We start from the raw sequence: 72,089 nt of genomic DNA, 5'->3' as shown, positions 1-72,089 counted from the left end.
TGGTATGTGGCGCCTGCATTCTTTAGACCGAATGGCATCACCGTGTAGCAGAACACACCAAGGGACGTTCTAAACGTTGTATGCTTCTCGTCATCTGGGTGCATCTTTATTTGGTTATATCCTGAGAAACCATCCATAAAAGACATTCTCTCAAATCCGCATGTATTGTCAATAATAACATCCGTGATTGGGAGAGGAAAATCGTCTTTTGGACATGCCGTATTCAGGTCCCTGAAATCAATGAAAATCCTGATTTTACCGTTCTTCTTCATGATTGGAACGATATTGGCTAGCCAATCTGGATGTTGTTCCTCTCGGATAAATCCTGATTCGATCAATTTCTTAACCTCTGCTTCGATGGCTTCCATTATCTGCGGACGAAACCGTCTTTGCTGTTGCTTGACAGGTTTGACATCCGGTTTGATATCGAGGCGGTGCAATGCCACATTGGGGTCGAGCCCTGGCATATCCTCGTAGTTCCAATCGAAGACGTCAATATACTCCCTGATGAGAGCAACTAACTCCTCTTTCTCATTTGAGGGAAGACTATCGCTGATGAATATCGGCTTTGGGTTGGCCTCGTCGCCCATGTTAACTTGGACTATTTTATCCTCAGTGGGGGGTTCTCTCTGTTCGAACCTGTCACCATACTGCATATTCAGATGATGAACCCACGGGTCTTCCCATGTTGGCATTTGATCATCGTCCTCCATTGTAGACGGATCAGCTGTAGTCATGTTTACCATTAGGGCTTTGAATGCCTCCCCTAGACTTGTGTCGGAATTCCCAGCTGAAGAATCAGAAGAGTATCCGTTCTTAGTTTTGTTAGCAATTTGATCGATGATCTGCCAACCACATTCCTCATCGGACGGGGAAACATAGCCTAAGCCTCGCTCGTATTTATAATAATCCTCAGATTTCCCTTTTGGTACATATACCGCTTTGGCTGGATTACGAGAACCTCGGTCGAAGTATAGACCTTCTCCGAGTGTGAAATCGTACCCCTGCTTTTCCATGAGCTTGCGCGCTTCCGGACTATACTTAGATAAATGCCGACCAGGTTTGTCATCATCTTCATCTTCACTTAGGAAATGATCTGGTAACGGAGAGCTTTTTCCTTTACCATAAATTACTTCTTTTGCACCTCCTATCTTGTTCGGGATGATCATGGTTGTTCCAAAAGAATGCTGGAGGCGTTCCTTTGTTACATAGGACGACCGAAGCGGCATATACAAATCAGGATTATCATACAATTCTGTTATCACATCATCAAGAGACAGGGAGTACTCTAAATCATTATTTATTTCATTAGTGGCAAGTTGCCAGTTACAACTGCCCTCTGACGTTTGATCATCGTCAAGGTTGATTACAAAGGGTACAATGTCATTTAGAACATAACCGTCATTGTAATCAAATCCGGTTTCGGTATCAGCTTCTTCTCCGCTGTCCGTGCATTGGGCCGATGATTCAGTATCGGATTCGTTACCATAAAGGAGAGAATCAGTGAAATAATTCTCATACCCTTTAAATGGTTGCTTATCCGCGACCACCGTTCTAACCCTATTATCAGTGTCGACATATTTCAAACACTGATGGAGAGTTGAGGGAATTATAACATTACTATGGATCCAAGGCCGACCCAATAATAAGTTATACGAAGTTTTTGCAGCATCGATCCATAACATGTGACTTCTGTCTTCAAATCTCCTATTTGACACTTATACCTCCGGATTTTAGCCTAAAGGTCTTGACCCGCTGGTATTGAACGCCGGTAGAAACAGTCCTGTGGACCCCAACTTGCTACTGGAATAACAAGGAAGTGCATGCAGCGAAGCGGCAATAATACTCACGAGAGCAGAACGCGCGAATGGCCACTTGATTCGGTTGACTTTGGCTGGAGCCGATGTACCGCGATGAATATAGGCGGTCGATCGTTGGTTCGAATTCTTCGTCTGCATATCCTCCTTTGGTGAGAGGTAAATGATAGGGAAGGTTTTTAGTCGCTATGTGCTACACTGTTGACTGCAGCGGTTCTGGCTGTTCAGGGCACCGGCTTGATTTGAACAGAAACACCTCTGGAATTGGGCCAAACGCTTGCTTGCACAAGCCTCCTAGTTTCCTTGGAGCCAGCACGCAGCATAATTCATTACAAGCGTTATCGCGTGGCTGGAATATTGGCTAGTTGCAGCATTATATCGAAGACTTGCGGAGTCTTCGAGCTTTCCGGTTTGTCTTTTCCAATCGGGAGACTGAAACGAGACTGCTTCGGATTCTAAACTTCTTGCTTCTCTTTCGGCTTATTCACCGGCTGTCGTCGAGCCTCTTCGCCCGGTGTAGGACTTGTAATCACCCCCATCTCCGTTAGAGTTTTGGCTAGTCCCCGTTTATTCACCCCCTGCTCACTAGGTGGTGGATAGTTGTAGTGATACTCATTTCCGCTCCGGGTTGCAAAAACTTTTTGTTCTTCTTCAGAGAGCGGAAAAGCTAGAATTCTTTCGTCATCTTCTCCTGGGATAGCAGAGACTCCACAGCAAGACTTTCCTTTCCCTTTGGACTTCTTCTTGGATGACGACCCTGCCCATTATTCATCTTCAATCAGGTCGGGGTGAACCCAGAGGATTTCGCCGTTTGGAGCTGCATGTGGCACAAGTCCTTTTTGGCGCTATCCATGCGGGTCGTCGTTTACTATCTTCATTCCCACTTTGGTGATGCGTTTTGGTTCAAACCACGCTGTGGGCACTGATCCAAAGCTGATTGAAACCGTGTTTGCTCCAACATTCTTGGACGGCTTCGGGGTTATGACGCCTACATCAATTAGCGCCTGGATCTTGTCCTTGAGGTGGTAGCACGATTTGGTAGGGTGATGGACGGCTCTGTGGTACGCGCAATACCTCGGATCCGTCACTTTGTTAGCCCCTTCTTGATCCACAATCGCTGGCAGCTGAATTTTGTTGTTCTCCAACAGGTACTTAAAGATGCCGGGAACTTCGTCATCTTTAAAGGAGTACACTTTGGGAAATCTTGGCTCTGAAGACTTCTGCTTCTGAGGCCGTTGTTGTCATTGTGACTGCGATTGTTGTGGCGCTCGTTGCTGCTGCCGCTGTTGTTGTTGCTGAGGTTGCAATTGAAAGGTTTGATTAGCATCAACTGTATTAGCATGTGCCTTACCTTTCCCCCGTGGGACGAAATTCTGTTGTGGAGCATTATTCGCCTGTTGGCGTCTCTCCGCCTTTTTCCTTCTTAGGAATCGCTCGGCTTGCTCTCCTCGGACCTTCAGATCCTTCCATGTCTTGGACGGTGCTGTCTCCATTGCTTCCAACACGTCCAGTGCGAGGTTGTTGTGGCAAGTCTGGAGGATGAATTCCTCGGTGATCGGGTCCCTGCAGTTCATCGCCTTGTTCCGGAACCTCTTGACGAAGGTGTCGACCAATTCTCCGTCTTTCTGTTTCTCATCCAGCAATGACCCAATGGATATCTCTGTGTCATCGTCGAAGAAGTTGGCGAGGAATTTGGTTTCCATGTCATCCCAACTATTCACACTACCTGGCTTGAGGCGGCGATACCAATCGAAGGCGACTCCGCGAAGAGTGCCGATGAATGACCGCACCATCAGAGGCTCATTGCCGGATATTACTCCCAGGTGTGATTTGAAATAAATCAAATGTTGGGTGGGGGAACCCATCCCATTAAACGGCGTGAAGTTAATTAGATTGAACTTCACCGGATATGGGATTGATTCCCACTCTCTTGGGTATGGACAAGGGATGCCCGTCTTTTTCATCTCTTGAGCGGAAATCAATGTATTGATTTTGTTCTCAAGATTTTTAATTTTCAAGTTTTCACCTGAGTCTGCGATGACATTCTCATTACCACACCCTGCATTGACGGGAGGATTATTGGCATTGTGCGTCTCATTAGTGTCTTCGTCTTCCAGATTCACCGGGTTACGACGACTTGGCTCGCCTTGCTGGTTCGTCAATGCCTGGATTTGCTGGTCATGCATTTCTCTCATGTTTTGCATGGCCATCTGCATTTTGAACCTGAAGGTTTCCTGTTGCTTAGCTAAGGCGTCTTCAAGCATTTTGGCCACTTGCTTCGCACTTATCATAAGTGCCTCGCGGGGCTGTCCCTCGCTGGATACTGTATTATCTGATGCGACTGCGGAGCCGGCATCAGATTCTTCATCTTCTGAGGGGAGCCTTGTTCGAACCCTACCATAGGTCGCTCGCTTGATGGTTCCGGACTGTAGACGGGTTCTAGGCCGGGATGCTTTACAAATTGACTCGAGATTATCTCGCGCCGATGTCCCTCTGCTGGTCATGTTGGTGGTGACCCTCGGAAATTCTCTCTCTTCAACCACCGTTCTTCTTCGTTGGAAACGCCTAGGCCTTGTCTTTGGTGTTTCGGTACTGAGCCTTTCGAAAACCGAAACTCGTTCGGGGACCATCTTGATGCAGCTGCATTCAGACAATACTGCCCGAATGAGTTTGGAACAGGGGCACTGAGTTTCCTGTTCTCGGGGACTCCTTTTCCTGGTTTTATTCGTACCCCCAGCACGATAGTACAACTCGTCATTTTGACAGTCAGAGTAACCTATCGTGTGCGGGCACGCCTTCTCAGGTACAACACAATCATTATCAGATGATAATGTTTCCATCTGAGGGAGTTACACGCCTCGAAACATGCCTTTTTGGGCGTGAGTTCTCGGCGGGCTCCTGGACTTCAATGCGCAAGTTGGTGCGCGTAGCTGTCCTGGTCTCTTTGTCATGTTGGAGGTGACGGCGACCCCCAGCATGTTGCGTCGTTCGAGGCTTCTTCATCGGGCCCAAACGATCTTGGACGGGAGCTTTGCCTCTCTTGTCGGGAATCGGACCGAGGCGCTCCAAGACTGGCTTCTTCCTTTGGGACGATTCTGCATGATCTTCCGGAGAAGCTATTGGGATTACCGGCGACTTTGGTTGGCTCACCGGAGGTTGAACTTTGGTTGGAGGCTGCTTCGGCCTCCACACTTGGCGGGTTGATGGCGGCTTCTTGGCCCCTCTTCCTTTCTTCAACTCCTCGGCCTTCTACACGAGGATTCTTGCTTGTGCAAGCAATGCGCGGCGTTTGTGAATCCGCTCTTCGAGTGTCAAACGGTTCCGTTTGACCCGGATCCATTCGTTCATCGGCGGCTTGGAGGAACCGCCATTCTTCAGTTGTTGAGGCTGTTTGCCTCTCCTATTCTTCAGATCCGCGTTGTAGCGGACTCCGTCCGTGGATTCCATTGCTTTGGCGAATTGCCGCGCAAGGCGTTGACGTCGCCTCTGGCGGGCTCTCTTCGAGAGAGTCACAACCACCATTCAACAGTAGAAGCGTTGACGGAGAAAGGTTTGACCTCGTTGGAGGTCGTGGAACTTCACCTGACGCATACCTTGGGCGTCAAGCTGGGGTGAGAGCGTCGTTGGCATTCTGGACTTCTTCAAACCAACGAGCTTTTCTCGCTGGAGGAGAACTTCTTAGACTTGCGGGGGGGAGTTGATGACCGGACGAGGACGAAAGGTACTCCTCGAACTTGGCCTGGTCGAATTCATATTCGAGCGCTCCTCCTCGACCGGGATTGAGATCCGCGGCTGCGACGTGACGATCTCGGCAGGCGAGATCGGTGGCTCCCACTGTGGTCCGGCCAGATTTGTTCCGCGTCGGGTGAAATATTGCCTTCATTGAATTCATTGTTATCTCAAGTAATTGCTTTTTGGTTACAAAAGATCCGGTCTTTTTTAGATCCGGTTACAACGAAAATCAAATAAAAAAGAAATAAATAAAAATTACAACTTTCTCCTTATTTGTCGAACGAATCGCAAGATCCTGTTTTGCGGTCTCTTGCTTGTGTGGGTTCTTTGCCAACGCCGGGGTTAATCCGTGGACCACCGCGCGATCTAGATCCGGTCGGATCTACACGATTCGACGGGTATTATTTCACCAAGGAAATAATAGCCGAGGGTACTATTTCGCCAAGGAAATAGTAGCCTTTAATTCTCGGGATCAAAGGCCAAGCTTTGATCCGGAGTGTGATCTCGTGTAGATCTCAGATCTGATTTTTACCACTCTCAAAATCCTGCCTTTTGTGACGCGGACGCTCGCCGAGAATCAGATCTGAATCTTTAAGTCCTCAAGTCTTCAAAACTCTAAGCTCAGTCTTCAATTCAGCAGAGTTTCGGCTCTCAAAGTTCCAACCTTTTCAAATGAACAAAGGGGAGCCTATTTATAGGCTCTCTGAACTGTGCCCGCGCACAGATCTGGGTCGGCCACCCATGGGTGGCCGGCACTGGGCCGAGCCACCCATGGGTGGTTCGGCCTTGGCCGAGCCACCCATAGGTGGCTCGGCCACCGAGCCACCCTGATTCGTTGATCTGATTTGGCAGTAAGTCGGATTCCTGATTTGGCAGTAAACCCACTTCTGAGTTTGAGTCCGAAACCGATCTTGATTCGATCGTGATTCATCCGAGTCCGCTCTTGTTTGGATGACTCGTTGATTCTTCGAACCCTTGGCTTGATTCCACACGTGAATGGATGTATTCCGTTGCTTGCGTGCGATTCGTCAACCTCGTCGCCTTGTTGGTTCGTCGGTTTGTGTCGAGCTATGCTAAGGGACCTATAAGCAATTTTATATGCCTACAGTAGGCCATCACAGCGTGAGCCTGCTGTACGCGGAACAAAACCACGTGACTGCATGAGTCTGCTGAACAAACAACCGCGTGGCCCCCACTCTTGGCCTTTCACGCGGAAGCCTCCTTTCTGTTGAACAAATGTGGCCCCCACACGTCCCTTCACAATTCTTCACATCGGTGAAGTTTTTCTAAAACTAAGCCGACACAAAAGCAACCAAATGTCCCACTTGTTGTATCCAGTACGGCGAGAAGTTAATTCACGACAACGGACTCAATCCACAACAAGTCGGGAACCCGAACGAGACTCCAAACAATCTCACCCCCATCAAAATCAACTAATCAAATCTGGCTGCATCATAAAGACTGCGTACGTATCCTCTTACCTAAGGAATCAAGCCGAATGTAGTTCACCCAAATGGCCACCAACGGCTTCAACAATCACGAATATGCAACAAGTTTCGACAATGATCAAAACTTGTTGCTCAGAACCACCTTAGTGAGCATATCCGTCGGATTATCCTTCGTGTGGGCTTTCACAATCTTCACATCACCATCTTCAAGAACATCTCGAATGAAGTGATAACGAATGTCAATGTGCTTCGTCCATGCAAAAAAAACCTAATTCTTCACCAAATAGATAGCACTCATGTTATTATAATGAATAGTGACGGACCGTTGCGATATACCAAGTTCCTCCAAAAGTCCTCGAAGCCAAATAGCCTCCTTTATAGCCTCTGTAATCGCCATATACTCTGCCTCTATCGTAGACAAAGCCACCATCGACTGTAAGATGCATCTCCAACACACCTACACAGGGTCAAAGTGAACACATACCCTATCGTAAACTGGCGCTTATACAATTCCCTAGCGTAATCCGAATCAACATAACCAATGCATAGCTGCCCACCTTTAGTGTCCTACTTAAAAACCAAACCAACATTGAGCGTATCTCGAATGTACCTCAAAATCCATCTCACGGTATTCCAATGACCCACTCCTGGATCGTGCATGTATCTCGAAACCATGCTCACCGCCTATGACAAATCCGGCCTCGTACATACCATCACATACATCAAGCTTCCAACCAGGCTCATATATGGAGTCTTCAACATCAACTCTCTATCTTCAACTGTCTTCGGTGAAAGGTCAGCTGAAAGTTTCAAATGAGCTCCCAAAGGTACACTAACAAGCTTCGTATCCAAGCTAATAGGAAATCGCTATAGAACCTTCTTTAAATAAGCCACTTATGTCACACAAATTCTGCCCTTCTTCTTGTCTCTACCGATCTCCATCCCTAAAATGCGCTTCGCTTCACCCAGATCCTTCATCTCAAACTGTATAGCGATTTCTTCAATCTGCAAACCAATTTTTCCTTCCTTGTATCTCGGAATCCTAATGGCCGAGTCATATATATTTTTTCATCAAGATCACCATGAAGAAATACCGTCTTTATATCTAACTGATCTAACTCCAAACCATATTGTGCCACTAAAGCTAGCAAAATCCGAATCGAAGAGTGCTTCACCACTGTACAAAAAACCTCATTATAGTGAATTCCTTCCTCCTGTACACAGCCCTTTGTAACTAACCTAGCTTTGAATCTCAATGGAGTGCCCTCAATGCCCTCCTTCTTTGTGTATACCCACTTACAACCAATTGCCTTCCCTCCCTTTGGAAGCTCACCAAGCTCCCATGTATCGTTCTTGTGAAGAGAGTTTATATCCTCCTGCATAGCCACCTGCCACGAATCAGCCTTCGAACTCTACTCGGCCTCTCTGAATATAGTAGGCACCATCTCATCGATACTCTTCACTGGAAGTGCATACGCGACTGTGTTGGCATATCGTATCGGCATCCGTATGTCTCTCCTCTTTTTCCTAACCATAATAGAATCTTGAACCTGAACTGTCGGTCCCTGATCCTGTACATCAGTATGAGTATCCTTCGTGTCACTATCGTGCTCACCTGGCGTCACCTCAGTTAGTACTCTAATGAATATTGTACCATCTGGACACTGTGGAGCTGCATCGATCTCCACCACCTGCTATATATCCTCTGTCGGGTCAATCTCTACCTAATGAGAGCTGGGAAGCTTTAAGATAGAAGCCTCATCGAATGTGACATCCCAACTCAGCATAATGTTTCTATTAACTGGATCCCATAGATTGTATCCCTTGACACCATGCTTGAATCCTACAAATATGGTCTTCCTAGCTCGAGGTTCTAATTTATCTGTTCTCACATGATAAAATGCTACAAATATGGTCTTCCTAGCTCGAGGTTCTAATTTATCTGTTCTCACATGATAAAATGCAGGGCACCCGAATACCTTGAGCCTAGCTCGAGGTTCTAATTTATCTGTTCTCACATGATAAAATGCAGGGCACCCGAATACCTTGAGCTAACCATAGTCGTGTGCTTGCTCTCCTAACCACTTCTCCATAGGGATTTTCCCCTCAATCGTAGATGAATATAGCCTATTAATGAGGTGGCTCGCATATGTAAGTGCCTCAGCTCAAAACATCTTATCCAAACTACTCTGTGTCATTAAACATCAGAGCTTCTCTAGCAAAGGCCGATTTAGCCTCTCAGCCACCCCATTCTGCTACAGTGTAAGACTAACCATGAAATACCTCTCTATGCCCTCGTCTCGACATAGCTGCAGAAAGGGGTCTGAAGTATATTCACCACCGTTGTTCGATCGTAACGTCTTGATCTTTCTCCCAGTCTACAGTTCTAATCTCTTCTTCCACTCGACGAACAAATCTAAGACTTTATTCTTATGCTTCATGGTGTACACCCAACAATACCTAGAATAGTCATCAACAAACGTGACGAACCAATATCGACCAGCAAGTGGTGCAGTATTGGTGAGACCCTAAACATTTGTGTGCACGTAGTCCAAGATGTCCCTCGTCCTATGAATAGCAGTCCCAAACTTCACCTTTGTTTTTTTGCTAAGAACACAGTACTCACAAAATTTTACTTTACCACTCTTGGCTCCTTTTAATAGCCCCTGCTTGTATAGTGCCTACAGTGACTTCTCGCCTGTGTGCCCTAACCTGTAATACCAAAGCCTGCTCATGTCCGCCTCTAAAATAATCGAAGAAACCTGGCCAATCTCACTACTCCCCTTCAGATAGTATAAATTTCAACTGCGGACTCCCTTCATTACCACCAAAGATCCCTTAGTAACCTTCGCTACATCGTCTTCAAAGGTCACCTTGAACCCTTTCGCCTCCAAATCATTAACTGAGATAAGATTCTTCTTTAGCTGAGGAAAAAATCTCACCTCCTTCAATTCACAAACTACTCAATCATGCATCCGGATCCGTACAGTACCTATCCCACAAATGCATCAGGACTGATCATTTCCCATGACTACAACTCCCCCATCGAGCTTCTCAAAAGATGCAAATCAATCTTGCCTAGGAATCACATGATAGGTAACATCGAAATCAAACATCCAATCTGATGCAATCAAGTGGTTCATCTTCGGAGTAATCAGTAGAGAAAATCTCGAATCATCGAAATCATCGCCTTTCGCAATATTCACCTCATTGGCCTTCGGGCCCTTTTTCTTGCCATTATCTTTCTCCTTCAGCTTTGGGCAGACTCACTTCTAATATCCCTGATTCTTACAGAATGCACATTGGTTCTTTGTTAATTGATGGCGGCTTCTTGACTTTGACCTTCCGCTATTATCACCTTTCGGATATGGACTTCTACCTCTCGTGGACAAGGCCTTACCTGAAGTACTAGTACGGGAAGTCTCTTTGTCCTTCCTCCTCAAATCATAATTCATCAATGCATTAGTAACTACACTATAGCCGATAGAAGATCTCCCGTTCAACAAAGTGAGCACAAAGGTGTCATACTCCTCATCCGGTAAGGAGTCCAATAAGATAATAGCATTGTACTCATCTGATATCTTCTCATCAACATTCGCTAAGTCTGACAACATCTTCGTCTAGTTGTTCACATGAGCCGCAAGCGAGGTATCTCTGAACATCTGGAATCTGAATAACCTACGCAGCAAATGCAACCTATTCTCAACATTCTTCGTAAGGTACTTATTGTTGAGAATTTCCCACATCTTTATCGCAGACGTCACCACAATCACATCATACTTCAACTCTTATTCCAAACAGGACCTAATCACCCTACAAGCATTCCTATTCATCTTTTCTCATATCGCCTCTTCATATTTTGGTGGTCTCTCATGGACCATGATGGTCTCCTTTCCTATTCATCTTTTCTCATATCGCCTCTTCATATTTTGGTGGTCTCTCATGGACCATGATGGTCTCCTCCAAGTTCTGAGCCTCTTCATATTTTGGTGGTCTCTCATGGACCATGATGGTCTCCTCCAAGTTCTGAGCATTGAGCGTATCTTGTACGTCGCTCATCCACAAACCAAAGTTAATTTTGTCGTCATACTTCATCATACTAATTTTGGTGTTCTGAAAACCAACTTGAACTGTACTCGCCATCAACTTGCTACTTTCACCTTCTTCTGTTAGCCTTTTTTTTTTATGATGTTTAACAAACAATTTACCACTAATGTTATTTGTCTAGTGTTGGTGTATTTCTATTTATTGTAGACAAACAACGCGTTGGAGGTTGGATAGAATTACGCTATAACGATCATATCAAATGGAGGTTGGCAGAAATAGTGGTTGAAGCCTTGTAATTCAAGTTGAAGATCTAAGTTCAAGCTTCATCCGCAAGTGTACCAATATAGAGCTTCGTTAAAGATCATAAGCTTGGGTATAATTAGTTTAGGAGTTTATATTATGTGAGTTAAGTATTTTAAGCTCAATTATATACACACACATTTTATTGGTTTCTTTATATATATATATATATATATATATATATCTTGTTTCATACTTATATGCATATATATGATTTTATCAATATTAATTTTATTTAGTTCAATGAAATCATATTTATTATTTTTTGAAAAGTTTACAAAATATACAATTTTGTGAAAATATTAAATTCTTTGTTTTTGGACTTAACAATAATCATATACATCTTTTATTAAGTCTACAAAATCATTTTGTAATGTTTCAAAACAAGGTTAAGCTAAAATATCAAAACTCATGTGTTTATATTTTCATGTTTTGGACTATTTTACAAAATGATGATTTTTTTTTCATTTTGTAGCATGTTTATTATCATGTTTACAATCATTTTCTAAAGTTTTACATTTTTCTGATTTTATTTGCTATTTTTAAATGAGGTTTGAAAATTAGATTTCCATTTAAAACAGACTGTGTGCATGTCTTGAGTCGACTCATGGACAGTGCTGAGTCGACTCATAAACTATTGAGTAGTTTATATTTTGTTTCTGATGAGTCGACTCATAACGTCATGAGTAGACCCAGGCAGGTTGAGTTGACTCATGTCTGTCATAAGTCGACTTATAAACTGCTAGAAAGTGTGTTTTGTTTCTACTGAGTCGACCCATGACTTCATGAGTTGACCCGTGCATGATGAATCGACTCAAGAATTTTATGAGTCGACCCATAAGTTGGTTTTTAGCGTGTAACGGCTACTTATGAGTCGACTCATAAACAGTACTGAGTTGACTCATAACACTGTAACGACTATATTTCCAGACTGTACTGTTTTTTATTTTTTGGTATTTTTGCCTTGTTTTCTCTTGGCTTTGGGGTTCCTATAAATACCCCCACATATCCTTAGTTCTATACACTAAAGAGAAATGCTTTAAAATAAGTTTAAAAGAGTTTTAACAAGGGTTTAAGTTTTTTTTAAAGTTTGTTTGGTTTGTGAAGATTGTTTCACAAGTGGAGGAAATCATCTACATTGTTTGAGCTTCATTAATCCATCTCTCCATCTTGTTTCTTCAGAGAAGAATTTCTAAACTCAATACTAGCTTTATATTAATTATTTGTTGTTTATCATTTTTATCAAGCGAGGATTTACATTGAGTTTATGATTGATTTTCTCATTGCTTACACACAACCATTGAGCTTATTGTATTTGCATACATTGTATATTTGGGTTGTGGGGAGTGTATCATTGAGTGTGAGCTTATATTGTGTTCTCATCCATATTAGAGAACAATCATTTGTTGTATTGTGCTTATTGTGAGATTCACTTTTTATTACACTAGTACACCGAAAGGACTATGTGGTGAGAGACGAGGTCGCTTCCAAGAGAAGTAGTGTCGGTTGATGAACCTAGGAAGAGGTTGTATCCGAGTACTTGAGGAAGGCACGGACTAGAGACCAATACTTACTGAGTGTAGAGTGTAGTTACATGGTGAGAGTGTGATCGTTGATCGGTGAGCGTTGAAAACCGATACTGTATAGTGTAAATGTTATTCGGGTGAGCGTAGAAAATCCGGTTGTGATAGTGGATTTCTCCCCGGGAGTGGGGAGCAGAGACGTAGGACGAAAGGTCTGAACTCCGTGATCATATTGTGTGTTTGTATTATTTATATTATCCTATCATAATTGTATCTTTAGTTTAGATTGTTTACCCTTGTGTTAATTTATATATCCTTGCATATATTTCATCGTATACCTCTTTGCTAGGATATATCTCTTTGTTCATATTACATATTCTTGCTTATAACATCTTGTATACCTATCTTGCAAGAATAATAATTTGTTAATAAGTTTTAATTGGCATAAAATCGGATTAGATTAGCATAAAACCCTAATCACCCCCCCCCCCCCCCCCACAAGCACTTCTAACTCAAAGTTGTAGAGAAAGAATCAAACTTTGATAGTAATTAAGAATTACCCAACTGACCCCTAGATCAGATTCCAAATAGATCTCCTATCTACGCGAGGAAAGCAAAATCTCCAACGGTAACTCCTAATGCTATCTCAAACGAAGCCTAGAACTCCAAGAACTAAGCTTCACACAAGAATCTTCTTCTACCTAATTCCAAAATCCTAGATCCGAAACTTGGGCTCTGATTCCACTTGTTGCACGCAGCGAAAATTTTAGCAGTACTTCGGCAGCACAACAATAGAGTCAGGTCGTAATAGGAATTCATGTTTCACAAAGGAAAAAAGAACCTTAAGCAAAATATCTCAACAAAATGAGATATCAGCTCTTCCTCTCATCAGTTCTAGGATTGATCTGTCGAGGGAACCTAAATAAACTTTTATAAATCACAAAAGTGAGACAAACTAATTTTACATGGTTCGGTAAATTACCTACGTCCACTGGGCAAGGAGGAGGGAGATCTACTATTAGAGGGAGAGAATACAACTGGGGTTTATAATCACACAACTTAAACTCTCAACCAAGCTCTCAAATCCTTCATATAAATATCTCTCTCAAAAGCCTGCGTTTTTTCTTCTTTTGCTACAGCAAAAAACCCTCAGCCGTAAAAACCCTATTTTGCTCTTTTGTACGTGCACGCAGCCAGCCGCAAAAAGAAAACACAAACACTTGCTCCCCTGCACTTTTCTTTTCTGCAGCCGCACACCACAAAGTTCCTTTGCACACTTCCCAAAAACCTAGAAACGAGGAATATATAGCAGCTCTTTCGGGTGGGCCATCACCGCGTGAGCCTGCTGTACGTGGAATAAAATTGCGTGACCGCATGAGTCTGCTCAACAAAAAAACTGTGTGGCCCCCACTCTTAGCCTTTCATGCAGAAGCCTCCTTTCCGCTAAACAAATGTGGCCCCCACACGTCCCTTCACAATTGAAATTTATATCTTCGCCTCTTCACCATCTCAAACATAGCATCTTTTAGTTTTTCCTCTGCAATCATCTTGACAATATTTATTTTGAGAAGTGATTTTAGTGTGCTAACATGACTAAAATACTGGAAATTTTTAATTGGTTCCATGCTTGTTATGCCGCTTGCTTGTACTTTGGCATTCCTAGGGAGGACTTTAAGAGTGAGCTTGGTGGTTTGATTTTGGAAGTTATATTATTAATATATCAGTTTGCATACCAGTCCCTATTTGTATTTTGTTTAATAACTATAGTTTGCAATTTTTATATTTAGGCCTTTTTTAAGGACCTAAGTTGCAGTAGAATGTAAACAGATAACAATGTTAAATATATAAATGTTAGGAAAAAATATAATTTAAAAGTTCAAATTGCTCCATGGCATGGCTTGTGGGTGAGCTAGGGAAAAATTATAGGTTCTGCATTTGATGTTAACAGGTCTCAGAAGCACAAAACATGTGCATAGTCCTCATCACATCGTGAATTTTTAACGATATCGTATCACAGTAACGTATACCTTATCATTCTCCCTTACAATGCTTCCCTCATGAAAGAGAAAGAAGGTGAAATTCTGCTCTATATGTCAATAGCAGTTTGTTCCAGTAACTATTTTTCCTCTAAACTTTTGATGTTCAAGATTAGCAAGAAAGATAGAAGCATATGAATTACATGATTGAGTGTAGAAGAGATACTGACCTGATGATTGTCCAGAAGGTATGGAGTGTGAAAGGGGGGTCATTTGTAAATCATTTAGGTCTATAGGCGCTTTCCGATTTACATCTGCATCTGTGATAATATAAATACAAAATAAAGAGAAATATGTAAGGGATAAATATGTAAATAGTTACCTCTGACTGGAGTAAACTCCCCAATGCTAGGTACAGATGTAGCAACATGAGCAGATTCGAGATCTCTCCTATGCTCTCTCACTTGACGATGCAAGTCTCCAAGCTGTATAAGTCTACGTGATCTGCTCCGTGATGGATTTTCAGACATCTTCATCAAGCCCTAAAAAAATATGCATTCATATAAGATATATGCAAAATAGACATATTTATAAATTTGAATATATAAATATTAAACAACATAAATTTTATAATGGTTACCTTTTTCACTTTACAGAAGTGTTAGGTTCTACAGATTCCCTACAAGTTATAGGAATATCTACAAGTATTTCACTATTCAAATCACTCCTAACCCACGAAACTTTATCTGATTCAGGAGCTTTATCTTGAAATACAACTCCTCCCTGCTCAAATTCTTCGTCATCATTGATCTCTACAATCTCCAAACCTACGAATTTTGGGATGTTGTAAGTATCCCTGGGCCTCCATCAACATACAACACTCCATCCCGAATGCCTCAAGCACTTCGAGTAATATACTTAAAATGCTTATTTTGGATACATAAATGGATCATCCTCAAAGGAAAACTGTGTGGTGTTTACACTTGTCAATCCATATTCATCTATCCAAGTCTCGTAACTGTCTCGTCACTTACCAGTTCCAGTCTTCATATCATACCAAACACACTGGAAGACATAAATGCATCCTGCTCGTTCGGGATAGATGATATCAAGTATGTTATCAAGGTACCCATAGTATCTCTCACCATTAGTGCCTAGGGTTACAATTCCACTATTTTGGATGGTTCGAAATTCTTCTATAGACTTGATTTCAAACTTGTAACCGCCAATACCGAATTCTTTATAGTATTTAACTTCAGCATATGGAACCGTAGCCAAATATCCAAGTTCCTTATCTAATATTGGTTCTACACCCGGTAATCGGCTCTGACAAAAAGGTTAATACAACAATTACATAAAGATATTGGATTAAATTTATAGAATGAGTCAAAAATGAGATAATAGAAATCTTACATATTGTTTAAACCAATTGCAAAAATAGTCCTGATGATGTGTTTCAACACGTGCCTCATTCCAATTACTATGCATTGCACGTATTTCATCCCTGTGTAATCTAATGTCAAAATGAGTAGTTAATGTGAGAAGTTTATTGTAGGCGTATAAAACTACCTATGGGTCCCTTAGCACAGCTCGGCACGGTGATTCGACAAACCAACGAACCATCGGGTGACGTATCTAAACGCGATCATTAATCTACAACACCGAAGCCAAGTGACACGCGATGAAGCAGATTAACGAGGCAACAAGGCTAACGAACCTCGCGCAAACAACGGAATAAATCCACTCGCGTGCGGAATCAAGCTAACGGTTCGATGAGTCAACGAGTCATCCAACTGTGGAATGGATTAGAACTCGAACACCGAAGCGGATTTACTGCCAAATCAGAGTTCAGATCAACGACGAAGCTCGGATAAACCGATAAACCGAGAAACCGGACAACGGACACAACGGCGAACACCCGGCCAAAACCGAGTCACTCAGGTGGCTCGGTGGCCGAGCCACCCAGGGGTGGCCGGCCACTTGTGGCCGAGCCACCCCATGGCCGAGCCACACTCTGATCTGGGCTCAGATCTGAGCCCAGATCCGCTTTGATTGCCTATAAATAGAGGGGGCATGGCTTATTTTTGAAAGGTTGGTATTTTGAGAGCCGAAACTCTGCTGGATTTAGAACTCACCTTCGGATTCAAAGCTTAGAAGACTCGGACTCTCAGATCTGGTTCTTGGCGATCATCCACGCCAAATAAGGCAGGAGTTCGAGAGAGATCAGATCTGAGATCTACGCATTTTCCCTCCGGATCAAAGCTTGGCCTTTGATCCCGAGAAGGCTACTATTTCCTTGGTGAAATAGTACACTATTATTTCCTTGGTGAAATAGTACCCCCGGCTGTTATTTCCTTCGTGAAATAGCACCCGTCATACCGTGTAGATCCGACCGGATCAAGATCGCGCGGTGGTCCACGGATTAACCCCGGCGCAAGCAAAGAACCCACAAAAGCGAGAGATCGCAAAACAGGATCTCGCGATTCGTTCGACATAAAAGAAAAGTTGTAATTTTTATTTCTTTTTTGATTTTGTTGTAACCGGATCTTATAAAAAGACCGGATCTTTTGTAATCGATAAACTATTACTCAAGAGTATAATGGAATCAAAGAACACAATTTTTCCCGCGAACATTTATTATGTCATATAAACATATATAGTTATGCGAAACAGACATACTCACTAACTTCTCCAAGGCATTCAAGATTGAGAAGGATAAAATGATGAATCTTGTTGATAAATACGAGCGTCATTCTATTGTAATCCGGCTTTTTAGATGGTCCGTCATGGATCACAATAGGTCTGTTGAGTTTGTCTCAATGTTTTCATCCAGATAACAGGAACAAAAAGTGTTTACCTCCTCTAGCAAATAACCTTCCATAATAGATCCCTCTAGTCGATTTCTATTGCGAATATAATTTTTCATAATGAGAAGGTACCTACAAAAGCTTACACTAAATCACTGCATCCAAGCTGTAAAATAAAAACATATCGATTATGTTAACTAAAAAACTAGAGGTACCTTTTGATGGGGTACATCCATCGATATTGTATCGGTCCGGTAAGCCTAGCCTCGGTTGCTAGATGAACAGTCAGGTGTATAATGATATCAAAGAATGATGGTGGAAAAATCTGCTCAAGCTTGCACAAAATTAAGGGAATTTCAGCCTCTAGCTTCTTCAAGTTATCATCCTCAATATTTTTAGCACACAATTCTCAAAAGAATCTGCAAAAATTATTAATCACTAAACCGACTGATTTAGGGAGAGAAGTCATGAGAGAGAGTGGAAGAAGATGCTCGATAATAATATGGTGATCATGACTCTTCAACCCTTCGATCTTGCCTTTAACAATCTTTATATTCTTACTAAATGATCCTAAAAACCCTGTAGGAACCTTCAACTCATGTAACACCTGAAGAAACTTTTTTTCATTAGGTGACATGTGATACACATCATTGGGGAGTACAAATTGGTTAGGATTGCCCGCCTTCGGTATAGGATGCAACTTTTTTCTAATGTTCCATGCCTAGAGATCTCTTCGAGCTTTGAGGTTATCTTTTGATTTTCCATCTTTACAGAGAACTAAGTTAAGTATGTGCTTAGATACTCCCTTCCCAATGTACATGACGTCTAGATTGTGTCGCACTTTATTTTTCTTCCAGTAGGGTAGTTCGAAGAAGATACTTTTCTTGTTCCATCCCTGTGGTGTTTCTTTCCTTCCTTTAACTTTTCCGAAAGTCACATTGTTTTTACCATTCCACTGAGCAAGTATATCTTCTCCGGATAATGGGTCTGGACATGGGCGATTCTCTTTAGTACCATCAAAGTGGATGATGTCATCTCTATACGGATGATTTTCATCCAACATACGTCGATGGCCACAATAACAAGTCTTATTGCTAAAGGGTAGTCTTCTCGATGTTGTCTGGAGATGACAGTAAGGACATGCTTGCTAAAGGGTAGTCTTCTCGATGTTGTCTGGAGATGACAGTAAGGACATGCAGTGTAACCATGTACAGACCAACCAGATAGCACTCGATGTTGTCTGGAGATGACAGTAAGGACATGCAGTGTAACCATGTACAGACCAACCAGATAGCATTTCGTACGTAGGAAAATCGTTGATTGTCCACATTAAGGCTGCACGCATGGTGAAGTTTGTCCCTATGTCTGCACGTATGTCTCCACACCATCGATGAATAAAGACCTTAACTCTTCGATAAGAGGTCGAAGATAGACGTCAATATTGTTTTCCAGTGACTTTGGACCATCAATAAGAAGAGGCATCATGAACTATGATTGGTCCATAGCCAACCACGGTGAAATGTTATAAACCATCATATCAACGGGCCATGTACTGTGGCGATTGTCCTTAAAGCTGAAGGGGCAAAAGCCATCACTAGCCAATCCCAGCCTGATATTACGAGGTTCCTGACTAAATGTTGGGTGCCTATTGTCAAAATCCTTTCATGCATGCGTATCTCTAGGATGACTCATTCGTCCATTTTCACTTGGACATGCACAGTGATGCCAAGTCATCGCCACTGTTGTCTTCTTACACTTAAATAGCCTTTGCAGCCTCTGTGTAATAGGAAAGTATCGTACTATCTTGATAGGTATATCCTTCTTCTGACCATGTACTTTCTTATTATATCTAGTCTTATTATATCTAGCCTCTCCACAAGTAGAACACTCTGTCTTATCTGAATTTTCTTTCCAGTAAATTATACAATTATTAGGACATGCATGTATCATTTTAAAGTTTAGACCTAAATTAGATATTATCTTTTGAGCTTCGTATCAGCTATCCGACACATGGTTCCCCGGAGGCATAGAATTTTTAAGAAACTTGAGAAGCAATGTAATTGACTTGTTTCTCTATTTATTTAGACATTTAATCTAGAATAGATGGACGAACCACGACAGTGTGGAGTGTTTTACATTCTCATAAATAGGCCTCCTAGCATCATTTATGTATTTATCATAATTGTCTTCACGATGTCCTCCTCCGAAGAAGGATCTTCAGCAGGGTTAGTGTTACCAAGAGCTATCTCAACCATTTTCACCATTTCCTCACCGAGAAATATGTTGTCTTCTTGGTCTTCTTCATCTGCATAACTAAGACCTTCAATTTCTCCATGATATACCCAAGTTTTATAATCGCTAACAAAATCATTCTTCATAATATGAAGTTCTACTTCTTCCTCCAATTGATGCAAGTTATTCGCGCATACTTTACATGGACAAATGAGCCTCCCATATCAAACCATATCATGTCTATGTACAAAGTCCATGAAAGCACTAACTCCATTAACGAAAATAGATTGCATGTGTTCTCCACGACCCATGTACATCCAATCCTTATCTCTGATGTAGTTACGAGTCATGCTAACCTTTAAGATGTTGATTTATTAGTAACGACTTATAAAAACATGGATTTAGGGAATAATCTAAGCATGATAATGTATATTCCATCTGTTTTGTTTAATAAGATAGAATTACAATTACTAAGAAATTAGAAACTGGAATTTCTTAGCTATAAAAAATCCTAATGTTCTTCTAATCACACTGATTGAGAATCTATAAGTAAGAAAGATCTTTGTTTTATAATGAAAAGTAAAATTTCCCCTTTCTTTGGTAATTCATGTCTATCTTTTTAGTTTATATTTTGAAATATTTGTAGGACTTATTAATTCCCATGATTTGATTAGCACTTACAGGTTCAATCAACCATGATTTGATTATCCATTTTACCCCTTTAAGTAGATCAATGCGACCTCATCTAATTAGATGAATAATTCCATTCAACGATTAAAAATTTTGATGGACAAAAGTTTCTATCCGCTAAGACAGATAATAGCTCAACTATATATCATACTCATACCCATTGAAAGGGTGCCGCATACCCCTGACTGCCAAACAAAATTCACCATAATTAAGTAACCATCATAATATTACCTGACTGTCAAACAAAATACACCATACTTGATTAATTAACCATCATAATATTATCTGCGTCAACTATACCTGAGGAGGAGGCGGAGGCACGCGGTGGGGGAGGAGGCGGTGGAGGCACGCTTTTGAGGAGAAGGTGGTGGGAGGCACGCGATGAAGGAGGAGGCGGTGGAGGCACGCTTTTGAGGAGGAGGCGATGGGAGGCACGCGGGTGGAGGAGGAGGCGGTGGAGGTACGTGGTGGAATCGATGGAATCGGTGAGGAGGCAGTGGAGGATCGAGCGTGCGCGCAAAGATGAGGCGGCGAGGATCGAGGCCGTGCCGGCAAAGATGAGGCGGCGGAGCGATCCGCGAGTGTCGGCAAAGATGAGGCGGGAGCGAAGGTCAGGCGTTGGCCGGAGAAGATGAGGCGGAGACGAATTTTTTGGCGAATGAGAATTTGAGGGTGCGGTTAATTTGGGGATAAATTTTTTGGGATGGAAGTTGAGAGGGTGCGGTGTTTGGGGCTTATACATAACATAACTCCCAAACGGTTTTAACCGTTTGGGAGGATATGTTCCAAACGGTTTAATCCATTTGGGATCACCGTTTGGGTTTATTCAATAGTCCAAATGGTTTAAACCATTTGGAATAATTAGTCCAAACGGTTTAAACTGTTTGGGCTATTTTGTCTTGCCCAAACGGTTCCAATAACCGTTTAGACTGTTCTGTTTTGTACTAGTGTATCAGCCCCATCAACATCCCTAAGGGGCTGTATGGTTTCATGTTTTTCTTTAGAAAGTGAGGAGAAGTTGTCGGAGCGTGTGGCCTTTATGCAGCTTTCCAGCTCTTACAGCGTTTGGGTATAACACTACAAAGATGAAAACAAACTTATGTGACAGCCTTAAAATCTGATGTGGCACAGATGATAGAAATCGCTACAAAATTGAGCGAATTATGCTGAAAGCTGCAAGATGTCAGTGAAGAATGATTAACAAAATAAAAAATGAAAACTCAACCACCCACTTTAAGGTTACCGTCCTTTTTCATTTTTCCCCCTCCACTGTCCTCATTTTTCTCTCACCTGATGTATAGTCCATGACATTTTATATTTATGTGGTTGGTATTTGGATGAGACGAACAATTTGTAGAATTCATAACTATAAATCATTTATTTGCTCATTAAATGGAAATAATGGAGTGTCGAAGAAATGCATGTTGACAGGTTCGTCAACAAGAAACTGTTATTAAATTTTCGAAAACACCCTTAAGATTAGGCTAAATATCATAAAACCACCCTTTACTTTGGATGATTACCAGAAAACCCCATTAACTTTGAAAATAATAGAAAACACCCCTTTAAGTTTAGGATTATTAAAAAATTCTTAACATTGAAATTTTATTAGAAAGCCCCATAATTTAGGGGGGTTTTCTGATAAAATCTAAAACTTAAAGGTTTTTTTTTATAAAATCTAAAAGTTAAAGAGGGCTTTGTGATAATCCTGATATGGGTGGTTTTCAGATAATTTAAAAGTTAAGGGGGGGGGGGGGTCTGATAATTTAAAAGTTAAAGGGGTTATCTAATAATTGTCCAAAATTTGATGTGTTGGTTGGTTTGGGGTGGGTGGGGGGGGGGGGTTCTTGATATTTAGCCTTAAATATTGGGTGTTTGTTAAATAACCTACCTTAACTTTTAATAAGACAGAAATTCCTTGAAGTTTTGTGATTCTTAGAAAACTCCGTTCAACTTTTCATGCTTATCGAAACCTCTAAAAGTGTGAACATAATTTTCACTAACAAAAATCTCCTTCTGCATAATTCTACCATTCATATGATTTGAAGGGGTTTTTTTAGAAGCTCAAAACAGACGTGAGTTTTGGTTATTTTTTAAGTTAACGGGAGTTATTAATGAATGCGCAAACTTATGATAGTTTCTTTTGTGTTCTACGGAGGTAATCTTACCACGGCTAAAATTAACCTTTTGAATGGATTCCACATAACTATCACTTTGCAATATTACAAGATGCATCCAAACAACCGTAGTACTACAATTGTAGGATTCATAGTAAAAATTAACCAAACAGCATAAATACTCAAATAAAAAATGATGAGGTGGACAACCACTTTCTAATTGTTATCATCAGTAGCCAACACTCTTCTAAACATCAAAACAGCACCTAAGTGCATAGAGTTGCCGCCGCCAACCACCATACAGGAGAATACAGTGTGCGGGTGTCCTTTTAAGATAACGGAGAATGCATTTGTCAAGACACCAATTATGCTCTGTTCCAATTATGCTCTGTTCGCGCGTGCATCTGCCAACCCATTAAAGTACGAGAGTGCGTATGTTCAATAATTCAAAAGACCTTTCACCTATTACTATAATCAACAAAGGTTATTTGCGTACGGTCTTGATTTCCTAAAAGTGTAAATTAGCAGACGTGCGAACATCGGAAACTATATGAATCTTCATAAAGCCTTATTTCTTTAATTTTGTTTCGTTTTTAGGGGCTGTTTGTTTGGTTTCCTAAAAACCAAGAAAACCAAGAAATGGAAATGTAAAACATGAAAATCTCAAAAAATACTATTTCCTCCATTTCCATCCCTAAAACTCACCCACAACATCCAATAAAATATTATTTTCATCCAACAACTCATCCACATCATCTAATAAAATATTATTTCCATCTAACCACTCATCCACCACATCTAATAAAATATTATTTTCATCTAACAACTCATCCACCACATCTAATAAAATATTATTTTCATCCAAACATCACTCAACTCATCTCTTTTCATCATTTCAAATCACTCACATCATCCAATAAAATATTATAACAATTCACCTCATCTCATTAACATTTCATTTCTCCATTTTCATCCCAAAAAGTTATGAAAACACTTTTCTTAATCTTTCTTCACATCACCCAATAATACAATGACAACTCACCTCATCTCATTTCATTTCTTATTTTTAAGAATGAACCAAACAAAAGAAAACAACAAAACTACAGGAAATAAGTTTCTTATAATTTATTTCCTTATTTTTTTCGCCAACCAAACAACATCAAAACTAGTTTTCTTAAAAAATCACTCACATCATCCAATAATAATTTGACAACTAACATTATTTCATCTCCATTTTTTTGATTTCCTTCTTTTTTTAGCCAACCAAACACTCCCAAACCAATTCTTCATTTTAATAGTTTTCCATTTTTTTGATTTCCCTCTTTTTTTAGTAAAACAAACAGCCCCTTAAGGTAATTGGAATATGGGTAAACCTACCCATTATGACGTACGTTTCTTTATGTAGCCCATGCCAGTCTGAGAAGTAAGGCAAGCAACGGTCTAATTTTCCTTTGGATAAAGAGCTCCGCAAGCATAAACCAATCTCTAAGATTTCTTGACGCACCAGAGAACTACTTAATCAATCAATATGTGATTTTTTTTTATATGTACCCCTCAAATCATATTTTTTTCTAAAATTGCTTTCCAAACCACGACAACTGCAATTTTATTTTGGAGTTATAGCCATTCCTCTATTTTACTCTCATAGTTTTTTTTATAGGAATATATTATAGATTGGAATATTTTGCTAACATTAGATTAATTTTTTCAAAAATGATTTAGCTATCTTTAAAATTGGTTAATGAAATTTTAAAAATAATTTCTTAAAATTATTCGATTCTATGAAGAAACTATTATTTAGGGGTAAAGATGAAAGATTAATTTTTTTAGCAATATCAATATTTAATAACATAAAATTAATTACTTTCAAGTTTATTGAACCTAATTAGAGCTAGTTTCATCATTAATGAATAAAATATTTCTTTAAGAATAATTCCAACTTATTCTCCAAGTTAAAGTGAGTATTGGGGGTGAAAAGGCAATTATCATGCTTTAGAGACATTTTAAAAAATAATATCATATGAGGTATATGAAAAAACTCATTACCATTTATATCTATCTCCGCATCCAACAGTGAAGTATTGGGGGGGGGGGGGGCAATTATCTGTTTTTGCCAGTTCTTGTTATGATCTCCACGTCCGTCTGATCCGTACTGCTACATCATACCATCATTCTTGCGATCATCAACTAATAAAATTTCTTTACACTTCTTCTCAATCACTAAAGCTTTCTTCAATACCGTCGCATAAGTGAGAAGTTCAAAGGAGGTCACTTAAAACCTTATCTCTGGTTGTATACCCTCTTCAAAACGATATGCTCTAACTTCTTCGGTTGTAACAAACTAGGGTGCAAACTTGGATAAATAAGAAAATTTCTATTCATACTCTACTACAGTCTTATCATTTTGATTTATCTCATGGGATTCCTTCTTCTTCTACTAACGAATTATCGTTGGAAAGTACTTCTCGTAGAATCCTCTATTGCATTTGACGGCCGTCCCGTCAAGGATGTGCATAACATCCCCGACGGGACGGCCGTCAGTGATGTTTATCCCCGACGGTAAGCCCGTCAGCAATGCTTGCCAAAGTAAAAAAAAAAGCGCTGACTTTTTTCTCGATTCATCGCATAGATCTACTAAAAGCATCGATCCAAAGTCAGGTTCTTATTCTTTCTTTCGCACAGTGGGTTGTTTGTGTTAGGTGTTATTCCACCCTTAGACAAAAATTTGAATCAGTACAGGGTTCTAATTGACACAAAAACTAGTTAAAAACATGAACAATCTAATATTTGTTGGTACTAAAAAAGAACGAAGACCTTCATGTATTAATAATAGAGGGATCAACACATAAAACATAAAACACCCATCAAGCCCTCTCACCATGACAACACCAGATAACACCAAGCCTAGCAAATTTTAAACCTAAGAGTGCAAAACATAAAACACCGCAACACAAATCTAACTGCAAAACATAAATCGTCACCCTCTTTGCATGAATCGCGCAAAGATTGGTGTCCTCGAACAGCCCAACAAGGTAAGCCTCGGCCGCCTCCTAAAGAGCGGCGACGGCGGAGCTCTGGAACCTGAGATCGGTCTTGAAATCCTGGGTAATCTCGCGGACCAAACGCTGGAACGGGAGCTTGCGGATCAAGAGCTCAATGCTCTTCTGGTACTGCCGGATCTCCCTGAGAGCGACGGTTCCCGGGCGGAACCGGTGGGGCTTCTTGACGCCGCCGGTCGCCAGAGCGGACTTGCGGGCGGCCTTGGTGGCTAGCTGCTTCCTTGGGGCCTTGCCGCCGGTGGACTTGCGAGGTTTAGGGTTTTGAATTGAGAGGGGATTTAGGGGTTTTTCAATTTTGGGATGAGGGGGTGAAGAAATACGGGGGTCGTTAAATTAGAGGGGACGGAGAGGGCTTTGAGGAACTTTGAGAAGAGGGAATTGTGGCAGGGGTTTTTGTGGATCGTTGGATTGAGTTTTGAATGGACGGTGGAGATTTGTTTGGGGTGGCGATCCGTGTGTTCTTGTTTGGACCAACATCGCTGACGGGCTACCCGTCAGCGATGTTCATTTCCCGTCAGCGATGTTTGCATCGCTGACGGTATCAAAAAACTTGTGACGGCAACATCTCTGACGGTTAATCCCGTCAGCGATGTAAACATCGCTGACGGCATTGTCCCGTCAGTGATGTTGCCGTCAGCGAAGCCTATTTTTCCACTAGTGTCATGAGCCACTTTCTCTCCGTTAAGACACTTCATATAAGTAAAGACTTTCTCTATCTTTGCGATCTAGTATTTAGCTACCATAGGATCAATACTTCTTTCGAAGGTAAAGCGATGCCAACCTCTGATACTCCACCGTATCACTTTGCTATCGAGAATGATCATTGTCTCGAGGTTCTTGCTATTGATTAATTTGTTGCTGCTGATCTTGTATCATAGTGGTGAGATTTTACATCACCGGTAGTATAGCATTTCCATTCATGTGATTCACTCCAGAACTAGATCCATGTGCATTTTTACCTCCAAATATTTACCCCAAAGTCTAGTTCAAATCACTATCCTGAGTTGAAGAAGTGCTCGTGTTGTTTCTAGTCATCTAGTTATAAAGCTAACAAACAAAATGTTAGTACTCACTAAAGGCAGCTCTAAAATTATTTCTAAACTTTTAAGCCTAGACATTTAAACCTAATCTTTGATATCACAACTTGTCACGACCCCAAAATGCGCAACATATTTTGAGATGCCTGACAATAGTAACACATGAATAGCACGTGCCTACCCTGTGGTTCACTTCCATAATTTAGATAAAACGTCACCTAAAAGAAACTTCAATGACATATAGAAGTCTCAGAGCAAAACAACATCACAACAAGATCACCCTAATGAGTCAAAAAACTCTTGTTATATAAACCCAAATATTACTCTTAAAATAACTGTAAACTCTCAGTATCAACACAGTCTTCTAGATCCTTCTAATATCTCCAAAACTCTAAGCCATAGATAGAGCCATCTAATTCTCATATAAAAAGATTAAAAATATTTGGGTAAGATTTCATTTTTGTGAGCAAATAACTTATCATTAACGGATCAGACAAGTTTATAATATTATCAATACTATATTTAATAAGTTGCTATCAAAAGTACAATTTGAGAAATATATAGGATTTCGAACAAAAGAAACTTTCATGAATAACATGTGACAATATCATAAAAGATTATTTGCAAATTTTAAGAACTAATATGAATGAGAACAAAATATGTTTAAATTATAAAAATCACACTTTGCGAAACATCCACAATTGCCACAATAAGACTGCGAAAGTTATAGCCCAATAGCATGAGAATACACATCGAATCACTATAGGTCATCAACCCAGGGACAAAATGTACCTAGTACTACTAGAGATTGCCCAAAAGCCACTTCACTTTTTCCCAAAAAGGTAACTTTAACACTACTCGGTACATTCGATACATATGGTAGATTTAAACAGATCACTTCACTGCATAGTGGACTTATGAGGATTTTACCATTTTAAAATAAATTCTTTTCACTCAAAATATCATTTACAATTTTATTTGTTCAAAAAGTCATATAATATTCTTTAACACTTTTGTAGACTTTCTCATATATTTTTCATAAAAATAGAATATTCAAGAATCTGTACTAGTTAAATTATATTTGTTAAATATACAACATTTTAATAATATCATATGAACAGTAATTTTAAAACATATTCTCAATAGTTTGCATATTAGATAATACTTATCTTGTTATAGATAAATAATTACTCAACATAAAATTCTTTATTAATTTTTCTATGATTGAAATAGAAATAGCATGTCTGATCCAATAGTTTATCTTTACTAAAATAAGACTACTATATGTGATAGACCTTTTTTATACCAAAAATATTTAAAAAAGAACTAATAATAAGAAATCTGTTCACCTTAAGAATCTTCAACACTTTTGGAGAACCATAATCCAAAAACCTACTTCTTGATCAAACCTATAAGTATACAATAAGTATAAACTTTCTAATACTAAAAAAATGTCCTTAACATACCTTTGTATTCTTTATTCAGGGATATCCCACTATGAACCTTTTTTTTCTCTCAATTTTTAGTATCATGGACTTAAAACACTATTTCCAAAAATATAGGACTAAAGGGAAATTTTTCATATTATGGTTTCTGTAGAAATCTCTCTTTAAGAGGCTTTTGGACTTAAAACCGATTTTCAACATTTGTAGGGCCTAACATTAATTTTACTTGTTTCTTCCCCTAATCTAATCCTTCTCCATTCTTTTTGATTGTGAGTCTATTAGAGCAACTCCAACCATTGGCTCCATTTTGGAGTCCCCACTGAAGCATATCCTAAGGAATATGTCAAAATAGAGCTTTACAACTCCAACCACACTCCTCCATTTCCAACTCCATTTCAATTTCTCTCCATTTAACAATTCTTTTACTTATTTTAAAAATATATAAAAATTATAAACTAATAATTAAATAGGATATAAGTGGAATATCTAAAAGTAGTTAGTTAGTTTGAAGGGTAAAATAGGAATTTTTGGGTAAAAGTTATATAATATAAATAATATTATTAATGCACAACATGATTATTGAGGATGAACGTGATGAGCAAGAAGATATTGTCGTTTTTACTCCACCATCAATTTCAAATGTTGAAGACATAGGGATAAACGATGCCGAACGGTTCCAACAATTCCTGACCCGGCATAAGAAATTCAAAGACATAGAAGCACACTTTTCACTTCGAAATGTATTAATTGAACATTTGTGGGAGAGACACGGCAATGAAGTGATGTAACTTTTTTTATTAAAGTTTCGATGTAATTCTAAGTTAATGTGTTTTATTTCCAGCCAAAATTGGATTTATGCAGTTGGTTGCATAATTTGGGGCACGATTGGAGTGGGGACCGACTACAAAATGGAGTTTTGGAGAATGGTAGGAGAAGCTCTTATACTGGAACTGGGTTTGGTTGCCATTGACCGCCTTTGGGCGAAATCCTCAGCCAATGGATGGCCAAAGATCATCAACCATCATCGGATATGACATCGTCAACCTGGAAAAGGTGTTTTATTTTTCTTACAAGTATTCATAACTAAAAAATAAATAAAACACTCACCTTTTTGAAGTTATCCTTCCCCTATCCCTTCTCTGACTTCCTCCAGAATTCTTTCTTTTTATTTTCGTTTATGTGTATGAAGCTATGAGAGATTGATTTATTTAGGGTTTTCAAAGTAACTTTGCATCTATAACTCCTGTAACATTTATTCCTATTTTTACACATTAAATAGCCCAATTCAAATATGGTTTGGCGCCAGAGTTGCAAAACCTCTGGTTTTCTTTTTTATTTCTCAAAAAAAATTTAAGAAAATGGTTCTGCATATTAGAAATCACATCAGAAATAGGATTTTCGCTTGCCAGTTTACTAAAGCCGACTTTCAATAGCTTGGCCAAAATCGTGTTTCTTACTTAATTTTATCCAAAGTTGACTTCGAAAATATTAGAGCGGACTTTGTAGTGACCGAAGGTAACTTTTTATAGGTCTGAGCTGATTTTGCCCTGCTCTTCCAGATTTCAGCATTCTGTCTTCTCTCCGAAGCTAATTACATAAGGCTCTAAGCCAACTTTAGCGAGTCAAAGTCGACTTTCCTTATCCCCTGAGCCAATTACATAAGGTTCTAAGCCAATTACATTAGTCATTTTCAGATTTCAGCATTCTATCTATGAAACCTTAGATACATGTTTATTTATCATTTTCTACTATCATCAACACATTTTAGCTCGAAACGTGTCAAAATTTATATGAGCGTTTGTTTATTCATTGAACCGAGTCAATTGCATAGGCAAGGTGCCAACGCACCAGATGGAAACTTAATTAGAGCTGAGGGACAGCATAACTCCAGTACGAGTCGCGCGCCTAGGCGGAAGTGTTGCACGCACACACAACGAACTTGTGATCACGGAAGAAGAAAGCCACACTCTTGCACAAATCAAGCCAATTACGACAAATCAAACCAAACACAGAGATATACGTGGTTCGTCAACTTGCCTACGTCCACGGGGAGAGGATGGGGAGATTTCACTAATTCAAGGAGAGTACAAAGGGTTACAATCACACAAAACTCTCAAACTAACCCTCAACCAAAGATCTCACCTTGCTCACAATATCTCCCTCTCACAATGCTCAAAAGATTCCTCAATCTCTGATAAAAAACCCTAACAAATCTTTTTCCTATTTATATCAAAACAAAAAACCCAATCAGAGTGCAAACAGGAAACCTGATTATGCAAAATACCCGTCGTAAGTTGACTTAACAGTCACCACAAGTCGACTTGGCAGAGAGAAAAATAGCAACTGGAGACCACTTCATAAGTCGACTTATCAGGCCTGATAAGTCGACTTGGCAGAGAGAAAAAAACACAACTCCAGTGCAGATCATAAGTCGACTTGTGCACACTGACAAGTCGACTTACCATAAGTCGACTTAGCCTTGTGCATGAGTCGACTTATGCCAGAAAATCTGGTTTTTCTGATTTCTTCACAATTCTCCACCTCGGCAAATTTTGTCAAAACTGAGCCGACACCAAACCAAGAGCATCAATGTGTCGTCTCTCCAAATACGGCTGCACCACCATGGTTGCCTACGTACCCCCTCTCCCAAGTGATCAAGCCGCCCGTAGTTCATCCAAATGGCCGCCAACGGCCTCAACAATCACAAATATTCAACATGTTTCTGCAATGATCAAACTTGTTGCTCAGAACTACCTTTGTGAGCATATCCGCCGGATTATCTTTCGTGTGGACCTTCACAATCTCCACATCGCCATCTTCAAGAACATCTCGAACGAAGTGATAATGAACATCAATGTACTTCGTCCGCGCATGAAAAACCTGATTCTTCGCCAAATAGATAGCACTCATGCTATCATAATGAATAGTGACGGACCTCTGCGATATACCAAGTTCCTCCAAAAGTCCTCGAAGCCAAATAGCCTCCTTCACAGCCTCCGTAACTGCCATATACTCTGCCTCCATCGTAGACAAAGCCACCGTAGACTGTAAGGTGCATCTCCAACACACCGGCACACGGGTCAAAGTTAACACATACCCCGTTGTAGACCGGCGCTTATCCAAATCCCCGATATAATCCGAATCAACATAGCCAATGCATAGATACCCACCTGTATTGTCCTGCTCATAAACCAAACTAACATTGAGCGTACCTAGAATGTACCTCAAAATCCATCTCACGGCATCCCAATGACCCACTCCTGGATCGTGCATATATCTCGACACCATGCTCACTGCCTGTAACAAATCCGGCCTCGTACATACCATCACGTACATCAAGCTCCCAACTGCGCTCGCATATGGAGTCTTCGACATCAACTCACGGTCTTCAACTGACTTCAGTGAAAGGCCAGCTGAAATATTCAAATGGGCTCCCAACGGTACACCAACTGGCTTCGTATCCATGCTAACATGTAATCGTTGTAGAACCTTCTTAAAATAAGCCACCTGTGTCAAACAAATCCTGCCCTTCTTCTTGTCTCTACCGATCTCCATCCCTAAAATGCGCTTCGCCTCGCCCAAGTCCTTCATCTCAAACTCATTCGAATCCTGAACTTTCAACTCATCTATAGCTGCCCTGGAACTAGAGGCAACCAACATGTCATCGACATAAAGCAATAAATAAATGTACGAACCTCCTCTCAACTTGCGAAAATACACGCAAGGATCAAACTAGCTCCGAGTGTACGAATGACCAAGCATAAAACCATCGAATCGCCTATACCACTGTCGAGGAGACTGCTTCAAACCGTATAGCGATTTCTTTAACCTACAAACAAACTTATCTTTCCCTGTAGCTCGGAATCCCAATGGCTGAGTCATATATATTTCTTCATCAAGATCACCATGAAGAAATACCATCTTCACATCCAACTGATCTAACTCTAATCTATACTGTGCCACCAAAGCTAGCAGAATTCTGTTCGCGTGGAAAACTGTTGCTTTCTTCACTAATGAGATAATTGTCATCTTGGATTACAAAGATCCGGTCTTTTATAGATCCGGTTACAACTAAATCAAAGAAAGAAGAAAAAAAAGTAAAAATTACAACTTTCCTCTTGTGAACAAATCGCGAGCTCCTAATTTGCGGCCGCTCGCTTGTGTGGGTTCTTTGCCTGTGCCGGGGTTGTTTGCCGTGGACCACCGTGCGATCTAGATCCGGTCGGATCTACACGATTATGCGGGTATTATTCCACGAAGGGAATAATAGCCGGGAGGGATTAATCCACCAAGGGAATAATCGCTCGGATCTCGAGATCTAAGACCAAGCTTAGATCTGGAGTATGACCTCGTGTAGATCTCAGATCTGTTCTTTCTTCCTCTCGAGATCCTGCCTTTTCTGACGTAGATGGTCGCTGAGGATCAGATCTGTACGTCCAAGTCTTCAGGTCTTCAAAGCTCCGAGTTCACTCTTCAATCCGGCAGAGTTTCGGCTCTTGAAAGTTCGACCTCTGAAAATGAACATCTCTAGGCCTATTTATAGGCTCTCAGGACAGTGGCTGCAAAAAGAGAATTGTCGGCCCCCTCTGGCCACTGTCGGCCACCTCGGGCCACTGTCGGCCACCTCGGGGTGGCCGGCACTGTGCCTAGCCACCTTGAGGTGGCTCGGCTCATGGCCAAGCCACCTCAAGGTGGCTCGGCCACCGAGCCACCTCGAAGAGTCTGGGATACTTTGGATATGATTGTCCCTACCTTCAGTCGGTATAACGGGACCTCGGAATGGCTTCTGTTCTTGACTCCTTCAATTCTCCAGGCTTTTCGGTGCTTTGTCGAAAGTCTGTAAGAGTTCCGGTGCTGCATTTATTGTCTGACCGTTTGTCGGAATTTTTTGAACTTGAAGTCGATTCCTTTTAGCTGACTATTGATTGTGGCGTCGAGTCTTTATGCACAACGCGTTGTCCGGCGTAGTGTGGTTGAGTTATCCTTAAGAATATTTATAAACAATATTCTCCAGGAACTTCTCAAACCAAAAATAGGGAATAGTTTATACTCATATACCTTATTGGAGTATTTTCTGCGCCCAAATGCGCTGAACCGGCTTAAAATGTGAGCCAAAAAAGGCAGTAAATCGGTTCAAAAAATCCTTCGACTCTTCCGAACATGTGGGAGAAGAGTGAGTAAATGAAGGGCTGAATCGTCGCTCGATTTGAAGTCGTTTCGATGCTCGGTTCGGCTTCAATTTGGATTTTGGTTCGAACCCGGTCCGGTCCGGTTCGGTTTGGTCCAAACCCGGTCCACTTTATATAAAGGGGGGTTTTTTTTTCTTTTCTTTTTCTTTACCCTAGGGCCGGCCCCCCCTTTGTCCTCTTTTCTGAGTTTCTCTTCCCTCGAGTCTCTTTTCTCCCTCTAAACTTCAGATCCGTATTAGATCTAGCCTTCCTTTGGATCTTGGACTGAGAAATTCCCCAAAAACTCCAAATAAAAAGTTTCTCTATTTAGACTTTCCTTCGAGCCCCTCGAGCGCGTGGTTCGAGCACTTCCAAGATCTAATTTTTGTCGGATCCTCGAGCTTCCCCTCAGTAAATCCTCCGCAATCTTGATCTATTTCATGTTTGATCTAGTGTATGGAGTCGCGGGATCGCATATAAGGGTTGAGGGTGTGATTTGATGCCTCAAGCTCGCCTTTTTAGGGGATAAAAAAGTGATTTTTATTTCTAGATCTGACCTCTTGAATTCTTTTTCTGTAGGCCATTATGTCGCGAGTATCGAGAGGTCGTTTTCCTGCTGCATCGGTTGATGGCGCGCCTCCCTCATATGCTGGTGAGCAATTTTTTGACTTTTTTTCGAAAATTTACAAATTAGTCCTCTTTTTTCTGGATATTTGCAAATTGGTCCATTTTACCCCCCGTTGTTCTCCTTGGTGAGGCAACCGGGAAAGGCCTTGGTTCTCCTTGGTGAGGATCGACGCTTTATGGAAATTTTGCAAATTAACCCTCTTTTTCTGAGAATTTGCAAATTAGTCCTTTTACCCCATTTTGCTCTCCTTGGTGAGGCGATCGGGAAAAGCCTTGATTCTCCTTGGTGAGGATCGACGCTTTAAAGATGGGTTTTGCTTGGTCAAAACCACATCTCATAATAAAGGGGGCGTTTTGACGCTGCATCGTGCTTTATAAGGCAGGGATATATTGTCGATATACCCTATCTTATAAATGCGCAATGTGGCCAAATCGTCTCGCCCTTTATAAGGCAATGACTCTATCTTACCAATTTGTAAGATGAATTCAATTTCCTTTTATATCTGAAATTAACAAACACTTAACTGCTTGTTTTCAGTGGAATATCCTTCCGGAGCTTTTTCATCGCATGCGGTGAATGGACGTCGTGATGAGTATTATTCAACATCTGATGACTTTTCGCCCATTCCGCTCACCTCCCAGTTTGCTCCGGGCACGTCGTTGGAAGTTGTCCAAGTGGTGAGGGAAGGTGGCCATCAAGCTCTTCGCCAGCTGATCACAGATGCGCCTCTCGTGCAGGATGCCAGTTCCGTTCAGTCTCTTAGGAAGACTGACTTCTTGTTTGGAGACTCTACCAGGGATCCCGATGCAGTATTTATTGAGGCTGAGCAGTGGCTTTACCAGACTGGCAGTCGTTATATGTATTTGCCGAAGATTCCTCGACACCGTTCTTTGACTGAGCTCAGGCGCCAAGCTGTGAAGCGGGAGATGTCGTGGAGTTTGACAAAGGAACATGAGAGCGTTCACTGCGGCTATATTACTCATCAGGCAGTTCCTGGTTCGAGTCGAGATCACATTGTTGGACTACATCCTGGAGTACTGGGGCTAGATACTCCGCCTCGCAATGAGTTCCTCACCACTGCTTCTACTTTGAGGAATCGCCTCGCTATCTTAGGACGGGAGATGCCTGCACCGCGCCACAGATTCTATGGTTGGGTCCATTCTTTGGACAGGTTTTGGTGGGCTCGTATGACGAAGTATGTCTTGAGCCGATGGAGCGAGGAGTTACATGCTTGCGGTCTTTATGCAGCCATTCGGGCCACTATGCATGGCTTGCCTACAAGCGCGAAGCATTTCTTTGCCCTATGCGAGCTTTACAATCCAGATTCCAACACTTTTCTGACCAGGCACGGAGAGTTGGGCTTGGCTCTACATGAGATGCACAAGATTTCTGGTTTGCCCATGGGACAGATGTTATACCAGGAGTACTTTCCCTCCAACCATGAGTTGAGTCAGCTGAAGGATCGCGTGCCCGACCGCTACGAGACCTTATGGGATCTCACTTGTCACTACCACATTGCTTTGGCGCAGTCTAAGCCCCTAGCGAAGAGGACATCAAAATACAATTGCCATACTTGCTGGTGTGATGTAGTGTTAACCTCGTGGGTTTCATCCGGCAAGTCATCATACACTTCTGCCGTATCTGTGGTCGGGTTTGCCGCCAAAAGATCACAAATCGCCTGTCCTTTGATTGACTTCTGCTGTTTGAAGTGCAGATCATACTGGGATAAGAGAAGGGCCCATTTCGCTAATCGCCAATTCATAGAGGCCGGTTGCGTCATAAACACCCGTACTGGATTAACATTGGAGATAACGTAGATCGTCTGTCCCACCAGGTAATGCCGCATCTTTTGCATCGCAAATACCAATGCAAGGCATTCTTTCTCAATCATCGGATATCGAGACTCTGCGCCTACCAAGGTCCGACTTAGGTAATAAACTGCCTGTTCGTGACCGTTATCATCGTCTTGCGCTAGTAAGGCACTTATTGAGTGGTTCATCGCTTTGAGATAAATCAAGAACGGTTTACCAGATTTCGGTGCAACGAGAACAGGAGGGTTCGCCAGATATGTTTTGATATCTTCGAACGCTTTTTGGCAGGCATCATCCCAGATGAATGATACTCCTTTCTTGTTCAGCTTAGAAAACGGTTGGCACTTCCCAGAAAGATTTGAGATGAAACGCCGGATATAAGCTAAACGCCCTTGCAATCCTCTGAGCTCTCTTAGGTTTCTAGGAGGTTGCAGTTCATGTATCGCTTTCACCTTATCGGGATCGATGTGAATACCTTTAGTAGTGACGACGAATCCTAGGAATTTTCCGCTGGACATTCCAATGAATGATTTAGTGGGGTTCATCTTCAATTGATGACTCCTCATGAGATCGAACATCGTTTTCAAGTCCTTGATGTGATCTTCTTTATTGCGGCTTTTTACAACCAAATCATCAACGTAGCATTCGACTGTTTTCCTGAGATGTTCTTGGAAAATCTTGGTCATTGCTCGCTGGTACGTGGCGCCTGCATTCTTCAGACCAAAAGGCATTACGGTGTAGCAAAAGACACCGAGGGGCGTTCTGAACGCTGTATGCTTCTCATCATCTGGGTGCATCTTGATTTGGTTATACCCCGAGAAACCATCCATAAAAGACATCCTCTCAAATCCACATGTATTGTCGATAATGACATCTGTGATTGGGAGAGGAAAGTCGTCTTTCGGACATGCCGTGTTCAGGTCCCTGAAGTCAATACAGATTCTGATTTTACCGTTCTTCTTCATAACTGGAACGATATTAGCTAACCAGTCTGGATGTTGTTCCTCTCGGATAAATCCTGATTCGATCAACTTCTTAACCTCTGCCTCAATGGCTTCCATAATCTGCGGACGAAACCGTCTTTGCTGTTGCTTGACAGGTTTAGCATCCGGCTTGATATCGAGGCGGTGCATTGCGACATTGGGGTCGAGCCCTGGCATGTCTTCATAATTCCATGCGAAGACGTCGATATATTCCCTGATGAGAGCAATCAATTCCTCCTTCTCATCTGGGGGAAGACTGTCGCTGATGAATATAGGCTTTGGGTTGGCCTCATCACCCATGTTAATCTGGACTATTTTATCTTCAGTGGGTGGTTCTCTTTGCTCGAACCTATCGCCATACTGCATATTCAGATGGTGAACCCACGGGTCTTCCCATGTTGGCATTTGATCGTCGTCTTCCATGGTGGATGGATCAGCTGTAGCCATATTTGCCATTAGGGCTTTGAAAACTTCTCCCAGACTTGTATCGGAGTCCCACTCTGAAGCATCAGGAGAGTATCCCTTCTTGGCTTTGTTAGCAATTTGATCGATAATTTGCCAACCACATTCGTCATCTGATGAAACATAACCTAAGCCTCGCCCATATTTATAATAATCCTCAGGTTTCCCTTTTGGTACATATACCGCTTTGGCTGGATTACGAGGACCTCGATCGAAGTATAAACCTTCTCCGAGTGTGAAATCGTACCCCTGCTTTTCCATGAGCTTGCGCGCTTCTGGACTATACTTGGATAGATGTCGACCAGGTTTGTCATCATCTTCGTCTTCACTTAGGAAATGATCTGGTAACGGAGAGCTTTTTCCTTTACCGTAAATCACTTCTTTAGCACCTCTTACTTTGTTCGGGATGACCATGGTTGTTCCGAAAGAATGCTGGAGGCGTTCCTTTGTTACATAGGACGATCGGATCGGCATATACAACTCAGGATTATCATACAGCTCTTTTATCACATCATCAAGAGACAAGGAGTACTCTAAATCATCTTTTATTGCAATATCGGCAAGTTGCCAGTTACAACCTCCATCTGACGATTGTTCATCGTCAAGATTGATTACAAAGGGTACAATGTCATTTAAAACAAAACCGCCATTGTAATCGAATCCGGCTTCAGAATCAGCTTCTTCTCCGCTGTCTGTGCCCTGGGCCGATGGTTCAGTATCGGATTCGTTACCATAAAGGAGAGAATCGGTGAAATAATTCTCATACCCCTTGAATGGTTGCTTATCCGCGACCACCGTCCTAACCTCATTGTCAGTGTCGACATACTTCAAACACTGATGGAGAGTAGAGGGAATTATCACATTACTATGGATCCAAGGCCGACCCAATAGTAAGTTGTACGAAGTCTCCGCATCGATCACATAACACGTGACTTCTGTCTTCAGATCTCCCATCTGGCACTTCACCCGGATCTTACCCAAGGGTCTTGACCCACTAGTGTTGAATCCATAAATAACAGTGCCTGTGGACGCCAACTTGCTTACTGGGATGCCGAGGAAATGCATCAATCGAAGCGGCATAATACTCACAGCAGAACCCGGATCCACTTGGATTCGGTTGACTTGGCTGGAGCCAATGTATCCGACGAAATATAACGGCCGATCGTGGTTCGAATTCTTCGTCTGCATATCTTCTTTGGTGAAAGTAATGCAGGGAAGGTTCTTAGTCGCTATGTTGCACTGTTGACTCAGCGGTTCTGGCTGTTCAGGTATCGGCTTGACTTGAGTCAGAAATACCTCTGCATTGGCCAAAGCTTCTTGTAGGGCCTCCCTGGTTTCTTTGGATAATCGCAGCAACTCATACAGCGTTATCCGTGCAGGAATGTTGGCTAATTGCGCCATAATGTCGAAGCTATGCGGAGTCTTCGAGCTTTCCGGTTTGTCTCTTCCAATTGGACGACTGAAACGAGACTGCTTCGGATTCTGTACCTCTTGGGGATTCTTCTCTTTTGGTTTATTCACCGGTTGTCGTAGAGCTTCTTTACCCGGTGTGGGACTTGCAATCACTCCCATCTCCGTGAGAGTTTTGGCTGGTCCCCGCTTGTTCACCCCCTGCTCACTAGGTGGCGGATAATTGTAGTGGTATTCATTTCCGCTCCGTGTCGCAAAAGCTTCTTGTTCTTCTTCAGAGAGCAGGAAAGTGGAGATTCTTTCGTCATCTTCCCCTGGGATAGCAGAGACTCCATAACAAGACTTCCCTTTTCCTTTAGACTTCCTCCCGGATGACGAACCGGCCCATTGTTCATCTCCAATCAGATCTGGATGAACCCAAAGGATTTCGCCATTTGGGGTTGTGTGCGGCACAAGTCCCTTTTGGCGCTGTCCGTGCGGATCGTCATTCACCGTCTTCATCCCGACTTTGGTGACGCGTTTTGGCTCGAACCAAGTTGTAGGCACCGACCCAAAACTGATTGACACTGCGTTGGCCCCCACATTCTTGGCTGGTTTCGGGGTTATGACTCCTACGTCGATTAACGCCTGGATCTTGTCCTTGAGGTGGTAGCATGATCTCGTAGGGTGGTGGACCGCTCTGTGGTACGCGCAGTACTTTGGATCCGTCACTTTGCTGGCCCCTTCTTGATCCACGATCGCCGGCAACTGGATCTTGTTGTTCTCCAACAGGTATTTGAAGATGCCGGGAACTTCATCATCCTTGAAGGAGTACACTTTAGGAAACCTCGGCTCCGCAGATTTCTGCTTCTGAGGCCGTTGTTGCCATTGTCCTCGAGATTGTTGGGGTGCTTGTTGCTGTGGCTGCTGTTGCTGTGGTTGCAATTGAAAGGTTTGATTAGCATCAACTGCATTAGCTTGTGCCTTACCTTTCCCCCGTGGGACGAAGTTTTGCTTTGGAACACTCGTCGCCGGTTGGCCTCTTTCCGCCTTCTTCCTCTTGAGGAATCGCTCAGCTTGCTCTCCCCGGACTTTCAAGTCCTTCCATGTATTGGATGGTGCTGTCCCCATTGCTTCTAGCACGTCCAACGCGAGGTTGTTGTGGCAGGTCTGGAGGATGAATTCCTCGGTGATCGGGTCCCGGCAATTCATCGCCTTGTTCCGGAATCTTTTGACGAAGGTATCGACTAACTCTCCGTCCTTCTGCTTCTCATCGAGCAACGATCCGATAGATATCTCGGTGTCGTCGTCGAAGAAGTTGGCCAGGAACTTGGTCTCCATGTCATCCCAGCTGTTTACGCTGCCTGGCTTGAGGCGGCGATACCAATCGAAGGCGGCTCCGCGAAGAGTGCCGACGAATGACCGCACCATCAGAGGCTCATTACCAGAGATCACCCCCAAATGCGATTTGAAGTAAATCAAATGCTGGGTAGGTGAACCCATCCCATTAAACGGCGTGAAGTTAATTAGATTAAACTTCGCCGGATATGGGATCGATTCCCATTCTCTTGGGTATGGGCAAGGAATGCCTGTTTTCTTCGTCTCTTGAGCGGAAATTAGTGTGTTGATTTTGCTCTCGAGGTTCTTGATCTTCAGGTTTTCGCCGGTTTCTTCGCCAGCATTCTCATTACCACCCCCTGCGTTGACGGGAGGATCATTGGTATTACGAGCATTTGTGTCCTCATCTTCCAGATTAACCGGGTTACGATGATTCTGCTCGCCTTGTTGGTTCGCCAATGCTTGGATTTGTTGGTCATGCATTTCTCTCATCTGCTGCATGGCCATCTCCATCTCAAATTTGAAACTTTCTTTCTGCTTAGCCAAAGCGTCTTCAAGCATCTTGGCCATCTGCTCCGCACTTATCATCAGGGCCTCGCGGGGTTGTCCCTCGCTGGATACTGTATTATCTGATGCCACCGCGGAGCCGGCATCAGATTCTTCATCTTCTGAAGGGCGTCTTGTCCGAATCCTACCATAAGTTGCTCGCTCTATGGTTCCGGACTGCAGACGGGTTCTAGGTCGGGAAGCTTTCAGAATCGACTCGAAATCTTCTCGTGCCGATGTCCCTTTGCTCGTCATGTTGGTGGTGACCCTCGGAAATTCTCCGTCTTCAATCACCCTTCTTCTTCGTTGGAAGCGCCTAGGCCTTGGTTTTGGCGTTTCCGCATTAAGTCTTTCAAAAACTGAAACTCTTTCGGGGACCGCCTTAATGCAATTGCATTCCGACAATACCGCCCGAATGAGTTTGGAACAGGGACATTGAATTTCCTGTTCTCGGGGACTCCTCTTCCTGGTTCTATTCGTACCCCTAGCACGATAGTACAACTCGTCATTTTGACAGTCGGAGTAATCTATCGTGCTGGCACCCGTATGTCTCTCATCTGTCTCCGTACCGTAATAGAATCCTAAACCTGAGCCGTCGGTCCCTGATCTTGCTCATGAGTACCCGTATCCTCCGCATCACCGTCGTGCTCACCTGGCATCACCTCAGTCGGCACTCTAATAGATACTGCATTATCTGGACTCTGTGGAGCTGCATCAATCTCCACCACCTGCGATATCTCCTCTGTCGGGTCGCTCTCCACCTGATGAGAGCTGGGAAGCTTCAAGATAGAAGCCTCATCGAATGTGACGTCCCTACTCAACACAATCTTCTTATCAACTAGATCCCAAAGCTTATATCTCTTGACACCACGCTTGAATCCTACAAATATGGCCTTCCTAGCTCGAGGTTCCAACTTATCAGTTTTAACATGATAATATGCAGGGCAACCAAATACCTTAAACTGGTCATAGTCATGTGCTGTCACTCCCGACCATATCTCCATAGGAGTCTTCCCCTCAATCGCAGATGAAGGCAGCCTATTAATGAGGTGGCTCGCATAAGAAAATGCCTCAGCCCAAAAGATCTTTTTCAAACCACTATGCGCCAATAAATATCGAATCTTCTCCAGCAAAGACCGATTCAATCTCTCCGCCACCCCATTCTGCTGTGGTGTATGACTAACTGTGAAATGCCTCTCTATGTCCTCATCTCGACATAGCTGCTGAAAGGGGTCTGAAGTATACTCGCCGCCGTTGTCGGATCGCAACGTCTTGATCTTTCTCCCAGTCTGTAGTTCTAATCTCTTCTTCCACTCCACAAACAAATCTAGGACTTCACTCTTATGCTTCATGGTGTACACCCAACAACGCCTAGAATAGTCATCAACAAATGTGACGAACCAATGTCGACCACCAAGTGATGCCGTCTTGGTGGGACCCCAAACATCTGTGTGCACATAGTCCAAGATGCCCCTCATCCTATGAATGGTCATCCCGAACTTCACCTTCGTCTTCTTACCAAGAACATAGTGCTCACAGAACTTAATCTTTCCACTCTTAGCTCCCTTCAGTAGCCCCTGCTTGCACAAAGCCTGCAGTGACTTCTCTCCTGTGTGCCCTAACCTGTAATGCCAAAGTCTGCTCATGTCCGCCTCTGAAATAGCCGAAGAAACCTGGCCAATCTTGGTGCTCCCCTTCAGATAGTATCAATTATGACTACGGACTCCCTTCATCACCACCAAAGATCCCTTAGTAACCTTCGCTACAGCATCCTCAAAGGTCACCCTGAATCCCTTCGCCTCCAAAGCCCCAACTGAGATAAGATTCTTCTTAAGTTGAGGAACGAATCTCACCTCCTTCAACTCACAGACTACTCCATCGTGCATCTGAATCCTCATAGTACCTATCCCACAAACGCTACAGGATTGATCATTTTCCATGACATCAACACCCCCATCGAGTCTCTCAAATGATGAAAACCAATCTCCTCTAGGAGTCACATGATAAGTAGCACCAGAATCAAGCATCCACTCTGATGTATCCAAATGGTTCACCTCCGGAGTAATCAAAAGAGAAAAGCTCGAATCATCGGAATCATCGCCTTTTGCAACATTCACCTCATTGGCCTTCGTGCCCTTATTCTTGCTATTCTCATTTTCTTTGACTTTCGGGCACTCTCTCTTCCAATGTCCCTGCTCTTTGCAGAATGCACATTGATTCTTTCCAAGCTGGTGACGACCTCTTGACTTTGACCTCCCTTTATTTCCACCTTTCTGATATGAGCTTCTACCTCTCGTCGACAAGGCCTCTCCTGAAATACTAGCGCGGGAAGTCTCCTTATCCTTCCTCCTCAAATCATAGTTCGTCAATGCGTTAGTCACTTCACTATAAGTGATAGAAGATCTCCCGTTCAGTAACGTAAGCACGAAGGTATCATACTCCTCATCCGGTAAGGAGCCAAAAAGAATAATAGCCTTGTACTCATCTGTGATCTTCTCATCCACGTTCGCCAAGTTCGACAACAACTTAGTGTAGTTTTTCACATGAGCCGCAAGCGAGGTGCCTCTGGACATCTGAAATCTAAATAATCTTCGCAACAAGTGCAACCTGTTCTCAACACTCTTCGTGAGATACTTGTTGTTGAGAATCTCCCACATCTTCATTGCAGACGTCACTCCAATCACATCGTATTTCAGCTCCTGTTCCAAACAGGACCTGATCACCCCGCAAGCATTTCGATTCATCTTTTCCCATATCACCTCTTCATATTTAGGTGGCCTCACATCGACCGTGATGGTCTCCTCCAGATTTTGAGCATTGAGCGTATCATGTACGTCGTTCATCCACAAACCAAAATTGATCTTACCGTCATATTTTACTACACTAATCTTAGTGTTCTGAAAACCCACTTGAGCTGTGCCTGTCATCTTGCTGCTTTCACCAACTTCTTCACCCATAATCACAAATTCCAAATTGTAGAGAAAGATCCAAACTTTGAAAAGAATAAGAAATTACCCAACTGAACCCTAGATTGGATTCTAATTAGAACTCCTAACCACACGAGGAAAGCGAGATCTTCAACGACAACTTCAAACCCTAACTCCACCAAAGCCTAGAACTCCAAGAACCAAGCTTCCAACTGAATCTTCCTCCACCTAATCCAAAACCCCAGATCTGAAATCTGAGCTCCGATACCACTTGTCGCGCGTCTAGGTGGAAGCGTTGCACGCACACACAACGAACTTGTGATCATGGAAGAAGAAAGCCACACTCTTGCACAAATCAAGCCAATTACGACAAATCAAACCAAACACAGAGATATACGTGGTTCGTCAACTTGCCTACGTCCACGGGGAGAGGATAGGGAGATTTCACTAATTCAAGGAGAGTACAAAGGGTTACAATCACACAAAACTCTCAAACTAACCCTCAACCAAAGATCTCACCTTGCTCACAATATCTCCCTCTCACAATGCTCAAAAGATTTCTCAATCTCTGATAAAAAACCCTAACAAATCGTTTCCCTATTTATATCAAAACAAAAACCCAATCAAAGTGCAAACAGGAAACCTGATTATGCAAAATACCCGTCGTAAGTCGACTTAACAGTCACCACAAGTTGACTTGGCAGAGAGAAAAACAGCAACTGGAGACCACTTCATAAGTCGACTTATCAGGCCTGATAAGTCGACTTGGCAGAGAAAAAAAATACAACTCTAGTGCAGATCGTAAGTCGACTTGTGCACACTGACAAGTCGACTTACCATAAGTCGACTTAGCCTTGTGCATGAGTCGACTTATGACAGAAAATCTGATTTTTCTGATTTCTCCACACTATCTATGAAACCTTAGATACATGTTTATTTATCATTTTCTACTATCACCAACACATTTTAGCTCGAAACGTGTCAAAATTTATATGAGCGTTTGTTTATTCATTGAACCGAGTCAATTGCATAGGCAAGGTGCCAACGCACCGGATGGAAACTTAATTAGAGCCGAGGGACAGCATAACTCGCACAAATTTGGAAGCATGTAAGGTATCGCACAATTTTATACAGAAGTCGAAGGATAAACGGCTTAACAGTGACTCAGCAATGGTAATATTCAAAGGTGTTTGTCATCCACTAACGGAAAAAGATCAGAAAAACAAGCCACTTTCCCCTCATCCATTAAAAGGGAAGAAGAAAAGAAAAAGGAAAATGTACTAAAAAAACCTTCCCCTCATCATAACAATTTTCTTTCGTGCCACTTTCTCTTTAATCAATCTTCCTCTCTTGCATATCTTCGCTGTCACACTCATTACCTCTCTCTTCATAGGTCGAAAGCCCGTTACTACTTGTACATACGTCCCATAGTTATAACTACGTACCTCAGACTCCTTGTACGGAGCTCACAAAACCATGAGACTCTCCATCTTCGTTCTCCAAGTCTCCCTCCTCTCAACAGCGCTTCTTCATCTCCCACAACCAACCAAAGCTCTTCCTCTCTCAACAAATGGTCGATGGATCGTCAACAAGTCAGGACGACGAGTGAAGCTCGCATGCATCAATTGGGTGGCACATTTGGAGCCCGTCTTGGCCGAGGGGCTTGGAAAGCAACCTTTGAATACCATCTCTAAGAGCATTGCTTCGATGGGATTTAACTGTGTTAGGTTCACTTGGCCGCTGTTTCTTGTTACTGATGACTCCTTGGTGTCGATGACTGTTCGTCAGTCTTTTCAGAGTCTTGGACTTCATGAGTCTATTGGGGCCATTAATGTGAATAATCCTGCGATCCTGGATCTTCCTCTTATTGAAGCGTATAAGGTGAGCTTTTCTGTATACGTACATATGAACTGTCTGCAACAAAATATCAGGAGCTCATGAATCAGATATTTTTCTTGAATCAATATAACAGATGTTGTTGGGATTTTACCGCCGAAATCTCTAAGACAGTAGAAACGCAGAATAGAAAAATTACACCAAGTTTAACGAGGTTCGGCAACTGCCTACGTCCTCGGGAGCCACACAGTAAATTTTTTATTAATCTAACAAGAAATTACAATCCAAGAGCAAATCTCAAACTTGAGATTCCTCAATAAATACAATCTTTCATTGTAGCTACAGTAAATATTCCCCTCTTCTTTAATACCCCTCTACAATAAATTCCTCCTTTAAATTCCTTTCTCAATCACGTGAGAACAGGAGAACAGAGAGAAAGAGAGAGATCGCTGAAGAGAAGAGGGAGAGAGAGCCGCCGCCTGGAATCGAAGAGAGAGAGAGAGAGAGGGAAAAGCACTCTACAAAAAAAGGGGGGGGGGGGCTAGGGTTTCGTGTTCCTTTTATAGGGAACGCCAATGAGCTGGCGACAGCCAAACGGTGCCCAACCTCGCCTGCGGCGAGCCACGACCCCGCCAACTCGAACTCGCGCTGCTCGAGTTTGCCAGGCCAAAACGCCCAAACTTGCCTGCACGAGTCCGCCTGTAGATCGCCAACTCGAGCTCGCCTGCAACGACCTCGCCCGCTCACGAGATCGCCTACAACTCTTGATCTTGAGCTCGCCTTCAGCTCGCTTGCGTCGTCCCCTCGATTTCGCCTGAAGCCACCACGAGATCAATCTCGCTTGCTCCTCTTCATCGAGATCTCGCCTGGATCTCGAGCTCCGCCTGCAGGTTTGGGCTTCACCCCAATTCTACCAATCTCCCACTTGGAAACCAAACCGACATCAGTAGGCTATCTCAACAAGCTCCTCCTCCTCTGTGGCTCCACCCTCATCATCTATGCATGAAGGCCAACTGAAGTTGCACACAACTCTAGTTTCTGAACGATCACCATATTTGTTAACATATTTGCTGGATTCTTACTTCCTGGAATCTTCTCCAGTTTCAACACGTCATCTTCTAGCAGGGATCTGATGAAGTGGTACCAAAGCGCAATATACTTCGTTCTAGAATGAAATACGAAATTCTTAGCCAAGTGAATCGCACTCTGACTATCGCTATGTAAAACATTCTTCTCCTGATTGAATCTCAGCTCTGTTAATAAACCCTGAAGCCATATCATCTCTTTACTAGCTTCAGTCACTGCAACATACTCAACTTCTGTAGTGGACAGAGTGACAATCTTCTGTATCTGTGACATCCAACTAACAGCTGTAGTTTCGACAGTGAATACATAGCTGGTGGTGCTTCTTCGTTGATCGACCTCACCTCCAAAGTCTGCATCTACGTACCCTTGCACTTCTACCTCTCCCTTACTAAAGTACAAACACTTCTGTGTGGTACCTCGTAGATACCTTAGAATCCACTTGACTGCTTCCCAATCAGCTTTTCCTGGATTCGACATAAACCGGCTGACCACTCCTACTACATGGCCAATGTCTGGTCTCGTACAGACCATTGCGTACATCAAACTTCCGATAGCTGAGGCGTAAGGGACCTGAGTCATACTCTCTTTTGTCGGCCTTCTTATTTTGATGATGTTTAACAAACAATTTACCACTAATGTTATTTGTCTAGTATTTGTGTTTTTTTATTTATTATAGATAAACAACGTAGTTGGAGGATGGATGGATTGCGCCATAACGATCATATCAAATGGAGGTTGGCGGAATTGTGGAGTGAAGCATCGTACAATTGAAGTTTAAGATCCAAGTTCTAGCTTCATCCGCATAGTGTACCAAGTCAAGCTTATTGAAGATCAAGATCGGCTTGGTAACTAGTTTAGGATTTATATTATGTGTGTTAAGTACATTAAGCTCAATATCATATACACACACATTTTATTGGTTTCCTTGTATATATATATATAGTCATATATATATACATAAGTTTTGGTTTCTATGCATATATATAGTTATATATATACATACATAGTTTTTGAGTTTTCATGTTTATAAATATGAAATCACATGTTTCATATTTATTATTGTGTTTTAGATATATTGCATAGAATATGTAATTTTGTAAAAATATTGTATTCTTAGATTTTGGACTTAACAATAATCATATACATATTTTATTAAGTCTACATAATCATTGTGCAAAGTTTCAAAACATGGTTTAGCCAAAATGTCAAAATTCACATGTTTACATTTTCGTGTTTTGGACTATTTTTGTAAAATGATGATTTTTCACAAATGGAAAATGCAATTTGAAAAATTCTTTTTGTAACATGTTCATTTACATGTGCATATACATTTCCCAAAGTTTCATTAATTTTGGACTTCATTTGTTATTTTTAACAGTTTTCCAAAAGTCTCAAAATATGCTTTTAAACCTGTCATTCTGAAGTATCTGTTCGCGGTCGACCGCCACGGTCGACCGCCATGAGTTCAGAACTCAGAATATGTTTTTATGGTGGCGGTCGCCCGTAGCGAGTCCAGAGACTTTCGCGGTCGACCGTCGCTTGTCCAGAGTTGTTTTCGTGTTTTTCTTTGCTCGCGGTCGACCGCAGCAGTCGACCGTCGCACTGTCAACTCAGTTCCAACGGCTATTTTTAGAGCCGTTGCAGAGTGGTTTTTTAGTCTTTTTCTTGGCTTTCTTTTACCTTTGGGGTTTCATATAAATACCCCCTTACCTCAGTTTTTATAAAGTAAGCAAGAAATGTTTTAAAGAGTTTTAATCAAGGGTTTAAGTTGGTTTAAGTGTGTTTATAAGCTTTTAAGCATTTGAGTGTTTGATTTATGAAGAAGTTTTAACAAGTGGAGGAGATCACCTTCTTGTTTGGGCTTCAATCTCCATCTCTCCATCTTGTCATCTATTGGAGAAGTTTTCTAAACTCTATCTAGCTTTACATTTGCTTAGTTATTTGATTATCATTCTTTAAAGCTAGTTTTTTATATTGAGTTTAGATTTGATCATATTATCTCATTGTTACACACACCCACTTGAGCTTATTGTATTTACAAACATAGTATATTAGGGTTGTGAGAGATTGTAACATTGAGTTGTGCTTAATTGAGTTCTCATCTATTGTAGAGAACAAATTTATACTTGTTACATTGTGAGTGGTGTAAGGTTTTCGGTGAGCTAGAAAACCGAGTATGTTGTGGAGTTTTTGGTGAACTATAAAACCGAGTGTGAGGAGTGAACGTTGATCGGTGAGCGTTGAAAACCGATATTGTGAGGTGTAAACGTTATTCGGGTGAGCGTAGAAAACCCGATTGTGATAGTGGATTTCTCCCCTGGAGAGGGGAGCAGAGACGTAGGACGGAAGGTCCGAACTCCGTGATCATATTGTTTGTTTGAGTTTGTCTTTGGCGTATTTGCTTTTGCATTTATCTTATATCGCCATTTGTGCATTGCTCATTTATTTCATCCACTATCTTGTTTAGTTTATTGTTTCCCCTTGTATTAGTTTATATATATCCTTGCATATATATTTCATCATATAGGATATATCTCATTATTCATATTGCTTATCCTAGCTTATATTTTTGTTGTATTTCGTACTTGCTAGGATAACTTGTTAATTAATTTTAATTGGCATAAAATCGGATTAGATTATCATAAGACCCTAATCACCCCCCCTCTAGGGTCTAACATCTTTCTCTTCTTCTGACTGAGGAGACTGATCATTCAATAGACGAAAATGGCTGGCCAAGGGTGTGCTCACTGGCTTGGCGCCTGCAGGTTTGGGCTTCACCCTAATTCTAACAGATGTAAGACATCTTCCTAATTAAGGAGCCTTTCCAGAAAATTGGGTGTATCGGAAAAATTTTAAATCTACCTTTCTGCTATAGTATGGAACATGTATGGTCTTATGCACAGAACATCAATCTTCTAATTACGAAATATAAAGATCTTAAAACTTGCATCTGTTTTTTCCTATTATGCAAAAATTCTACCTCATCATTTTATTTATTTTCTCCAATATCAAGATGGATTTGAATCAAACTAATTAAGGACACATTTTAGAAATCTAATAACGCTCAATTTAAAAAGCTTAAGCAAAGCACACAAGTACGGGTTAATCAATTCATCTTCTTACCATTTCCAATGATTACTAAAATGGAGCTTGGAATAGGAAATCTCAAGAATAGGAAATTGGAGCTTGGAAATCTCCAAAATTTCAATTTCCACCATTTCCATCCCTAAAACTTACACACAACATCTAATAAAATATTATTTTCATCCAACAACTCATCCACATCATCCAATAAAATATTATTTTCATCCAACAACTCATCTCATATCATCCAATAAAATAAACCAAATAAAAGAAACGGGTCACATCATCCAACTCATCTCATCTCCATCCCATCTCATCTTTAAAAATCACCCACATCATCCAATAATATTGTGACAACTCATCTCATCTCATCTCCATTTCATCTCCACCCATTTCCTCTAACTGTTTGGTTATTTCCCAAAAAACCAAAAAATAGAAATGAAAACCAAGAAATCTCAAAAAGTATAATTTCACATATTTCCATCCCTAAAACTCACCCACAACATCTAATAAAATATTATTTTTATCTAACAACTCATCCATCATATCTAATAAAATATTATTTTCATCCAACAACTCATCCACCACATCTAATAAAATATTATTTTCATCCACAACATCACTCAACTCATATCATCTCATATTTTAAAATTACTCACATCATCCAATAAGATTGTGACAACTCATCTCATCTCATTAACATTTCATTTCTTTGTTTTCCTCCCAAAAAGCTAGGAAAACAATTTCCTTAAGTGTAAGTCACATCATCCAATAATATAATGACAACTTATCTCATCTCATCTATTTTCTTATTTTTAAGAAATAACCAAACAAAAGAAAACAACCTATTACAAGAAATATGTTTCTTATAATTTATTTCCTTATTTTTTCCGCCAACCAAACAACATTAAAAACAAGTTTTCTTAAAAAATCGCTCACATCATCCTATAATAAGGTGACAACTCATCTCATATCATCTTGATTTCTTTGATTTCCTTCTTTTTTAGCCAACCAAACAATCCCAAAACATTTTTTTGGTTTCTTTTTCTTTGATTTCCCTCTTTTTTTAGGCAAACAAACAGCCCCTAAAAAAACAAGGAAATTGATTTCCTTAAGTGTGGGTCACATCATCCAATAATATAATGACAACTCATCTCATCTCATCTCATCTCCTATTTTTAAGAATGAACCAAACACAAGAGAAGAACCTATTTATAAGAAATATGTTTCCTATTCTTTGATTTCCTTCTTTTTTAACCAACCAAACAACCTCAGAAATATGTTTCCTATTCTTTGATTTCCTTCTTTTTTAACCAACCAAACAACCTCAAAACAACTTTTCTTTAAAAAATACCCATATCATCCAATAATATTGTGACAACTCATCTCCTATTATTTGATTTCCTTCTTTTTTTAACCAACCAAACAACCATAAAACAATTTTTTAGGGAAATAGGTTTCCTATTCCTTGATTTCCTTCTTTTTTTTTTTGGCAAGCAAACAGCCCCTAAACCAAGAATCTCATATAAATCCGATTACGATTTAGAGCAGAAGGAAACACACGTAACCGATACAAACTCGGAAGGATGTCAGACGCTGCACGATTTGCTGTTGAGAAAAGTGAAGGACCTTAATATTGATTCAACAAATAATTAATAATAATAACAAAGAGATCAAACGGTAAACGGTATGTAAAAATGTAGTAACAAACACCGGATGTGTAAGGAGGGCTTACGGCGTACGTCTCATCAATAGTTATCAACAATTTGCTTCCATGTCCTTCTCTCTTTTAAGCCATTTGTTCCTTTTCCCCTCATCCCTTGCCTCCTTGCTGTTACAATTATCGCATCTCTCTTCGTACGTTGAATCCTGTAACCAATCCATCCCTTGATATATAGTGAGAAGCAAAGGGTTCTTTAGCACCTCTCGCTGATCTGTATAACATATAACATCATTCTCTTAGATTATATGTTGCTACGTCATTCTGCTTGTTGTAAGTCATTCCTTCAATCTTGCATAGGCTCCCCCTAATTTCTAGCTAAAAACTTCATACAAAAGCAGTGAGCATCACCAATATTCTGTCAGGTTCGCGCACTTCCTGACTCACACAATAGAAAGGAACTAAAATGCATAACCTAGCAAACACCAGAAGGAAGTTGTAAAATTTAGTGAAGTAGCACTATAGAATCCTTCTTCCTGTTCTTGTTTGGCATCTCCAGTCTCCCTACACAATAGAAACAGAAAGGCAGATATTGGCAAATGGCAAGGGAACTTCCCGGAATGGACGAGTCATTCTTTTCAGCAACCACTGATAGATGAGAAGCGAATGCTATGATTTAATGATTAGAAACAAGCATAATGCTGAAACTAGTTATGAATTGATTATGATGACCCAAGTGTAAGGCCGGAAGAAACACTACTCACAAAGTTACATGTTTGATTCGAAGCCTTCATTTTCTAATAATACTCCCAGACTGTCATCTGGTTTTTTATTCAAGGTGAAGTGCCCAAATTTGCAATGGCAAGGTGAATATTGCAGTAGTTTATCCCTTTCAAGTAATTTGAAACCATGCTAGTGAGCTCTGAATTCAATGAATTGTCTGATTAATTTCAGCATTAACATATAAAACATCGCAAGAAAGTGTCATCGAATATAAGTAAACTTGTTAACCCATCATAGAGGTTCAACTCTGTCAGAAGCTCAGAGGATACGGGGTGATGAGACGAAGGAACAAAACCAAGCCAAATCAACTAATTGAAGAAAGGATAGAGATGTCACAAAAAAACACAATGGGTGTATTTTGATAAATAATTTTAAAAAAGTCTCATATAATGGTACTCTACATTATAATATGAGATGGGTAAACAAGAAACAAGCAGAATAGTCATCAAATATTAGTCCTGTTCAAATGTCAGTTTACAACCTTAAAAAAATAATTCTGCATCAGCCCCTTCATTTGCAATATCTGATCTTCCGTATCCATCCTTAAAAAAGAAATATTTATAAAAATAAAAAATAGCAAACGTAATGAGAAATATTTGATCATATATTTTTTTAAGAATTGAAAATATTCTAAATTAAGTTTTAATAAAATCATTAAAATCAAGGCTAGCGTGATGGAGTGATTCCCAATTGGAACAGAGTTTGAAGTAATAATTTTAACAAAATTTAAGAGGAGAAGTTAAATGTCTTGGTTGTATGATGATAGTAAAATTCAGTAGCGCCTGCAAATAGAACTTGACATTTTTTATAGTTAGACATTTTATATAGCTTTGCTTTGTTCTTTTTTCGTTCTAATCTTAAATTAGTAAAAGATAACTACTGTTAGATTACATGATTATATGGGACGCAACTTTTACATAATTTTTTTTTGTAAATACAGTCAGTTGTCACCATATCTCAGGCAGGACACAAGAACAAGAATATAGATGCTATCAATCTACTTAATGCAAACAAAAAAGCATGCGATGAGAGTGCAATATTGCTAATTAGAAAAAGTCCTCGATTGCTAAACTATATGAATGCTCTAGATAAAATTCAAGGATATCCTCTACAAATCTATGCATAGGAAGTTGCAATCCAAATAATCGTCATTGATAAACTAAGCATGAAAACATATTTACTTAAAGAAACAGCAATCAAATCAAGAGAATGATCATTTTTACACCTAAAGGCAAGTGTTTATGCCATTTTTGAAACCTTAAAACGCATCATAATGGTTGTTTCCTCTACTAACTTGCTGCAATCCCTTTTAGATCTGATAACATATTATCTTTGAATAGAAATAGGACTAGTTCAGTAGGATTGGACTGGGATGTTTGCTATTAGGGTTGGATCTGTTAGGATACACACTAACAATAACGCCTCTAACGGAGATGTAATACACAGAATAAAGGCACAATATTAAACACAGTACTCACAGATATACGTGGTTCACTCCTTCGGAGCTACTCCACAGTGCAACGACGACGCCAAATTCTTTTATATCTCAAAAGAATAGATCAAAGAGAACACCCTCTCTTCATCAGATACATTCCAAGAATCTCACAAACTCTATCTGTGTTTTCTCTCATACTCGTCTATAAGAGGAGTTGTTTCTGGGATGAGCTTTCCTTAAGTGTTTAGGACCCTATTTATAAAGTTTGGGAAAATGCTATGCACTAATAAAATATTATTGTTGGGACCCGCCACTAATAATATTTTATTAGTAGCACCCGGTAAGACCCACCATATTTTTTATTTTTTTTTAAAAATGGCAACTTTCGGTGCCTAACTGCCCTTTGTCAACAAAGAGCGGCTGACAATCTCCCACTTAAAGATTTAATTGAGTATCAATCATATCTTCACACCATTCTTAATTGCATCATTCGGATGTCTTGTATCTTTGGCGTCTTACACGACCCTCAACATTTTTAACGGAGACCATATGAGGCTGCACACAACCTCACCTTCTCAAGTGGAACTGGCTTGGTCAGCATATTGGATGGATTGTATTTTGTATCAATCTTCACAAGCTTGAACTCGTTCCTGCTTTGCCATCTCCGTATGGCATGGTGCTTCACGTCAACATGCTTGGTCCGAGCATGGAATGTCTCGTTCTCTGACAAGTGAATGACACTTTGACTGTTGCAGTGGATGAAATATTTCTCAAAGCTTACTCCAAGTTCGAGAAGAAAAGCCTTCAACCATAGCAATTCCTTTGTTGCTTTTGCTACAGACACGTACTCGGCTTCGGTTGTCAACAAAGCCACAATATCCTGTACCTTGGATCTCGAACTTATCGCTCCACTACCCAAGATGAAGATGTAGCTCTCGTGCTCCTTCTTAAGTCTATGTCTCAAGTGTAGTTTGCATCACAAAAGCCCTCTAGCTGTAAATTTGTCCTGCCATACTCAAGATAATGGTCGGGCAAGCTTCTCAAGTAGCGTAAAAGCCATTTGACCGCACCCAGTGTTGTTTTCCTGAATTAATCATGAAGCGGCTCATAACTCCCACTCCTTGTGCAATATCTGGTCTCGAACACACCATCACATATATCAAACTCCCAACGACAGATGCGTATGATATGTTGGTCATGAACTCATGCTCTTCAGTAGACTTTGGTGTTTGGGTCTTCGATAGCTTGAAATAGCTTGCAAACGATGAGCCCAGTGGTTTAGCTTTCTTCATGCCGAACTTTTTAAGAATCTTCTTAATGTAGACCTTCTGAGACAACCTTAGCTTCCATGTTGATCTATCTCTGATGATCCTCATCTCCAAAATCTGGTTTGCTGAACCCAAATCCTTTATCTCGAAGCACTCGGAGAGACGCCCCTTGAGTTTTTTAATGCGGGGCAAGTCGGACCCAACAATCAACATGTCATCAGCATGCATCAAGAGTATCACATAGGATTTTCCATATCTCTTGATGAAGCAGCAGTGGTCCGTGTCATATTTTAGAAAATCGTTCTCCTCCATAAAGTTCTTAAACTTCATGTACCACTGTCGCAGAGGCCCTCCCTGCCTCGTTCGTCGAAGCCCACTGGTTGATGCATATAGATCTCTTCCTCTAAATCTCCATGAAAGAATGCCGTCTTCATATCCATCTGCTCTAGATGGAGATCTTGAATTGCCACAATGCTCAGTACAGTCCGGATCGTGGTCAACTTGACGACGGGATCGAAAATGTCAGAATACTCTATCCCTCCTTTCTGCTCATAGCCTTTCACTACAAGCCTCGCATTGTAACGTCTACGTCCATCGACTTCATCCTTGACCCGATAAATTCCCTAATTGTGAAGAGCCTTTCGCCCCCTCGGAAGCTTTACAAGATCCCAAGTCTCATTCTTCATCAATGACTTCATTTCTTCCTCCATGGCAGACTCCCACTCGCCCCGAGCTTTGCCGGTCTGCTGTACCTCCTCATAGTTCTCTGGCTCACCACTGTCAGTTAGGAGAAGATAATTCATGGTAGAAAGGTACCTCTCTGGCACCCTTTGATTTTTTAGAGCTTTGAGAATTACGATCGGTAACTCTGCTGGATCCTTCTGTTGTGTATCCCGCATGTTCTTTTGGTCTCCATTTTCTATGCTAATTGGTATCTAACTGTCATCCTTACTGTTAGCAATATCTGGGAAAAGATGAGGAGATAGCTGACTCCCACTCACCTCTTTGGTCTTGTACACCGTATTCTCATAGAACACGACGTCACAACTGCGCACATCCTTGCGCGCATCGTGATCCTAAAAATGGTACCCATACTCATCTCCTCCATAACCAATGAAAGAGAACTTCTTTGATTTTGGATCAAGCTTTGACCGGTCTGTAGGATTGGTCATGACATAGGCGTCACAACCAAATACTCGTAAGTGCTCTAGCTTTAGCTTCTTTCCGGTCCAAGCCTTTTTAGGTATCCCATAATTGAGAGCCGCGGATGGCCCGTGGTTGATCAAGTATGCAGCAATATTGATATCTTCAGCCCAAAAGCTCTTGGGCAATCCGGAGTGGATCCTCATATTTCTGGTGCGCTCCAAGATAGTGTGATTCATACACTCTGCCACTCCGTTGTGCTGAGGTGTGCCTGGGACGGTCTTCAGTCTCCTAATCCCATGGGATGAGCAGAAGTTCTCAAACTCCTAGCTGTAATACTCACCTCCATTATCAGACTTTAGGCACTTTAGCTTATTACCTATTTCGTTCTCCATACAGGAAATCCACTTCTTGATGATAATGAAAACATCAGACTTGTGCTTCAAGAAGAACACCCACAATTTTCTAGTAGCATCATCAATAAAAGTGATAAAGTAAAGAGAATTTCCAACAGATGGGACTTGCGCAAGTCCCCACACATTAGTGTGCACCAACTCTAATTTTTACAGTTTTAGAGCCGGTCCGGTCTCGTTGAAGCTCACCTTCTTTTATTTGTCTAGGATGCAGTCCTTCTCATAAAGTCAGATCGATCTTGTTCAGACCCGGAAGTCTCTCTCCCACGGTCATAATCTGCATCCCCTTCTCCCTCATATGGCCAATTCGTCGATACCAAGTCATACAGTCGACGAATGATGATGCTTGTCCTATAGCAAGCAAGTGGTCGATCTTCCCATTAGCGATGTAGAGATACCCCTCGCGTTTGTCGTGTACCACCACCAGGGAACCCTTGGACACCTTCCAACTTCTCTGTTTGAAGGATACTCTGTAACCGGAGTTAGTCAGTTGCCCAACTGATATAAGATTTCGCCTAAAATCCGGTACATGCCGAACGTCGTTCAGCGTTAAGGTGGTCCCACCCTCCATCTTGAGGGTACAATTTCCCTTCCTAGAAACTATTGACATTAGGGTTTCAATTCTTTATGGTATCAGAGTCAAACCCTAGCCGCCACCCCCCTAGCAGCAGCACCTAGCGCAGCCCTTCCTCTAGTCGTTGCTCCTATCCAGCTGACCCAATCTTTCCCCGATCAGCCCTCCTCTGTTGCTCCTCTAACCCCCCCCTCTGTTTTTGCTTGCCGAACCCCCGCCTTGTCGATGTCGACAAACAGCCCTCTTTCCTCGATCAGCCCCCTCCCTCCGCCGGATAACTCGACAAGGCTTCCGATCCCCTCCCTTTTTCCCGATCAAACCAGCACGACCGATCAGCCCCCCCCTCGATCAAACGCCCGCCTTTTTTGGTTTTGCGCCCGCGAATCCACTCCTTATCTCGTGTTTTTTCTGGCTGACAACATCCCCCTTTCCTGCACGAACCCTCACCCTTTGACCGCCCCTTGCTGCGCCATGCCGGACCTAGAGTTTGGCATGGGTTCCCTCGACTCAGTCCTCGAACTGATGACAGGAAGAGTATATATCTCACATCGATGAGATATATAACTATTTTTGGTTCTTGTTTCCTCTAAGAAAAAAGAATTTGTTTGCGATTCTACTCTTGTTGTGCAGCAGAGGTGTTGCTAAAATTTTTCACTGCACACAACAAGGGTCGGAAGAGTAGGTGACCAGGTGTTGGGTCTGAAGCCTGTTCGATTGAGGAGATCATCAAGAAGTTGAACCTTATGGAGGTGTCAACTTTGATGAAGCTAATGAAGTTGTCGGCTGGTGAGAGCGAGACAAAACCATCAAAGAAGTTGGAGCATCCGACCATCGATCTGAAGCTGGATGGACCGAGTACGTACCTAAGCTAGTCACGGCAGGTGATATACACCCTTGTAGGGAGGAACCTGGAGGGTTATCTGACAGGAGCGGCGACAAAGCTGGATGAGGACTCGGAAGGAAGAGATGAGTGGAAGTCCACTCACATGTTGGTGTATATCTGGATCCTCAACTCATTGGTCCAGTCGATCGCCGCCACAGTTGACGGCATTGAGAAGGTGAAGGACATCTGAGAGAAGTTGAGGAGGACCTATGATGGAGTAAGGAATAACCTGAGGGTGTTCCATATTAAGGGAGAGATCGATGTCACAGTATAGGGATAGAGGACTGTACAGGAGTATGCCACAGAGCTGGAGCGTCTGTGGCTAAATTATGATCACTTCTTACCTCGAGCGAGCTGCAAGGACCCGGGATGTAAAGAACGGGAGGCCTTTCTACATGAGAGGACTATGGTGTTTCTCAAGGGATTGACATCAGAGTTCGCTCAGCGAATTGCATTGCTGCTAGCTCATTCGAAGATTCCCACGCTTGAGCAAGCTGTCTCTGCTATGATCTAGGAGGAGACTCGCATTAGGCTGCAGGCGGAGACAAGTGAACTTCCTATGGTGAAGTCAGCACTGGCAGCCTCTAGCAATACTGGATCCAGGGGAGAGACTCGGTAGTGCTACAATTGCGGTGCGGTGGGTCATTAGGGAATACAACACCAGACATCATGTCCATACACACCGGCTCAGAATGGCATAGCGGAAAGGAAGAACAGACATCTTTTAGAGGTTGTTAGAAGCATGATGATCTCTATGAATGTCCCAGAAACATTGTGGGGGCAAGCAGTATTGACCGCAGCAGCGCTAGTCAACAGAATGCCCTCGAGAGTGCTGGATTGGAAGTCTCCGTGTGAGACGTTGAAGGGAGATAATGGTGGGATTCTTCCACTTAAAGTGTTTGGCTGTGTGTGCTTTGTGAAGACAACAGGCCATCCGTCGGGAAGCTTGCCCCTAGAGCTGTGAAGTGTATCTTTGTGGGATATTCTGCTACTCAGAAGGGATATGTTTGCTGGAGCCCGGTGGAGAAAAGGTTGTTTGTGAGCATGGATGTGCACTTTAGAGAACTCGAGCCATATTACACCTAGAAGGTAACTTCATCCGTTGGTAACTCGCCTAATACTAGAAGTATGAGGCGAAAGGAGGAGAATGATGAGAGATCGGTGAACAATGTGGAGAAATCGATTTCTGTATCGATTCCGATTCCTTGGGAGGAAGAATTGGTTGAGGAGGAGCAGGAAAATAAAGAAGAAAAAGAAAATAAGACAAGAGTTGTTAGGCCCACGGTTCAGGGGGAGCTACTAACCTATAGTAGGAAGGGGAAGCAAATTATAGGAACAGTACCTACAGTACCACTAGTGCTGCCAAGTCTCTTGCCAACGCCTGCCCCGACTCCTGAGACACCTACTCCACCATCAGATTCATCCCAAGGTGATAACATTCCTCTCCCTACTCCTCCCACACCAATATCAGTACGAAGGACTACTCGTAGTAATGCGGGAAATCCTCCCGATAGATATGGTTGGGATCTTGCCCAGCTTGTATCATATTCCAACATTCATCCTGCACATGGGATTTAAAGTGAGACTGGGTAAGGAATTCGAGGTGAAAGATCTTGGCTTGCTTTGATACTTTCTTGGAATAGAGATAGCTCGAGGAGCGGAGGGGATCGTCCTATCCTAGAGAAAGTATGCACTTGATCTTCTCAAATAGACAGAGATGTTAGGGTGCAAACCTGCAACTACACCGATCGACCAGAAGTTCAAGGTAGGTGCTGAAGCTGGAGAACCAGTTGATCGTGACAGATACCAAAGGCTGGTGGGCAGGTTGATCTATCTGAGTCACACACGTCCCGATATCTCTTTTACAGTGAGCGTGGTGAGTCGCTACATGCACGATCCAAGGAAGGGTCATATGGACACAATATACAAGATTCTGAGGTATTTAAAGAGTGCCCCCGGAAAAGGGCTGATATTCAGAAAAAATTAACATATGAGTATTGAGGGTTACTGTGACTCGGATTGGGCTAGCTGTGCTGATGACAGGATGTCCACCTCAGGATACTGCATCTTTATAGGAGGCAATTTGGTCTCGTGGAAGAGCAAGAAGCAGTCAGTGGTGACGAGATCAATAGCTGAAGCAGAGTATAGAGCCATGGCCTTGGGAGTTGCAGAGTTGTTATGGTTGAAGAGTATGCTTGTAGAGCTAAAGCTGGATCAAGGAGCCAAGATGAAGCTGTGGTGTGATAACAAGTCTACCATCAGTATCGCCACCAACCCAGTGCAGCATGACAGAACCAAACACATCGAGATCTATAGGTTCTTCATCAAAGAGAAGTTGGACAATAGACTACTAGAGTTAAGTCATGTTCCAACTAAGGATCACGCAGCAGATTGTCTGACTAAGGGACTTAGCTTAGTAGATATGATTAGAGGATGTGACAAGATGGGCTTAGTAGATATCTTTCGCTCATCTTGAGGAGGAGTGTTAATATATTAGTAATAGATAGGGTGTTATTTGTAAGTTGTATTGTAAGGGCCTATATAAGCCCATCTTATGGAGTAATAACATTAGGGTTTCAATTTTTTAGAAACCTTGCAAGGTTGATCATCACCAAGATAGACTATCTCCAAGTCCTTCTTCACGAACGATGAAAGGAGCTTTTTTTGTGAGGTTGCATGGAAAGATGCGCCAGAGCCGCTTACCCACGCATCACTTTTATCTTCTAAGGATAGGAGAATGCATCTAAATTCGTCTCGTGCATGAGATTGGCTGTACCGTCAGCCCGATCATCCATTGCTGATGCTAGAATAGAAACTCTTCAGTCCCGTTCAAAGTGACCCTTCTTTCAACACCTGAAGCACTTCCCTTCACTATAACCATTCGGGTTTGGCCATTTAGACTTTCATGTGGATTTTGATTGGCCTTGTTGTCCCCTACCCTTCTTCTGCGCACGCCCTCGTGCCTCGACATGTAGAGCACTCCCACTGTTAGAGGCCTCAGCTCCGGAGACTTTGCGGCGAGATTCTTCATCGAGAATTGCCCTAACCACTGTGTCGAACTTCATCTTGTCATTGCCATTAGCGTTACTCACTGCTATCACCAAATTCTTCCACGAATCTGGTAGACAAGAAAGTAACAGAAGAGCTTGGAACTCATTGTCGAACTTGAGATCTACTGCAGCAAGTTGTTGCACCACATGTTGAAATTCGTTCAAGAAGTCCTCCATGAGAGCTCATTGCTGCATCTTTAGATTGAACAGCTTCTTCATCAGGTACACCTTATTTGAACCAGACGGCTTCTCATACAGCGCCTCCAAGGCCTCTATCAACTCCTTGGTGGTGGTCGCATGCAAGACGTTGTAAGTCACATGCTGGTGAAGGTTGAGCCTGATGGTGGCAAGTATTTTACGATCGAGCACCTTCCATTTATCGTCGTCCATTTTCTCAGGTTTCCCCGTCTCTCCTTGGAGGGGTAGGAAGAGATCATTCTGCTTCAAATGGTCTTCTATTTGCATCCTCCAATACCTAAAATTTTGGTCGCCGAATTTCTCAATTCGAAACCTGTTGCCTTCAACTGTTGATCCCATGGCGAAAGATTACGTATTTCTCGAACCGTATTTGTGAATAGTACCGTATGTGAATAGTGTCCAGTGACTTAAAAGAGTAAATAATAATCTAACTTATTTTCTGATGTGGAACATCCACTTTTAGTGGCAGCTACAGAGCATACGGTAAGCAGATATATATACTCTAAGTCAGACTCTAATACCAGTTGTTAGGATACACACCAACAATAACACCTCTAACGGAGACGTAATACATAGAATAAAGACACAATATTAAACACAGTACTCACAGATATACGTGGTTCACTCCTTCAGGGCTACTCCACGGTGCAACGACGACTCCAAATTTTTTTATATCCCAAAAGAATAGATCAAAAAGAACACCCTTCTTGATCAGATACACTCCAATAACTCTCACAAACTCTCTCTGTGTTTTCTTTCTTACTCTTCTATAAGAGGAGTTGTTTCTGGGATGAGATTTCCTTAAGAGTTTAAGGCCCTATTTAAAGTATTTGGGAAAATACTATGCACTAATAAAATATTATTGATGAGACCCGTCACTAATTATATTTTATTAGTAGGACCCGACGGGACCCACCACCTTTTTCATTTTTCTAAAAAAACGGCAACTTTCTGTGCCTAACTATCCTTTGTCAACAAAGAGCGGCTGACAGGATCCTAATTGAGGAGGTTAGCTAGGCCTGCAAGTAAAGTAGTTGGTTTGACTGGTTGGAGAAGAACAGAGGTTTCTTGGGTTTGACGTTGGTGGAGGTGACTATCTATGGCCTTTCTGAGCTCGAGGGATGGAGGGAGGGAGGTCGGCTATGGTTAAAGTTTTGGTCTTGTATTAATTCACATTCACTTGCAATCCAGCATAGGATTTCAATCAAATAATCAATCTAGCCATCTCCAAATCTGGAATTAAGAGAGTAGTGACCGAAGTATATTATACTGTATTGTATAATAATAAACCATGATAAACTTTACTTTAGTTACATAGATTATCTCCTCTCTGTGATGATTATGTGAGAGAAATTATCATAATCTTATCAACATCAAGCTAACTCAATCTCATATAATAAAGCAAACAATTGGCTCAACTATGACTCAATTAATTTTGGGTTTTAATATCCCAACTCGAACCCCATCCCTTTAAAACTACTTGAATTCGAGCCAGCCTGGCTGTACCAACAATGAGTTGGCCCTATTGAATTCTCAACTGAACAGGTAGTTTCAAGCGAGACAAAACACCATGCATGTACTTCTAACTCCACAAGTAATAAAGTTCAGGTCACTTGTTGAACTTAAAGCGGTAGCTATTGACTGCCGTCATCATTTCTTTTAGTCATAATCTCGATACTTTCTAACATGCAGGCCGTTGTAGCAAACCTAGCTGAAAACAGTATTATGGTCATATTAGACAACCATATAAGCAAACCAGGATGGTGTTGTAGTAACTCTGATGGCAACGGCTTCTTTGGAGATAAGTACTTTGACCCAGACGTATGGATTAAGGGGCTGACCCAAATGGCAACAATCTTCAATGGGTCTGCTAACGTAGTTGGGATGAGCCTAAGAAATGAGCTTAGAGGGCCCAGGCAAAATGTCATTAGTTGGTACAGGTAATAGACCTAGTTTGCTACTTCCTATAGGGTTAATTGCCGATAGACCTCTTGTAGTGCTACCGCCAAATTGAATTTACTACCCTTACAGTTCTGTGGTTGCAGATGGACCACCTGAAAGAATTCTATTATCACAGATAGAACCCCTAGAGTGAAAATCTATTGTTGCAAATAGACTGGAAGTGGGTCAATAAATTTTCAGTCACGGGCCTATCTGAAACAATAGAACCACTTGGATAGTTAATTCGATGTGGCGATAGTAAGGGAGCCTATCCACAAATAATCCTTTCTTATATTGCGAATCATGATTTTTCTGTGATTCTAATATCGCTAATCATACGAACCAGGTACATGGAAAAGGGTGCAGAAGCAGTGCACTCAATGAATCCCAACGTTCTTGTTATATTATCTGGATTGAGCTTTGATAATGATTTGAGCTACCTCTCAAATAAGCAAGTAGATCTAAGTTTCACCGAGAAACTGGTATTCGAGTTTCATTGGTATGGGTTTTCCGATGGGCAGGCCTGGGCTAAAGGGAACCCTAACAAAGTTTGTGGTTCAGTGAAGGCCAATGTTATGCGAAGGGCCGGTTTCCTATTAGACCAAGGATACCCATTGTTCTTAAGTGAGTTCGGTGTTGATCAAAGAGGAGGTAATGTTAATGATAACCGATACTTGGGGTGCATTCTTGGGGTTGTAGCTGACTTGGACTTGGATTGGGCACTTTGGACTTTGCAAGGGAGTTACTCCCTAAGACAAGGAGTGCTTGGTTTAGATGAAGTGTATGGGGTTTTAGCTTGGGATTGGTGTAAGCCACGAAATTCTAGCTTCTTACAAAGGATTTCAACTCTCCAATCTCCATTCAGAGGTATGAATCAAAATTATTTTTTTCAAATTCAAACACGAATGCTACAATGTTAGGGACTAAGACATTGGTTTCAAATTTACGACGCAGGTCCGGGTCTTGCAGATGTTCCACCTTATATTATACTCTTTCATCCATTAACTGGCTTATGTGCAACTAGAAAATCTTTGCTTGAAACATTACAATTAGGCTCCTGCGATGAATCGGCAGCCTGGACCTACTCAGAACAGCACACTTTGTCACTAAAGGGTACATTAATGTGTCTAAAAGCTGATGGTGAAAGTGAGAACGCAAAGGTCGCGGCTATTTGCAATGATACTCGTTGTAAGTGGGATGCGATATCAGACTCCAAAATGCATATCGCAACGAAGCTAACTGCTAGCAGTAGCAGTCTGTGTTTGGATGTTGGCTCGGATGGTACTACTATTGTCACAAATCCATGCAAGTGCCTGAACAAAGATAAAGCATGTGATCCTCAGAGCCAGTGGTTCAAAATGGTTAATAGTACTCGAAATGTGGTAAACAAGGATTCACTACGTACAGGGATCAAAGATGAAGGAATGTGGGCGGCACAATAAAACATATAGCTGGTGTCTAATCAATAATGTCATCTACATTCAGTTGATCCATATGCTTTATAGCAAGCTAGCATACAGAAAGAACATGTGTGATGGAGATAGTACTATTCAAGTAAAATTCACTCCTTTGTTGAAATATGAATTGAGACGTAGTAAGTGCAGCTATGAAGCTTGAAGATATTCTAGCAACCCATTGAAAACAAAAGGCTCTAGGTATTGAATTTGAACAAGATTGTGATCTCCTCAGTGATAAATTCTAGCAACCCGTTGAAAACAGAAGGCTCTAGATAAATGTAACTAGAATTTGCGTTCATTTGAACCATGAAAATACTCTCATTTTGTATTATTTAAACAAATAATTGTTGAAGAGGCTAGTAAAACTCAATTTGAATTTGTGAACTATCATAACCTGTGGTTACAGAGGAATAAAAAGGTAATAATACTTGTCGTTAAAAAAAATAAATTATCATATTAGTATGAAACTAAATGTTAAAGAAGGGATATATGAGTTATCGAATAAAATATTTAGAAGTCCTTTGATTAATCATTAATCTTAAAAGATAGTTATTTACTAAATAATACAGCTGACAAATTTCTCAATAATGCTGCATGGAGTTTAAAATTTCTAATCATAACAAACACAATTTTTCCTCCTCGTACTGCATATCATATATTAAGGATCTTTGCTCTAATGATTACACTTGAGAGATGAAAACAAGAAATGCAGAAATTCCCCCCTATGATGGGTTCTATGGGGGGACACTAATTTTCTTCTACTAAATCATTCTCCCTCAAATAGCTTTCTGCATGTTTCTCCCACCAAAATCTGCCCTTGGCAAATTATTTGCCCTGTCTCCAATTTTCTAAAATAACTGTTGTTCTCACCCAGGCAAAATTCATTATGTCGTCTCACATGAAATTCTTAACTCGTTATTAGATGAGTTAAGACATCAAATGCAGGCCACAAACGGTTCGCGTTTTTTTTTTGGAGTTAATGAAGGATTAAATTTCCTTAACCCTGTACGCGGTCAAAAATTACAAAACCCGTACTAAGGGGGATTTCAAACATTTGATATGGACTCAGAGGACAAACTAAAATTCTAAGCCCAGCAAACCAAGATTAAAACATCATGGGCGTGACATTCGCCCGCTTGAGAGAAACCTATGTGTCTATCAGATTAGCACATAATAAACATGGACAAAGTTGCAAGAGAACAACTTATCAACTTATAGTACAGAAATTAGATGTCAAACCCACAAGAAAGCTGTGTCTTTGGAGATTCTAATTTCTGTCCTAAAAAATGTGTGAACAAAGAGGAGCGAAATAAAGTGAGTAGAGAGGGAGTTGTCATAAAATAGAAAAAACTAAAATAAGACACAAGAAGGGGATAAGGAGGAAACAAATAAAAAGAAAAAGGGACAAAGAGGAAACTTAAAGAAACAAATGGAATCAAGAAAAAAATAGAAGTAGGAACAAATTTGTGACGCCCCTGGTTTTAACAAGGCTGCAGTCCAAGGTGAAAGCAAGAATGTCAAACCTGCCAAACACCAGACACCATGCTACAACATGTTTCACCATCACAATTACTATCTATCTAGTGCAATCAACAATAGGTGTAGGTACGAAATAGGCAAGAGAAAATATACAGAAGAAATACTAAACAACAGATACTCTGAAGAAAATCAATACCACTGATATAAATAGACAAATCTCTAGGAAGAAAACATCTGAGATGATACAACTGCCTCACAATAGGAATTCAAATGAAATGACATTAAGGCATATCGCCTTTATAAAACTAAAATGATAACTCAAATGTTCATAAACACATCCACTGTGGAGTTCTGACATAACTATTAATAATATAGATAAATAACTACTAGAGCAGCTCCATTAACCTACGGCTCTCCGTGCACCTGGCTCATTACCTGAAAAGGAGGGAAACAACGAGCGTCAAGCGCTAGCGAGTAACATCTCAACCAACCCCAGGGGGAAGGGCTAGAAGGATAAGAAAATAGCCATAAATACATAATAGATAGCAAAATCATCGACTATAAAATAAAGTGGGAGTCTGATATTTAGAAATTTACAACACGAGCATAGATACATCTCCATTAGCTCAAATTATAAATATCTAACTATCAAATCCAAACTACAGTGCGAAGCAATAACTCCATTTCCAACCATACTATCAAGATATCCTGACTATTGCCAGATACTTGTCCAACACATGGACTTCATCTACTATATGTTAGATAAAACAACTCAGATAAATATCCAACACATGGACTACATATGATAAATGCCCAACACATAGACTATATATGATGAAGGTCCAACACATGGACTGAAATAGGTAAATGTCCAACGTATGGACTACATGATTAAGGTCCAACATATGGGTCGCAATAAACAAGTGTCCAACATATAGACTGCATATGACTAGTATCTTAAAATAAACATATACAAGTAAAAGTATATATACTATTCATTATCATACCCCAGAAAATAAAATCTAAGACTCATGTCCGTAGTCAACTCATGTACACTAATCTCAGCGTATAACAAACCCATATAACCTAGGTGTCTCGCCAGCCACCCAACCGCATGCAAAAGATGTGTACATGCGCAAACAGGTCCCACGGTCTACCGCCAAATACCTACGATCGACCGCGCAGTGAGTAGAAAGTTTCTGCTCGATTGCACGCCCAGCGGTCGACCGTCGCAAATCTGCGGTCGACCACGCAAGAACATATAACTTCCTACAGGTTTTCTGTTCTGCGATAGATGATACACAAACTTATAAATGTTAATCTTGCATATAGGAAACCCTATAAGGTTTTCTGTTCTGCGATAGATGATACACAAACTTATAAATGTTAATCTTGCATATAGGAAACCCTATATGAGTAATTTAGCATAATACACAAACTTATAAATGTTAATCTTGCATATAGGAAACCCTATATGAGTAATTTAGCATATCTAAAATATATGAAGAACAATCTAATTACTATAAACAAATCAAAACGTTTTTAAACATACATATTCATGTCGAAACCTTCGAAAACAAATATTTTTCTTTCAAACTCTTGTTAAAAAAATATTCAGATCTAGATTTGCATTAAGAAGTTCGTGAGTGATCTTTATTAACTGAAAATTTGTTCTTCTTACAATATGTAAGATAAAAATTTATCTTTATACATAAAATAGCATGTTAGGCTCAGAAATCACAAGAAAACATTAGAAAACAAGTTTAAAAGCATGGGTGTAGGGTTGAGCAAGATGAAACTCGCCTGAGGGGTATTGACAAACTCTTGACAACGCTGGAAAGGATTCCCCTTTGCTGAATGCCGCTGGATCCCGCTAAAACTCTTCAAAATCCGTCAGAAACACCAAGGAGAAATTGTTAGGGTTTGTAAGAGGGAAGGAGAAGGCTGCTAGGGTTTAAACTGATGAATAAGAGGGTCTCCCGGGCATAAAACTATATATATGAATCAATAAACCCGACCCAAAACCCAACATGACCCGAACCTGTAAAAACTCAAAATCTGCTCAGCGGTCGACCTCCACTCATGTCGCGGTTGACCGTACAGGAAGCAAAAGCCTTTCTACTCGCCTGCAAGCCCAGCGGTCAACCACCACTATAGCGCGGTCGACCGGACAGGAAATTTCCTGTTTGTGCATGTTTGTTTGTGTGCTGGTCTTTTCCACTTGATTTCTCTCACATATTGATAATCACATTTTATTACAATTTTATACCCTCATTATCTATTTTACATGAATAAATATACCATTAATAATTGTTGTTAGCTTAGTTTCCACATAATTGAATAAAAATATAAATAAATATTATTAAATGTAAAAACCCCTAAAAATCTCTCTTCTCTATTTTGTAGCATTTTAGAAGCCTATGCAGCAAAAGCTTAAAAGAGGAAAATGATCAAAAGCCCAAAAGAAGCCCATGATTGAAAGAACTTGGATCATTTCAGGCAACTTCGACAAAATGATTCTCTGGTCTCCGCCATGTCTGCACGTTGCCTGTAAAAATCATTTTAGAAGCCCAAGGTTGGAAGCCTATCAAGCTTGGCCTAAAGAAAAAAAAGCACATTCCTAATCCATCATACTGCACATTATATTCAAGTGAGCTTGAAGGCCCAGCCCATCAAACCGAATTTTGTTGCTGCAGTTTTGGATTTCAAGTGGACCGAATATAACTCAAAGACTTGGCTTTTGATTTGGATTTCAAGTGGACCGAATATAACTCAAAGACTTGGCTTTTGATTTTTCAAAAGCAAATGAAAACTGAATTTCTTGGGCTGCAGAAAATGGATGCAATCATTGTTTTCTTTGCTGCTGAAATGGACTTAGCTTGGTAAATGAAATGGAGATGTGGAGTTTTTCTCAAGGACCGGACTTGATGCAATCATTGTTTTCTTGGCTTGGTAAATGAAATGGACTGCTGAAATGGACTTGTTTTCTTTGCTGCTGAGTTTGGTTTTGAAATCATTGTGTGAAGATAAATCTAATGGGCTTCTCCGGATTTGGACTTGAGTGCTGCTACAAATTGGATTTTGAATTTCTTTTAAAAATCAAATAAATCAAAGGTGGAGATTGTTGCTTGGGGCTCAAGACAAATCCAATGGCTCATATTCATTGAAGATTACTATAAATAGGGGTAGAGAGTGAGGGGTTAGAGTGTGAAAATTTTTGTAACTCTTTTTGGAGAGGAGGGCTACTCTTAATTGAGAAGGCCTTACAAAATTGTAACTTTTATTGTAATTAATAATAATATTTTTTTTCACCACTTTAAATTTTTCTCTTCTTCTCTTTGTTGGATGATGAAGATGAAGATGAAGATGGAAAATTATTTGAAGGTTTGTATTTCTTTTCTTTTTCTCTTTTATTTCTTATTAGTTTAGATTTATTTCTATGCTTGTAGTTAGATTTTATTTTCTTGTTAAATAGCCAAGAGGCTAGAACCCTCTTGCCTTATTTATTTTCTTGCATTTAATTCTTATAATTTTATTTTGTAGTTTAGATTTTGCAATTTATTTTGTAGTTTAGATTTTGTAATTTATTTTATAGTTAGATTTTAATTTCTTATACTATTCACCTTGAGGCTAGAACCCTCTAGGGTTTAGTTTTTCTTTTTGTTTTGTTTGATTCGCCTTTAGGCTAGAACCCTCTAGGGAATCACCATTTTCTAAGAAGTGGGTTTAATTTTAGATTACCCATATCTATAATTGAATCCATCATCTTTAATTTCTTGTATTTTCTTTTATTCTAGAATTTTGTTTTTCATTCTTGATTTTTTACTTGTTTCTTGATTTTATTCATTTTTTCCTTCTCACCTTATTGATCATACTCATTCTTTTTCAAATCCACTCACACTTACACTTTGCACTTACTTACACACCATTTTCAGTATCTCAATCTCTTCACAATCACATTCACTCATCATTCCTATTTGTCACGCACACAACATAAGAACCGAATTCATATTTTCTCCTACAAAACACCTTCCTCATGGGATCGATATCTTAAATACTATAACTTAACACGGTTGTGCACTTGCAACCTTTTTGGTACATGTTTATGCCGCATCACATATATACACTTGTTTGATCCCCAATCACTTATTATCACATTTATCTATGATATAAATATATATTTCACAATAAAAACTCATTCACTCTATTTTACGGGGTTTTACAAAAATAAAACCAGGAAAAGAGAAATCAAATCTAGAAAGTGTGACAATAAACAAGTAGAGAAATGAGAAATCTAGAATTAAATCCACTAGCTAGTTTCATTTAGGATTTATGAACTACTCAATTTTTATTATATTTTACTTTAGATTTACTAAGTATAGATTATCAAACTACTAAAATAAAGCATAATCTATCAAATTATCATCTAAGCAATAATTCCATTCATGAAAAGAATAAAACAACTACATAATAATTCTAAAATTCATAAGAATAACCTATTAAATTACTCAAAATAAGTATAGATTATCATATTCTTTTTCTACCAATTAGTTCTCTAGTTGTTTATCCTAAATGTGATCATTTTAAGCATAAAGAGAGCAATCAACAAACCATAAAAAAAATTGAACTAGTTTCATGGGATCTGAGATCTCCTAAAGAATTGAGTTACATATATTAAGAACAAAAAGAAAATGGAGCATAAAAGAAGAACAAGAAATAAAAATTACGCTAAAAGCAAGAATAAGAGCAAGGGAATAAAAGGAAATAAAAAGAGCAAGAAAATATAAATATACTCTACAAAGCATGAAATAAATCTGCATTACAAGTAAGAAATAAATCTAATCTACTAACATAAAATTATAAATAAGAAAATAAAAATCCTAAAATATGCAATTTCTAAAATAAAAAATAACAAGAGGGGAAAGTAAAAACTTATATTGCAAGGGTTTGACCCCTTGAAGAAAAATCTTCATCTTCACTTTATCAACAAAGAAGAAGGAGAAAAAAAATAAAATAAGATGGACTACAATGTTTTATTTATGCAAACATAGAAATGTTACAAATTGGAAGACCTAAGCAAGGTCATCCTTTCAAAAAAGTATATTATAAAATTTTTCACACTCCAAAGCCCTCACTCTCTACCGTTATTTATAGCCTACTTTAATCAATAAAAGTTATTGATTAGCTTTGAGCTCTAAATAATAAATCTCAACCATACACTATTTCCGTCACCAACCAATTGGCTAGCCAATCAATTAGCCAATTGGTTGGTTAACCAATTTGTTCCTATGAATTTGTGGTACGGAGTTTAAATAGGATCCAAAGTTGTAAGCGCACAACCATCAAGTTACAGTATAAAAGATTATCGAAACCCACAAGAAAAGTGTTGTTAGAATTAATTAAATTTGATTTTTAAGTTGTGAGTGTGATTCTTTAGGAGCGATGAAAGAATATGGTTGTGGAGAGAAAGATATTGGTAGTGATTTTAAGCAAATGAAAACAAAACAAGATTGAGAGTGGAGAAAAAAAGATGAAGAAAATAAATAAAAATGAACCCGTGAAACAAATAAGAGAAAAATCAAGAATAAAGAGAAAAATAAAGAATGTAAAAGATGGATGATTCAACTAGAGATATGAGGAATCTAGGATTGAATCCACTAGCCAATTTCACATATAGTTTATAAACTATTCTCTCTTTATCATATTTTACTTTAGATTTATCAAGCATAGACTATCAAACTACTCAAGGAAAGCATAACCTATCAAATTATCATCCAAATAAAATTAACATTCATGAAAAGAACAACAACTAGATAGTAATTCTAAAATTCATAGGCATAACCTAGCAAACAACTCAAGATAAGCATAGATTATCAAATTCTTTTTCTACTAATTAGTTCTCTTGTTGATTATACTAAGTATGATTATTTTAAGTACAAGAGAATAATTCACAAATTATAAAAAAATGAAGCTAGTTTCATACAATATTAGAATTCCTACAAGAATTAGTCCAACATCTTAGAAAATAAAAACAAAAGAATAAAATCTATAGTGGAGAGAATAAAAGGAAGAGAAAAATAAAGACTAACTTTCAAGAGGGTTCTAGCCACTTGGAGAATAGAATAAAAGGAAGAGAAAAATAAAAACGAATTTTCAAGAGGGTTCTAGCCTCTTGGAGAATAAAAGAAAAAGAATAAAAATAAAAACTAATTTCCAAGAGGGTTCTAGCCTCTTGGAGAATGATGTAAGAAAATAAAATATAAACTATACATGAAATTAAATCTATACTAAAATACAAGAAAATAAAGATATAAATA

The 72,089-nt window shown here is 40.7% G+C and overlaps 1 protein-coding gene across 1 annotated transcript; it reads left to right on the top strand.

Moving 5' to 3' along the window:
• Positions 44,900-64,530, top strand: LOC109824156. The gene is made up of 4 exons (XM_020390685.1): positions 44,900-45,363; positions 62,588-62,835; positions 63,183-63,703; positions 63,791-64,530. The coding sequence occupies exons 1-4, from the start codon at positions 44,959-44,961 to the stop codon at positions 64,276-64,278; spliced, it is 1,662 nt and encodes a 553-aa protein (XP_020246274.1). The 5' UTR covers positions 44,900-44,958; the 3' UTR covers positions 64,279-64,530.

The sequence above is a fragment of the Asparagus officinalis genome, chromosome 9 (assembly GCF_001876935.1).
Source record: "Asparagus officinalis chromosome 9, Aspof.V1, whole genome shotgun sequence".
Taxonomy (NCBI): Eukaryota; Viridiplantae; Streptophyta; class Magnoliopsida; order Asparagales; family Asparagaceae; genus Asparagus; species Asparagus officinalis.
The sequence above is the reverse complement of the archived record's forward strand: the minus strand, read 5'-3'. Positions and strand labels throughout refer to the sequence as shown.

Excerpts from the sequence above, each read along its gene's own strand:
- LOC109824156 (XM_020390685.1), top strand. The coding sequence starts at position 44,959 with ATGAGACTCTCCATCTTCGTTCTCCAAGTCTCCCTCCTCTCAACAGCG. Across the intron at positions 62,836-63,182 it reads AATGTCATTAGTTGGTACAG|GTACATGGAAAAGGGTGCAG; the intron begins GTAATAGACCTA and ends CATACGAACCAG. Across the intron at positions 63,704-63,790 it reads TCTCCAATCTCCATTCAGAG|GTCCGGGTCTTGCAGATGTT; the intron begins GTATGAATCAAA and ends TTTACGACGCAG.